Source organism: Conger conger, chromosome 16 (assembly GCF_963514075.1).
Source record: "Conger conger chromosome 16, fConCon1.1, whole genome shotgun sequence".
Lineage (NCBI taxonomy): Eukaryota > Metazoa > Chordata > Actinopteri > Anguilliformes > Congridae > Conger > Conger conger.
Genome location: NC_083775.1, coordinates 41210497 through 41271571, shown reverse-complemented (window position 1 = coordinate 41271571; position 61075 = coordinate 41210497). Strand labels below are relative to the sequence as shown.

The 61075-nt window shown below is 44.4% G+C and overlaps 3 protein-coding genes across 4 annotated transcripts in view; 2 read left to right on the top strand and 1 right to left on the bottom strand.

Annotated features, from left to right (window-relative positions):
• Positions 1-10775: 10775 nt before the first annotated feature.
• LOC133113983 (coronin-1A-like) lies at positions 10776-27575 on the top strand. Of its 2 annotated transcripts, XM_061223163.1 has the most exons (11): positions 10776-10935; positions 13328-13526; positions 17746-17868; positions 19447-19576; positions 20031-20212; positions 21264-21383; positions 22234-22338; positions 22723-22868; positions 23387-23444; positions 26522-26734; positions 27123-27575. In XM_061223163.1, the coding sequence occupies exons 2-11, from the start codon at positions 13329-13331 to the stop codon at positions 27213-27215; spliced, it is 1368 nt and encodes a 455-aa protein (XP_061079147.1). In that variant the 5' UTR covers positions 10776-10935; position 13328; the 3' UTR covers positions 27216-27575. The 2 variants fall into 2 exon arrangements, with proteins under 2 accessions (XP_061079147.1, XP_061079148.1); XM_061223164.1 differs by lacking the exons at positions 10776-10935; positions 13328-13526 and adding an exon at positions 14976-15027 and having other exon boundaries at positions 17714-17868.
• Positions 27576-28464: 889 nt separating this feature from the next.
• LOC133113984 (claudin-4-like) lies at positions 28465-32804 on the bottom strand. The gene is made up of 3 exons (XM_061223165.1): positions 32715-32804; positions 29593-29724; positions 28465-28974 (listed from the first exon to the last, which is right to left on the bottom strand). Exons 2-3 carry the CDS (start codon positions 29722-29724, stop codon positions 28465-28467), a joined length of 642 nt encoding a protein of 213 aa, XP_061079149.1. The 5' UTR covers positions 32715-32804.
• A 15944-nt stretch (positions 32805-48748) lies between these two features.
• Positions 48749-61075, top strand: part of LOC133114230 (serine/threonine-protein phosphatase alpha-2 isoform-like) — a 28246-nt gene continuing 15919 nt past the window's right edge. The window contains exons 1-2 of the mRNA XM_061223428.1: positions 48749-49271; positions 61059-61075. The exon at positions 61059-61075 is cut by the window's right edge and continues 115 nt beyond it. Of these exons, the coding sequence (XP_061079412.1) occupies positions 49217-49271; positions 61059-61075 (72 nt within the window). The 5' untranslated portion in view covers positions 48749-49216. The remainder of the gene's footprint in view (positions 49272-61058) is intronic.

The window sequence follows — 61075 nt, the reverse complement described above, 5'->3', positions numbered from 1 at the left end:
ATAAGTACCCGCTCTGGGTGGTGTACATGATACGATGGAGGGCTTGATGGAGCTATCAGAGTGAAATAGCCACTCCCCTGACTGGCACGCAGTTGTAGCAGAGGCACCCACATGACCCCCCCCCCCCACACACACACACACACACACACACACACCCAGAGGGAGTCACACATGCCCAACTGCCAAATTAACAGCCCATAGCCATATAACATAACAGTTGTCCACTTAGCGACCACTAATATTAACCATCGTCAAATGATCTTCCCTGTTTCACAACACTTTTAAAGGAGCACTGTCACCCTTGTTTCAGTTGAGATTATTTGGATTAAATGCTTAAATTATGCGTGTAGGCCTTAAGTGTAGCCGTTTCCTAGATATGGGGCAAAACACACTGGACGTGTTTGGCTTGAATCTGCAGCCTGTGTTACCCAGAAGGTAACTGGCGCTCAAACTCCACCCTTATAGGCAGAGTCTGGCGCTCAGTCTCCACCCTTATAGGCAGAGTCTGGCGCTCAGTCTCCACCCTTATACGCAGATTCTGGCGCTCAGTCTCCACCCTTATAGGCAGAGTCTGGCGCTCAGTCTCCACCCTTATACGCAGATTCTGGCGCTCAAACTCCACCCTTATACACAGAGTCTGGCGCTCAGTCTCCACCCTTATACACAGAGTCTGGCGCTCAGTCTCCACCCTTATAGGCAGAGTCTGGCGCTCAGTCTCCACCCTTATACGCAGAGTCTGGCGCTCAGTCTCCACCCTTATACACAGAGTCTGGCGCTCAGTCTCCACCCTTATACGCAGATTCTGGCGCTCAAACTCCACCCTTATAGGCAGAGTCTGGCGCTCAGTCTCCACCCTTATAGGCAGAGTCTGGCGCTCAGTCTCCACCCTTATACGCAGAGTCTGGCGCTCAGTCTCCACCCTTATACGCAGATTCTGGCGCTCAAACTCCACCCTTATAGGCAGAGTCTGGCGCTCAGTCTCCACCCTTATACGCAGATTCTGGCGCTCAGTCTCCACCCTTATACGCAGAGTCTGGCGCTCAGTCTCCACCCTTATACGCAGAGTCTGCCGCTCAGTCTCCACCCTTATACGCAGAGTCTGCCGCTCAGTCTCCACCCTTATACGCAGTCTGGCGCTCAGTCTCCACCCTTATACGCAGAGTCTGCCGCTCAGTCTCCACCCTTATACGCAGTCTGCCGCTCAGTCTCCACCCTTATACGCAGTCTGCCGCTCAGTCTCCACCCTGGTTTATGGGCGGCCACCCATCCAGGCAATCACATGACACTCCAATGAAAATATGGTAATATTAGCATACAAATATCACGGAACCTACCTTGGCTTGCCTGATCAATAGCTCTGACAGCTCTGACTTTGCCGAGTTAGAGGACAAGCTTTTTCGATTTTGACGAAAAAATACAACCTTACAATTTTGTGGGAACTGTGAAGCCATGAATTTAAGCATTTAATCCAAATAATCTCAACTGAAACAAGCGTGACAGCGTTCCTTTAACGCCTCTTTTGATTGGTTCATATCAGCCATCTCTATAGTTGTAAAATGGCAGCCCCTCCACTCCGGTATATCAGTCCCATCCTGCTGGGTGTCCACACACCACATGACTCAAGCCGCCTGCCTCCTCTGTGGCCCTGTCCTGGGCAGAGCCCTGCCCCCCGTGCACCAAACAGGCTAACAGCCTCCAGAGTGACAGGAGAGAGGGCCAAGGCAATACAACTACACCTAATAAAATGTACTGTTTGTTTTAAAAAGGGCTTTGGATCACAGTGAATAATGATTACAACTATTTTAAGTCCATATAAATAATGTAAAGATGTGTATGTATGTAACTATATATACATACATATTATGTATACTGATATTTTTTACTCTGACACACACTGGATTGATCTCCTTTGACTTCATCATATTATAAATATGTCATTTTTCTTCAGAGAAAAGCAGTAGCAGATTTTTAAGATATTTAATTATTTAATTTGCTCAACAGCGCCCTCTTGCAGGGTGGCGTGGTAGTGCAGTATGGGGCTGGTAGTGAGAGAGTGTTCATTATCAGGGCTGCCCAAACGATAGAGCAGGTAGCACTAGTGCTGCCTGACCTTTCTGTGAGTGCTACACGAGGAGTTGACCTCGATAAATACAGTTATTTTAGATTTGATTTCAATTTCTGAACAGTTCCACTCATATAGCCAAACATTATAACCGAACATTAATTAATCCTTTCTCTAGACTTCAAGGCTTTAAAAAGAAACAACATGTATGAATGTTCACAGGTTTCCAGGGCCATGTTTCTGAATGACCAGCTGGAAGTTTGGGGGCCCTGTTATGTGGCGTTGTAAGTTTATTAGCAGGCCACGGACCTGCACATTGCCAATCTCCAGCGTATTTATTAGGAACGTCTGAGACGTTTGCTTGCTAAGGTTTGCCTGTGTTACAGTATATAGGGGTCCGATTGAGAAACATTTGCACATCTTCATCTGAAAAGCTGCCATGGAGATGTGGAGTGCTTCTTGCGCACTGAACGGAGCCGAGAACATACTTATTTATTTTTTACACAGGATATAATGACAGGATTGGGCCAGGAAGGGGGGGAAAGGAGCAGTGAAGGGCCTTGTCTATATCTATGCATAATCAGACATTACCCTGGGATTCATCTACCCACCGTCATTGGTTTTTACAGGGATGAAAAAGGGCAGTCTGGCCTGGGCGGTGTGGAGGGGGCTGGGCGTTCAGCCGAGGGGATGTCTCTTCTCAGGTTGCCAAAATGGCCACTCTGTTGTAAAGGATATGTAGTTTTATCTGCCCTGTCCGCCGTGGAAATCCGTTTGATCTTCCAGGTGCACATCCCTGTAAAGACCCAGGAGAACAAATCGCCCATCCGCTTGTGGACAGATGGGGCGCTCCGGCAACAACTGAACAGAACTGTGACCACTGACACTGGTTTTTTCCCCTCTGTAAATTCTACTATCAATTATCTCAATAATTGAAATGATGTATAAAGCATTGCTAACAAAATGGAGAAATTTTTTTTTTTTTTTTTTTTTTTAGAATGCAGGTGCCGGATAGCCTGCTTATTATTATTATTATTATTATTTGAAAAGCATATGACTTTTTGTTCCTGCTGTTACTCTAAGGATAATGAATAGTAATGATGTTATTCTGAAGATGGAGTACTAACGATGTTTAACACATGCAGACGGCAGACAGGGAGGTTACTGTTCCCATTTGTGCCATGGGCATTTCCTGGGGGTCTGTCTGTCTCTCTTCCTGTGTTCCTCTTTTCTTTCTGTCCTTTTTCCATCCTCTGCACATCCGTGTCTTAAGGGCCATCTCTGGAAACTGGTCTTTCTGGCCCCCGTGAGGTGTCTTTAGCCCCACCTGGTGGCTGTTTGTGTGCATTGACATCTGCTCAGCTTGCTCCCGTGTCCCCGCCCACAGCTGTGACAGCGTTTGAATGACAGGCGCAGTCCAGTGAGCAGGCAACCCCACAACACAGATACCAGCTGAGACAGAGGAGACAACCTCACTGCTCAACCAAACTATGTACAGTCTCTACAGGGTTATCCCAGCCAGTTATTACCACATCTCTGTGCTGCACACACAGGCTCATGACATCATGTGTCTGTCTGTGCACCATGGGCATGTGTCCCATTTGTGCTATGTGTGCTGGCAGCTGTTCAGTTGCGAATGCACTGTTAAACTGCGCCTGTCAGTGTGTTTGTTTGCAGCTCTTTATCTGGCTTCCATTCAGACAGACCCTCGCTCTTCAGTCTCCTTCAACGATTGTGCAATAAACCGAGGTCTATATTTTTAACCCAGCGGGCTCTGCCTGTTATTCAGCATTGCTGTCATTTCCAGGCCTGTGTGAGTGTATGCGCATATGTGCATGCATGTATGAGTGTGTGTGTTACATCCCTTGGTGCCAAATGGGGGTGCTGTTTCTTCTGTATTGGGCAGCATGTCTTTTTAGGGTAATGTGATCTGGCCGTGATGTCCTGACTGTGATGTCCTCCATTTATACCGTAAGTCCCTGGTGCGTATTACATGACAGTTTTGGCAAATTAAGAATAGTGAAATAAGCATGCATAAGTGCAATAATAATTACAATAGACACTATACATGACTAATTATTGTTGAGGTAGGTAGGGAGGGAAAGGTGTGTCCGTGCTTGAAGGTGGCCAGAGTCTCTGATGTTCTGACCTCCACAGGAAGGTCATTCCACCGCCGTGAGGCCAGAGCAGACCGCAGTCACTCCCTCGCCGTGGGGCCAGAGCAGACAGCACTCTGTGGGGCCAGAGCAGACAGCACGCCGTGGGGCCAGAGCAGACAGCACTCCGTGGGGCCAGAGCAGACAGCACTCCGTGGGGCCAGAGCAGACAGCACTCCGTGGGGCCAGAACAGACAGCACGCCGTGGGGCCAGAGCAGACAGCACTCCGTGGGGCCAGAGCAGACAGCACTCCGTGGGGCCAGAGCAGACAGCACTCCGTGGGGCCAGAGCAGACAGCACTCCGTGGGGCCAGAGCAGACAGCACGCCGTGGGGCCAGAGCAGACAGCACTCCGTGGGGCCAGAGCAGACAGCACTCCGTGGGGCCAGAACAGACAGCACGCCGTGGGGCCAGAGCAGACAGCACGCCGTGGGGCCAGAGCAGACAGCACGCCGACAGCAGTGGTGGCCGAGAAGGGCAGGAGTGACGAGGGGGAGGAGCCAGGCGTCCACCGGTAGTGGAAGGAGAGGTCTGGGTCTGATTAGCGTTTGGATATATGCAGGGGCTGATCACTTAACTGCCTGGTATGTGAGCACCAATTTTCTTTTAATTTGATGAAGGCCATAACAGCCAGCCAGTGGAGGGCAGTGATGTGGGAGTGTCCAGGGAGGTTGAAGACCAAACAAGCTGCTGCATTCTGGGGATTTCAGGCGTCTGATGGCAGAAACCAGCCAACAGAGAGCTGGGTGGAGTAGGGGGTGAGGAAGACTAAGACTTCATTAGACTAAGCAGGTAGATATGCGGGGTTAAGGGCCCAGCAGCTGTGCAGAACTTATTGTGGTTACACTGGGGATTGAACCACCAACCTTCCAGGTCCCAGTCATGTACTATAGCCACTAGGCTACAACCCGTGCTCCCTCTCTCCAAAGTTTGTTGTAATAACTTTTATTATTTGTAAACAAAATTCACCTTCATACGACCCTGTTGTGGGCTGTAACATTTTGGGGGCTCATCCAAGATTTTCTGACCTGTTTTTTGGATTGTGTTTTTTTGGGGGTTAAGCCTGTTGCATAGTCATAAAGTTGTGGAGATAGTTAGCATTGATTTTTTCTACACCTTGCTATTGGTCTGGGTAATAGCCTTGTTTGGTGGACCAGCATATTGTGGTAGTCCCCAGTAATAGTTGTAGTCACCGGGCAAGCCAGAGGAATCATTGGGAGTATGTTTCAGAGCACTAAAGCAGACTGATCAATTGCTTTGCTGACAATGTCAACTAAAGTTTCCCTGGGCCTAGAAAATCACTGAAAACGAGGTTAGTTCATATATAGGGACTCTGGGGATGGGTTTCAAATGAGTTAATGCTGGTTATTTGGTAATGGTACTGGTCACCTGTCCTAGTCGGGCTAGACAGGTTTTGCAGAACACCTATTTTTAGCAACTTTTAAAATAGTGTATATTCAGTCGGGATACTGCAGGCAACGGGACACAGGAGCAGGTAACGGGACACAGGAACAGGTAACGGGACACAGGAGCAGGTAACAGGACACAGGAGCAGGTAACGACACAGGAACAGGCAACGGGACACAGGAGCAGGTAACGACACAGGAACAGGCAACGGGACACAGGAGCAGGTAACGACACAGGAACAGGCAACGGGACACAGGAGCAGGTAACAGGACACAGGAGCAGGTAACAGGACACAGGAGCAGGTAACGACACAGGAACAGGTAACGGGACACAGGAACAGGTAACGGGACACAGGAGCAGGTAACAGGACACAGGAGCATGTAACGACACAGGAACAGGTAACGGGACACAGGAACAGGTAACGGGACACAGGAGCAGGTAACAGGACACAGGAGCATGTAACGACACAGGAACAGGTAACGGGACACAGGAGCAGGTAACAGGAGAAACCTTTGGAGAGTATGGCAAGCACAAAGTGGAGCACATAACAATGGACAAAGAAACACATATATGCACGTAACGAGACACAATCAGACTCAGTTGAGCGTGATTCCGCATTAGGAAGCATAACTGCGCAAAAAAAAACGGAATACAAACTTAGAAAATACATAGAAACGGACAAAACATGGAGACGCACTATGAAACGGGCATGGGACGCGACAAATAAGGACATAATAGGAAATAATTTACGGTGGTAGCAAACCTGTCAGAAATACTGTTCAAGAATACTGTTGAAGTAATTTTAAAAGCCACTCTCATTGAGTATGGAGTTCTCCCAGCTAGTGCAGAGAGGAAGGAAAAAAACTGGAGAGTCCTTCCCTCTCTCCATCACCATTGCTAACTTCCCCAAAATTAGAATTTAATTCCACATTTGAATAAAAAAAAACAAAATTCTACAAGATGAAGATTCTTTTACAAAACAATGTAGAAAATGCAAAAATTAAGTTGTTTTCCTTTATTCTGCAATGAAATACGAAGAGCCACAAATGTATAGGTATTATGTGAATCAGAAAGTCCCAGATTATGTGCAGCATATTAAGCAAAATGTAAGCAGTGTACCCTGTGGGCCCTTTATGACTCTGGTGTCTCCAAATCTATCCAAAATTTCTGTAAATTAAATGATCATATAGTATATTTTGAAACTTTTTGCATCTTTTTCAAGTAGGAAATATTTTCATCTGGAATGAGTGATATCGACAGGTCCAAAATCCTGTCCAAAATCTCTCAGAAAATGAATGAAATGCTTTTTATCCATGGAAACTTTAATTTTAAATGGACACATTTTTTATTTTTGCCCAGTGCAGTTTATCCCATTCTCCCTGGCAGATCTTCTCAAGCCCAGCCAGGTCTGGGCTTTGGCCGGACCACTCAAGGACAGTCAGAGACTTGTCCCGAAGCCATTCCAGCGTTGTCTTAGCTATATGATCCATGTCATTGTCTTGCTGAAAGGTGAATCGTTGCCCTAGTCTGAGGTTGTGTGCACTCTGGCACAGGTTTTCTTCAAGGACCTCAGTTCTCCCTGTCCCTGCCTCTGAGAAGCACCCCTATAGCATGCTGCCACCACTATGCTTCACCATATTAGTCAGGTGATGAGCAGTGCCTGGTGTTCGCCAGACATAGTGCTTGGAGTTCTGCCCAAAGAATTACATTTTTATTTCATCAGACAAGATCTTTTACCTTATTCCATTAAATGCCGTTTGGCAAACTCCAAGCGGGCTGTCATACGCCTTTTACTCAAGAGTGGCTTGTGTCTAGCCACTCTACCATAAAGGCCTGCTTGATGGATGATCGTCCTTCCAGTAGGTTCTTCCATCTCTGCAGAGGACTTCCAAACCTCTGTTAGAATGAACATTGGGTTCTTGGCCACCTCTCTTACCAAGGCCATTCCTGCCTGGTTACTCAGTTTGGCAGATTGACCAATGCTCTGAAGAGTCCTCCTGGTTCCAAACTTCTTCCATTTCACAATTATTGAGGCCACTGTGCTCCTGGGAACACTCAAATCTGATCTATACCTCGCCACAATTTAATCGCGGAGCTCTACAGAGAGTCCCTTGGACTTAATGGCCTACTTTTTGTCCTGACATACAGTGTGAATTGTGGAACGTTTATACACAGGTGTGTGCCTTTCTAAGTATGTCCAATTTGCCACAGGTGGACTCCAGTGAAGTTCTAGACACATCTCATGGATAATTAAATCAAACAGAATGTACCAGACCACAATTTGGAGTGCTACAGTAAAGGGTCTGAATACTTATGTAAATTCATTTAGATTTTAGCTAAATAACTCTGCAAAAAGTTCTAAAAACATGCTTCCACTTCATCGTTATGGGTAATTAGGTGTAGATTGATGGGAAAAAATGGCAATTTTATCAATTTTAAATGAAGTCTACGACACAATAACGTGTGCAAAAAGGTGAAGGGGTCTGAATACTTTCTGAAGCCACTGTACAGTGGTCTAGCGAATTATTAGTCTTAGCTTTCTCGCAGAGGCAACCAGGTTTGCTGCCAAAATCTGATCTTAAATAGTACCCTTGGACCTCTGACAGCAGAACATCTCCAAAACATCTATGACATACCTCCATATTTGACAGTAGGTGTGATGTGCTTTTCCTTGTATGCATTCCTCTTTTGCTGCTTAACATGTCGATGGTGTATATGACAAACACATTCAATTTTTGACCCTAGCACTCTTCCTGTCATAAATTCCAGTGATGTTTGGCCAAACTCCAGATGCTTTGGGATCCGTAGGGTCCAACATGCACTTGCATTCTCTTCTTGGCAAGTTTGCAACCATTGCAGAAATGTTTGCCATTTTTTTATTACTGCCCTTGCAGTGCTAAGTGGTAGGTTTAACCATTCATCTTTTTTGTACTCATTACTCTGATGGTAAATTACCATCTGTCTCTTCTGAATGTCAGTTCTTTGTCTTTTCCCATGCTGATGGATGACAAAGGGATTTTGCATGCTTGTTACCTCATTTTTATACTCTAGGAAAGGATGGACAATATAGTTCCTTTACACTGAGATTAACTAAATAAAATGAAATTACATTGCCAATTTCACTTTGTCTGATTTTATCTCCAATAATTGTTAAGGGTGCCAATAATTTTTACAACCTTCAGATAAAAAATAGATTACTTCACATGTTTCTTATTAATACATGTTTAAAGTAAACTGCTGGCCCTTCCTCAGTCCTCCATCAGATCACGTTGCTCTGGAGAAATCACTGGTCGGAACACATCACCATTGTAGTAGTTATCACTCTGCATAATAAATAAAGTTGCACATATTTGGGTGGTGGGAAATATCCTTTTTGTGGGAGTTGCGGAACAAACTACATGAGACTGAGAAAAAATGTGTTGAAATAAAAGCATTTTGTTTTCCTGTATGAGCATAACATATACACTCAGTGAGCACTTTATTAGGTATTTATTAGGCTTATTTTTTAGACTTAAGTCTTCTGCTGCTGTAGCCTATTCACTTAGAGTTATGATGTGTTGTGTGTTCAGAGATGCTCTTCTGCATACCACTGTTGTAATGTGTGGTTATTTGCATTACTGTCACCTTCCTGTCAGCTTTGGCCAGTCTAGCCATTCTCCTCTGACCTCTCTCATTAACAACACGGAACAGCTGCTCACTGGATGTTTTCTGTGTTTCGCACCATTCTCAGCAAACTCTAGAGACTGTTGTGCATGAAAATCCCAGGAGATCAGCAGTTTCTGAGAAACTCAATCCACCCTGTCTGGCACCAACAATTATTCCACAGTCAATTATTGCACAAAAAGATCACCTTTCTTCCCCATTCTGACATTTCTTCTGAAAAACAGCTGAACCTCTTGACCACGTCTGCTTTTATGCATTTAGTTGCTGCCACATGATTGGCTGATTAAACATTTTTAATTTGCATTAACAAGCTGGTCTACAGGTCAACACTGAGTGTAGATTAGTATCTGTGTTGTTTAATAAATATAATCTTGTTTCTACATTTTTATCAAGGGAGCCCACTCCAGAAGCAGCCATGCCAGCCCAAGCCATGACACTTCCTACACCGTGCTTCACAGATGAGGTTGTATGTTTTGGATCATGAGCAGGTCCCTTCTTTCTCCACACTTTGGCCTTTCTGTCACTTTGGAAGAGGTTAATCTTGGTCTCATCAGTCCATAAAACTTTGTTCCAGAACTTTTGAGGCTCATCTCTGTACTTCTTTGCAAATTGTAATCTCGCCTTCCAGTTCCTACTACTGATGAGTGTTTGCATCTTGTGGGATAGCCTCTATATTACTGCTCTCTAAGTCTTCTTCGAACGGTTGATTGAGATACCTTCATCCCTGCCCTGTGGAGATTGTTTGAGATGTCACTGACTGATGTTTGGGGGTTTTTGTCACAGCTCTCACAATGTTTCTGTTGTTAACTGCTGTTGTTTTCCTTGGTCGACCTGTTCGATGTCTGTTGCTCAGTACACCAGCGATTTCTTTCTTTTTCAGGACATTCCATGTTGTTGTACAAGTTATCCTCAATGCTTGTGCACAGCCCTGATTGATTTCCCCTCTTTTCTAAGCTTCAGAATGGCTTGCTTTTCTCCCAAAGACAGCGCTCTGGTCTTCATGTTGGTTTACCTTTTCTAACATAAATGCAGTCTTCGCAGGCAAAAAAAAAAAAAAACAGGAAATAAAAGCTGAAATTCTGATCTGTCATCTCAGGTCCATCTTTTGACCTCAAACTTAATTGTCTTCAATGTATGTCAAAAACAAAGGAATTTACCTTGCTGTTCCAATACTTTTTGGAGGGGACTGTATACACAAGCGTCCTCACGGTGTAGCGCATGTGCACCGCACGGACGGAGTTAAATTTGACCTGATGGAGCTCTAGAGGCGTCCGCAGGTTGCGACAGTAGCACTTGCTGCTTCCTTGGGGCGACGAATCATATTTTGGCAGCAATGTACACAGAACCCTTGTCTAAATTAAATGTGCCATTCTCAGAGATGTATGTGTAATCGCTCGCACTTAAAACGAGCCTGTCCGTGTGCCCCTTCCTGTCACTTGTCACTTGATTTTTTTTTTTAAAGAAAAGACACCTCCCATTTCCAATTGTAGCTGTGTCTCACTTCCTCCATCACTTCGAAAGGTCTCCACGGTTCTGCCGGCGTTTTATCTTTTCTCTCACTCCAACTCCACCGACACAATCTGTCGCAGCCAACTCCGACAACTGGACCCAAGTACTAGCCTATCTTCTTACCCCAGCTGATAGAAAGTAAGTCAGACAAGTCGCCGACCACGTGCACATTATTTCTCTCCATATTATAAAGTCCATCATTATTTTATCGCAAATAAATATTTGCGATATGGTATGAATTGTATAGGCAAAGATTACTGAAAATTCTTATAGAAAAAAGAGCAACCGTCATTTGAAAGTTAGGCGCGGCTTCTGATTTGAGGAAGTGACCAGAGCTAGGTCGCTTTGCTCTTTAAGAATGATTGATTTTAATGCAATGATCCCATTGAAATTACAATAATGATATTATTAGTCTCATTTCGTGCAACAATATACATCAGGCGTAAAGTTAAGTCTAGTAACCTATTTTACTTTTGTTCAACTGTGATTGATGTCATTCACTTCACATTTCCGATTGTTCTTGAAGTTTGCAGGTCAATAATGTTATTGAAATCCTATGCAAACAAAGGTAACTTTACTCTGGTTTGTAGTTATTAACCGTGTTGCAGAATGGTCCCGAGACAATTATTTAATCAATTATTTTTGAATAACTTTGAACTTTGAATAACGAATCCAGGAATTTATCAGAAAATAAATGGACTGGTTGAGGAAATGCATAAATAAATACTCTAGCCTAATCCTGACGGTAGCTAAATGTACAAAGTATTTTTACAAGATAGAAAGTTGCATTAGCCATTAGTATACAACAGTATACTTAGGTAACATTCAAGGTCAAAATCAGAAGAGTTTTCACAGAGGGGAATATCAAATATATTTATCAATATAAATGTTCAATATGAAACATAATCAGCACAGTGTAGCGTAATCAAAGTGCGGATAATTGAGGCAAGTCCATATATTCTACGGGAGAGAACTCTAAGAGAACCTTTTTTTTTTTTTTTTGCTGTTCTGCAAAGGATGTGGTTTAACTGTTGTGAAGCAGCTCTCGCGTCTGCATACCTCTGTCTTTTGCCTTCTGTCTTGCGTCTCTTCCTTTCTTCTCCCACTAGGGTCGAGAGGCGGTGGACACGGAGCTAACAGTGCACAATGCACTGATGCAACAGTAACAGCTGATTGATGTAAAACTGCAATTAAAACAGATGTAGTGATTCAAAAGTATCATCAATGAAAATTTAGAGGAAACCTGTATCAACGTGATACAGGTTTCCTCTGCATTTTCATTGATGATACTTTATAGCTGTAACTTTTTAACGCACAGAACTGAGACACTTTTAATAGTCTAATGGACGTGGGACTTTTATGATTTTACGATTGCTTATTACATATTTAATTCAATAGTTAATAAAGCATTCTACAAATAAAGTTCTTATTATAGAATGTATGTTCCCGCTTTGAAGAGGAGAAACAAGGGTTGGGTTGATCTACTTTTTAAACAGTCGCTAAGGCTAACGCGCCGCTACAGTAATGGGTGGAGCTCCAGTAGAGCTTGCCCATAAAAGTCGCAGATGTGGGTGAGCGTGCACGAAATGTGTCAAAAGACTGAAACCAAAGGCCTCAGACAAGAGGAAGTAGTTTCAAAATGTTTTTTTCCGCAGTTCAGCGTTGCCTTTCCTTCCCTATAGTATCAGTAAGTGCGTATGTAGCCTACTCTCTGCTGCTGATGCAACACACGTGTGCAGCAATACACCTGCTGTGTGCACGGGCAGATCGGGCGAATCGCAGACCGTAGGAAGATGCACCATGCGATCAGGGTATGCAAATATACTGATCGGATGGTGAGCACTTCATTACTTATTTATTAGCATTATTTGTTGTACGTATTGGTCTTATACTGCTGTAGGCTATCCACTTAGAGGTTTGAACCGTTGTGTGTTCAGAGATGCTCTTCTGCACACCACTGTTGTAACGTGCGGTTATTAGCATTACTGTTATCATCCTGTCAGCTTTGACCAGTCTGACCCTTTTCTGACCTCTCTCATTAACAATGCATGTTTGCCTGTAGAACTGCTGCTCATTTGATGTTTTTTGCTTTTTGCATCATTCTCTGCAAACTCTACGAACTGTTGTGCATGAAAATCACAGCAGATCAGCATTTTCTGAAATACTGAATCCACCCTGCCTGGCACCAACAATCATTCCACATTCAAAGTCTTAAATCACATTTCTTCCCAACATTTGGTCTGAACAATAGCTGGACCTCTTGACCATATCTGTATGATTTTATGCATTTAGTTACTGCCACATGATTGGCTGATTAAATATTTGCATTAACAAGCTGGTGTACAGGTCTACCTAATAAATATGTCACTGAGTGTATATTTTAAATATTGTTCTCTCTCTCTCCCTCTCCCTGCTCTTAGAATACAGGGTGGGGTCATTCCTTGCAGATAGAGTGAAACTTGTGCTATAAATGCTGTTGATCACTCTGTGTCTCTGCCCCTCTCCCTCCCTCCCTGTCTCTGTGGATCAGAATGTCCCGGAAGGTTGTGAGGTCCAGCAAGTTCCGCCATGTGTTTGGCCAGGCCGTGAAGGCAGACCAGTGCTACGATGACATCAGGATCTCCCAGATGACCTGGGACAGCAACTTCTGCTCGGTCAACCCCAAGTTTGTGGCCATGATTGTAGATGCCAGCGGTGGGGGGGCATTCATGGTGCTGCCCCTGAGTAAGGTGGGTGTAGTGGCTGAGTAAGGTGTGTGTAGTGGCTGAGTAAGGTGGGTTTAGTGGCTGAGTAAGGTGGGTATAGTGGCTGAGTAAGGTGTGTGTAGTGGCTGAGTAAGGTGTGTGTAGTGGCTGAGTAAGGTGTGTGTAGCGGCTGAGTAACAGGCAACTAGGGAAGCCAAATATGTGTAAACACTCAGGACACTGGAAGGTTCTAGATAAATGTGGGCCCAGGTTTTCAGTACAGTTTGATGTTCAAAAATGACTGCTAAATGATCATTTGTGTAAGGCACTAAATCCATCTTTCAATCTGTCTATCTATTTACCAGTTTGGACACACCTTGCCTTTTTCTGGCTTTTCTGATTAATGTTTTTTTATTTCCTCTGTTTGTAATTAAACACTTCACATGTCGTCAGAGTGCAGCTTTTATCAAACTGTGTTTTTATACATTTTGGCTTCACTTTGTAGTGATTACAGCACTTCTTATACACAGCCCCCCATTTCAATGTTTGAGCCAAATTAACATAATGTCAAATAAAATAGTCATGTTTTGTATTTGGTATGGGAATTGGGGGCTAGGACTCAGCTGTAAATTACGCTGATGCAGTATGGAACACAATTGTTGGCTGAATGGCTTTAACTCATCAAGGGTCTGAGATTTCAGATGAGCTTAACCTACTGTACTGCTATAAACAACACAGATAATAATCTGTAAATTATGTTCAAACATATACTAGATGTGCAGTATGCAATATGCAAAAGGGCTGTTTCTCCAGGAATTTTTCCATTGAGTTCAACAGGAAGGAAAGAGTCCCTTTTCATATCTACTGCATATCTGGCAGCAGTAGGATGGTTTGAGGCTCATATGGTACCTTGGACCCTTGATGACATAAAGCCATTTTGCCAATGAATGTGTTACCGTAAATCTGTACCGTATTGCCATAATCTAGAGCTTGGTCTAGTCCCACTCCCCAAGTCCAATTGAGATCCATTCAAATGTAAAGAGTTTTAGTATCTCTCTCTATAAAAGGTACTGTCATTACGACATGGTGAAAACAATATTTACAAAAATCATCTTTAATAAAAGCTGAGAATCTGCTCTTTGACCACATGTGAATTGTTTGATTACAAACAGAAAAAATAAAACATCAATAAGACAAAGCAGAAAAAGCCAAGGTGTTTCTAAACTGTTGACTGGTGCTCTGTGTCTGTGTCTGTCTGTCTGTGTCTGTGTCTGTCTATCTGTCTGTCTACCTATCTAGTAAAATGTCCAGCACCAAACAGTTCATTTGAGACAAACAGGGATTGAATGTTCTCTATTACAGTTCATTTAACATTGAAAATAGGCTTGTAAGGTTAGCAGAGAGAAGTGTTTCACCGAATAAGGAAGTTTAGGGGCGGAGTTTTGCTAATGCCCCGTGGCGCACTCTGGCTCGTGTTTGTAACCATATTTGGACAGCTTTTCTGTCGGCATGGCCTCGCACAGGATGTGGAGACAGCCGTCAAACGGTGTGTTCAGTCTCATTATCTAAAGATATCGCTGACTTTATCAGTGCTGTATAGACTTAACTGCGTTTTTATTTGTTTAAATATAATTGTGCAACAGGGTATTAAGTATTCACGGTGACCATAATAGTTATTTAATGATGTATTTAATTATTAGTTAACAGTTATATGACACTGGATGAATAAATTCCAGTTATATGACAGTGGATAAATAAGCAGTTAGATAAATCAGATTAAACCCATCAAGAAAAGATTGATATAATGGAACTTGGTTAATGAATGCTAAAACAATGGAGAAGCTCTTTGGCATATTTTGGGGAAGGTTCCCTGATTAAATTCACCAAGACTATCTGCAGTGAATTCATGAAATAAATGCACTGTTGGTACTAAACACCATGAGTCACGCAACCTGATTATACAGTACTGTGCAAAAGCTACATGGAAATAAATCTGTAAAGCAAAGATGCTTTCAAATGTAATGAAATTATAAAAAATAATGAAAAAGTTAAATTATCAAAAGAGTAAAGTAAACCATAAAAAATCAAATCAAACCAATTACCACCCTGTAAAACGGCATCAGCCTTTAAAACTTCATAAAACCAAAATTTATAAAGATACTTTATACATTTTGGTTTCACCATGTAGAAATTACAGCAGTGTTTATACATAATCTCCCCATTCCGGGGCACCATAATGTTTGGGACACAGCAATGATATGTAAATGAAAGCAGTGATGTTTAGTATTTTGTAGCATGTTGCATCCTGATGCCTGTGACCTATCAACATAGTCAGAGTCTGGATATTTTATTACATTACATTACATTATTGGCATTTGGCATTTTATCTTCAGGTTGTCCTAAAGAGAAACTAAAACTCTTTGCATTTGAATGGATTTCTATGGGAATTGAGGGGTGGGACTAGATTCAGCTGTACATTATGCTGATTCAGTATGGACCATCAAAGGTCCGTGGTATCAAATGAGCCTCAGTGCTGCTGCCAGATATGCAGTAGATGCAAAAATATTGTTTCTCCAGACATATTTTCCTGTTGAAAAAATATTCAGAAGGAACCATTCTTGGCCATTCCAGAACATGGCCATTTTTAAATAGTGTCCCTAGACCTGTTGATGAATGGCAAAGGCATTTAGCATGCTAGTTACCTCTTTTTTCTACTGTTGTGAAATAGGAAGTGATGGCATGACACAATATTGTTCCTTTAGACTGAAATTAAATGAAGATGTTATTGCCAATTTAACTTTTGACTTACAGTACTGTGCAAAAGTCTGTATAACATTCTGTACAGATAAGAATGTTTCGAAAAAAATTAAATGAAAGGTCCTAAATAAACATGCTATATCAAATCAATATTTTTTTTGACCACCCTTTAAAACTGCATCACTTCTCTGAGATATAGAACTGCAGGACAGCGTTGGCTAAGACAATCAGCAGAGAGTTTGTTCTGAGCATGTTGGAGAACTTGCCACAGTTATTCTGCAGACTTTGGTTGGCTCCTTGCTTCTGATGACAGTCTTGATCAAGTTTTTAGGTAAAGAGTAGTAAATTGCTTACAGTAATATGTTACTTCTTTTAAATTAAATACAAAAATGTCTCCGTAAAATTAAATCTTTTGGAAAATGAATATTTGCAATTCTCAAATGTGTTCTTTTATACTAACACACACACAAAAAAAAAACATATATATGATAAAGTCTAGGGTGCCTCAGACTTCTTCACAGTACTGTAATTTTTATTTTTATTTTATTTCCAATAATTGTTAGGGGTACCAATAATTCTGAACATTATTTTTAATTATTATTCTTCTGCTGCTGTAGCCTATCCTAGCCGCTGTGTGTTCAAAGATGCACTTCTGTATACCTCTGTTGTAATGTGTTATTTGCATTACTGTCAGCTTTGACCAGTCTGGCCATTCTCCTCTGCCGTCTCTCATTAACAAGGCATTTCTGCCCACAGAACTGCTGCTCACTGGATTTTGTTTTTTGCACCATTCTCTGTGAACTCTAGAGACTGTTCTGCATAACAATCCCAGGAGATCAGCAGTTACTGAGATACTCAAACCACCCTGTCTGGCATCAACAATCATTCCACTGTCAAAGTCACTTAGAACACATTCTGATGGTTGATGTGAACATTAACTGAAGCCCCTGACCTGTATCTGCATGATTGTATGCATTGCACTGCTGCCAGACAATTGGCTGATTAGATAATCGCACAAATAAGTTGGCGTACAGGTGTTCCTGATAAAGTGCTCAGTGAGTGTATATCCAACATGTTTCAGTTAAACTCACACCTGAAAAGTAGCAAATGAACACGTAATGGTGCTATATGACAAAATGCATCAAATAACCTGTTATCTAAGAAGCTATATAATTGTACACTCAGAAATTAGCTGTTTTAATTTGCATTAATACATTAAATATATTTATCTGGGCAATTTTACATTATATGTTAAACTCTGCTCAGTGGGTTAGCATACTATGTGCATTCTCAGTGTGTGTGTGTTAGCATGCAAATGCATTCTCAGTGGGTTAGCATGCTATATGCATCATCAGTGGGTTAGCATGCGAAGTGCATTCAGGTATCTGTGTGTGCAGGTGTGTGTTTGTGTGTGTGTGTACAGGGGTCACACACATCCTCAATGCAGGTGTGTGTGTGTGTGTGTGTGTGTACAGGGGTCACACACATCCTCAATCTTTCCCCTCAGACAGGGCGTATTGACATGGCGCACCCCACCGTGTGCGGTCACACGGGCCCAGTCCTGGACATCGAGTGGTGCCCCCACAATGACAACATTATAGCCAGTGGATCAGAGGACTGCAGTGTCATGGTGAGTATTAGTCACACATGCACACTGTGAGTATTAGTCACACATGCACACTGTGAGTATTAGTCACACATGCACACTGTGAGTATTAGTCACATGCACACTGTGAGTATTAGTCACACATGCGCACTGTGCGTATTAGTCACACATGCACACTGTGAGTATTAGTCACACATGCACACTGTGAGTATTAGTCACATGCACACTGTGAGTATTAGTCACACATGCACACTGAGTATTAGTCACACATGGCACCATGAGTATTAGTCACATGCACACTGTGGGTATTAGTCACACATGCACACTGTGAGTATTAGTCACATGCACACTGTGAGGATTAATCATACATGCACACTGTGAGTATTAGTCACACATGCGCACTGTGCGTATTAGTCACACATGCGCACTGTGAGTATTAGTCACACATGCACACTGTGAGTATTAGTCACACATGCACACTGTGAGTATTAGTCACACATGCACACTGTGAGTATTAGTCACACATGCGCACTGTGAGTATTAGTCACACATGCGCACTGTGAGTATTAGTCACACATGCACACTGTGAGTATTAGTCACACATGCGCACTGTGAGTATTAGTCACACATGCACACTGTGAGTATTAGTCACACATGCGCACTGTGAGTATTAGTCACACATGTGCACTGTGAGTATTAGTCACACATGCACACTGTGTTAGTCACACATGCGCACTGTGAGTATTAGTCACACATGCGCCCTGTGAGTATTAGTCACACATGCACACTGTTATTATTAGTCACACATGCACACTGTGAGTATTAGTCACACATGCACACTGTGAGTATTAGTCACACATGCACACTGTGAGTATTAGTCACACATGCACACTGTGAGTATTAGTCACACATGCACACTGTGAGTATTAGTCACACATGCGCACTGTGAGTATTAGTCACACATGCGCACCATGAGTATTAGTCACACATGCGCACTGTGAGTATTAGTCACACATGGCACCATGAGTATTAGTCACACATGCGCACTGTGAGTATTAGTCACACATGCACACTGAGTATTAGTCACACATGCACACTGTGTTAGTCACACATGCGCACTGTGAGTATTAGTCACACATGCACACTGTTAGTATTAGTCACACATGCACACTGTGAGTATTAGTCACACATGCACGCTTTGAGTATTAGTCACACATGCACACTGTGAGTATTAGTCACACATGCGCACTGAGTACTAGTCACACATGCGCACTATGAGTATTAGTCACACATGGCACCATGAGTATTAGTCACACATGCACACCGTGAGTATTAGTCACACATGCGCACTATGAGTATTAGTCACACATGCGCACTGTGAGTATTAGTCACACATGCACACTGTGAATATTAGTCACACATGCACACTGTGAGTATTAGTCACACATGCACACTGTGAATATTAGTCACACATGCACACTGTGAGTATTAGTCACACATGTGCACTGTGAGTATTAGTTACACAACTGCTGTACTACTGCCTTTTGAGATTGCAGCCAGGATGCCCCATTCGCTGTGCTCATGCCTCCTCTCCACCTCCAGATTTGGGAAATCCCAGATGGTGGTTTGACTAAGCCTATGACCGAGCCCGTGGTGATGCTCGAGGGCCACTCCAAACGTGTGGGCATCCTGAGCTGGCACCCTACAGCCCACAACGTGCTCCTGACAGCAGGTCTTTCCCACATGCACAGAGACACATGCACACACACACTCACGCACGCACACACACTCACAGAGACGCACACACACACACTCACTCACACACAGACAAACACACACACTTGCTTGCCTGCACGCACGCACACACACTCACACACTCAGTAACACACACACTCACTCACGCACTCACTCACTCAGTCACACACACTCACACACACACTCTCACACACTCACGCACGCACACACACACTCACAGAGACGCACACACACACACTCACTCACACACAGACAAACACACACACTTGCTTGCATGCACGCACGCACACACACACACTCACACACTCACACACTCACTCACTCAGTCACACACACACTCACTCACACTCACACACTCACTCACTCAGTCACCCACACACATACACTCACTCACACACTCACACACACACTCTCATGCCTCTCCCCCTCAGGCTGCGATAACGTGCTGATTCTGTGGAACGTGGCGCGTGGCGAGGCTGTCCTGCGGGTGGACACGCTGCACTCTGACATGATCTACAGTGCCTCCTGGAACATGGACGGGTCCCGCATCCTCACCTCTTGCAAGGACAAGAAGCTCCGCGTGCTGGACCCCCGCAAGGGCTCCGTCATCTCTGTGAGTCTCCCACCCTCACCCTAAGCCACACCCTAACCCGAACCCACCCTCACTCTAACCCTAACCCTAACCCTAACCCCCGGCCCCCTCAGAGAATAACCCTAACCCTAACCCAGGACCTTCTTGCTGTGAGGCGGCAGTGCTACCCACTGCACCATCCATACCACCCGGATAGTATCACTTGTAATGTAAAAGTTTGTATTGAATTAGAAAAAAATGCAACATAGAAGCATTTTCAGTAGTGGTCTCAGGCGTGTGATATATATTGGCATGGGTGCGTTTCAGCTCAGCTCTGGCTTCAGCTGCCTGTGTTACACACCAATCCTGCATGCTGGGGTGGACTAAACCATTTGTGACTTTGAGAGGGGCCTCAGTCAGAGAGACTCCAGTTTTTTTTGTTTTTTTGTTTTTTTGGTTCAGTCTCTGAACATATTTACTCAACCGAAATTTATTTAGTTAGTCCAATTACTTGGACATTTAAAACGCAGGCAAAAACAGACGTTCCATTTCCCTCCCACCCACTGCGATATCCCTGCCCACAGCACCCATCAAACAGAGCTGCGGGAATCTGACGCCATGTCATATTGTTCGCTCTGACACATCACATCGTCCGGACTGTAATGTCTCATGTTTCATGTCTCTGCTCCGTCTCCAAGTAAAAACATCAATACATGAAAAATGTTCTGTTCATATGTACCCATGGTGTTAAAGACATACATCTTCCTTATGAAATTACATGAATACGGTCTCTATGAGCAATGTGAATATGCATTAAAGCATGTATAGTGTCACTCGACTGAAATCGCAGAACATTTGTGAAAGTCCTATCATGGCCTGACAGGGACTGTGGTCGTTGTCCTTCGCAAAAGATGTATGAATTCACTCCAGTCACCCAGAGTATAAACCAGATGTCCTTGTGACCAGCGACATTCATTGCATGTCGCCGGTCGCTATAAACTGGCATTAATTGTACTTCCTGCCGGTTCCTGCTGGCTTCCTATTTGAGCGTTGAGTAATAATCTGTGCTGGTAACCCCCCCTCCCCCCGTTAGGAGAAGGAGAAACCTCACGAGGGCTCCAGGCCGGTGCGAGCAGTGTTTGTGTCCGACGGGAAGATCCTGACCACAGGGTTCAGTCGCATGAGTGAGAGGCAGGTGGCTCTTTGGGACCCTGTGAGTGCATCCCTCATCCTCCTGCTCAGCTACAGCAGGACAGCCAGTGCTGTATCACCTCTGCCAGAGTGCATTTCACACCCAGAGAGAGTACATTTCACACCCACAAACAGTACATTTCACACCCACAAACAGTACATTTCACACCCAGAGAGAGTACATTTCACACCCACAAACAGTACATTTCACACCCACAAACAGTACATTTCACACCCAGAGAGAGTACATTTCACACCCACAAACAGTACATTTCACACCCAGAGAGAGTACATTTCACACCCACAAACAGTACATTTCACACCCAGAGAGAGTACATTTCACACCCACAAACAGTGCATTTCACACCCAGAGAGAGTACATTTCACACCCACAAACAGTACATTTCACACCCAGATTTTACTCCCAAATGTAGCGACAGGAGGTAAGAGCAGTCAGCTGGCAGTCAGAGGGTTGCCCAATTGCTCCCAACGAGCTGCTTAACTTCACCAAGTAAAACCCGGAACAACTGTATTTACATCAGTCCATGTACATTTTACACTGATGGAGCATATTTTATACCCACGGATTATATTTCACTCTGAAAGAGTACAATTTACACTGGCTGAATACAGTTTACGCTTACAGAGTGCATTGTATAATGATAGTGTACATATTACACTGACAGAGTACACTGACAGAGAACATTTTCTATTGATTGTGTGCATTCTACACCGATAGAGATTATTTTTTGAGTAGGTCTAGATATTGTGAGATTGGCTGTGTGAGTCATCTCTGTGTGAATAATCTTTGTAAATCATCTTTGTGAGTTATCCCTGTGTGAATAAGATCTGTGTGAATCCTCTGTTTGCAGAACAACTTTAAGGAACCACTCACCCTGCAAGAGCTAGACACCAGCAGCGGAGTACTCCTGCCTTTCTTTGACCCCGACACTGGAATTGTGTACCTCTGTGGCAAGGTAGGGGTTGGACACACACGCAAACACACACAAACACTCACACACATACATACATACACAAACACACACATACATGCATACACACGCGCACATACACATGCACACACACAAACACACACACACACACTCACATACATACCTGCACAGACACACACACACACACACACACACACACACATACACTCACACACACACAAACATATGCACACACATGGTCACACACATGGTCACACACACACAAAAACTCATGCACACATATGGCCACACACACACACACACACAAATGATAAAACTAAAACTAAAAAAGTGAAGAAGTAAAGATCAGTGGAGGTTGGAGTGGAGGTTGGAGTGGAGTTTGACTCTGGCTGATTCTCCGTGCCTCAGGGCGACAGCAGCATCCGCTACTTTGAGGTGACAGACGAAACGCCCTTCGTTCACTACCTCTCCATGTACAGCAGCAAGGAGAGCCAGAAGGGCATGGGCTACATGCCCAAGAGGGGCCTGGAGGTCAACAAGTGCGAGATTGCCAGGTACGCCTCCCCAATCCCCCAGCTCTGACAGCGGCATGCGGTGTGATCTCAGACAGCTGAAACCCCAGGGGGGTAAATCACGAAACAGGATTGCCAACTTAGCTGCACTGAGTAAAACCCGGAACAACTGTATTTACATCAGTCCATGTTCCAGTTTTGTAAGGGTTCCAGGTTTACAGGTTAGGTGTAGACTGACGGTTAGCCTACATTCATGAGGGACAGGTTAGGTGTAGTCTGTCAGTTAGCCTACATTCATGAGGGACAGGTTAGGTGTAGACTGGCGGTTAGCCTACATTCATGAGGGACAGGTTAGGTGTAGACTGGCGGTTAGCCTACATTCATGAGGGACAGGTTAGGTGTAGATTGGCGGTTAGCCTACATTCATGAGGGACAGGTTAGGTGTAGACTGGCGGTTAGCCTACATTCATGAGGGACAGGTTAGGTGTAGTCTGTCAGTTAGCCTGCACTCTCGTTCGCCCGTAGGACCTTTCGCCCATTAGCCTCTCTCTCCCCTTCAGGTTCTACAAGCTGCACGAGCGCAAGTGTGAGCCGATCGTCATGACTGTCCCGCGCAAGGTACCCTGCCCCCGCCTCCCTCAGCCGCACTCTCAGACCAATCACAGGCCCTGTTCAGATGCACTGCTCCGATACTGATGTGTTTCTGTTTTATTCTGTTTCATTTCTTCATTTTATCTATTCTTTATTGTGCAAAAGCTTTATTTCAATGTTCAGTAAAGATCTCCATAATAATGCTAATAGTTAGAATTAATTTTATTATTTGTATTATTATGTAAGGAATAATTATTCTGCTTTTACCAAAAGATAAATATATAAACAGGGGTCATTAATATTTTTGGGCCATTTCACCTAAAAAAAGCCGATAAGGTGGCTATTGTTTTAGCATGTTGCTGTGGTTACATATGTTGGTTAAGTTCTGTTCAAAATCTATGCCTAGGTCTGGTTTTTATTTTTTTTACATTGGTTACATTCAATGTTTTATACTAGGGTTAAATTGTTTTCTTATTTGCAACTTCTTACTCGTAATTCCCAGCCCACCTTACATTTTTTACACGGTTTAGCAACTGCCGACGCACAGAACAGAAAGGCCTCTGCGGTTACACATCACCCAGCTATCGCACCTTAATCGACACGCCCAGCTTTTCTGTTTTGTGCTGGGGATAGCTAGCCGCTAAGGCAAAAATTAGGATAGCTATAGCTGATAGATTTGTTAGTTTACAAACAACCATTTCAGGACAACACATAGTAACTTTAGCAAACTAGCTAAACATTAGAGAGCTTACGGCTATTAATAGCTAGGTGCAACATTGCTGTACTTCACAAAACCATTCACAGATGCCATTTCATAATTTTAAAATGCAAATAGCTTTATTGGCATGACAAATTGTGGATCACACTGATGGCTTTGGGTCTCTCCCTGCAGAAAACTGCAGGCATTGTATGAATTTAGAATGGCGATTAGGCTTGACCTGGACTACCTGCCAAACATTGAAGTATTATACTAATATAATCACCACCTAGCATCCAATCAGAAACCCATACCATGGTATATTATGCAATAATACACTCAAAGTTGTGTGTTACTGAGATATTGCCATAGCCTATCAAAATGCATGTCAGAACTAACTGTTGTATAATTATTATTGTTATTGTTATCATTATTTGTATTATATTTTATGTACTGCAGAACAGCCATGTGATTTGTTTTGAAATGAGTGGAGTGGAGTGGAGTGTGGCCTAACTCCTGCCTGCAAGCAGGATTTTGTGTTTTTTTTCAGAACAGTTTTGTGGAATATTCCACGTGCACCTTGTGTGCCGGCATGATTACAGTGGCAGTTTGCATTAGCTCCTGCTTCTCTGTCAGTATGTGTTGCATTAGTGCCTGCTTCTCTGTCAGTACATGTTGCATTAGTGCCTGCTTCTCTGTCAGTAGATGTTGCATTAGTGCCTGCTTCTCTGTCTGTACGCATTGCATTAGCTCCTGCTTCTCTGTCAGTACATGTTGCATTAGTGCCTGCTTCTCTGTCAGTACGCGTTGCATTAGTGCCTGCTTCTCTGTCAGTACATGTTGCATTAGTGTCTGCTTCTCTGTCAGTACGCATTGCATTAGCTCCTGCTTCTCTGTCAGTACATGTTGCATTAGTGCCTGCTTCTCTGTCAGTACGCGTTGCATTAGTGCCTGCTTCTCTGTCAGTACATGTTGCATTAGTGCCTGCTTCTCTGTCAGTACATGTTGCATTAGCTCCTGCTTCTCTGTCAGTACATGTTGCAGTAGTGCCTGCTTCTCTGTCAGTACGCGTTGCATTAGTGCCTGCTTCTCTGTCAGTACATGTTGCATTAGTGTCTGCTTCTCTGTCAGTACGCATTGCATTAGCTCCTGCTTCTCTGTCAGTACATGTTGCATTAGTGCCTGCTTCTCTGTCAGTACGCGTTGCATTAGTGCCTGCTTCTCTGTCAGTACATGTTGCATTAGTGCCTGCTTCTCTGTCAGTACGCGTTGCATTAGTGCCTGCTTCTCTGTCAGTACGTGTTGCATTAGCTCCTGCTTCTCTGTCAGTACATGTTGCAGTAGTGCCTGCTTCTCTGTCAGTACGCATTGCATTAGTGCCTGCTTCTCTGTCAGTACATGTTGCATTAGTGCCTGCTTCTCTGTCAGTACGCGTTGCATTAGTGCCTGCTTCTCTGTCAGTACGTGTTGCATTAGTGCTTGCTTCTCTGTCAGTACGTGTTGCATTAGTGCCTGCTTCTCTGTCAGTACATGTTGCATTAGTGTCTGCTTCTCTGTCAGTACGCATTGCATTAGCTCCTGCTTCTCTGTCAGTACATGTTGCATTAGTGTCTGCTTCTCTGTCAGTACGCATTGCATCAGCTCCTGCTTCTCTGTCAGTACATGTTGCATTAGTGCCTGCTTCTCTGTCAGTACGCGTTGCATTAGTGCCTGCTTCTCTGTCAGTACATGTTGCATTAGTGTCTGCTTCTCTGTCAGTACGCATTGCATTAGCTCCTGCTTCTCTGTCAGTACATGTTGCAGTAGTGCCTGCTTCTCTGTCAGTACGCGTTGCATTAGTGCCTGCTTCTCTGTCAGTACATGTTGCATTAGTGCCTGCTTCTCTGTCAGTACGCGTTGCATTAGTGCCTGCTTCTCTGTCAGTACGTGTTGCATTAGTGCTTGCTTCTCTGTCAGTACGTGTTGCATTAGTGCCTGCTTCTCTGTCAGTACATGTTGCATTAGTGCCTGCTTCTCTGTCAGTACGCGTTGCATTAGTGCCTGCTTCTCTGTCAGTACATGTTGCATTAGCTCCTGCTTCTCTGTCAGTACGTGTTGCATTAGTGCTTGCTTCTCTGTCAGTACGTGTTGCATTAGTGCCTGCTTCTCTGTCAGTACATGTTGCATTAGTGCCTGCTTCTCTGTCAGTACGCGTTGCATTTGCTCCTGCTTCTCTGCCAGTACATGTTGCATTTATGCCTGCTTCTCTGTCAGGACATGTTGCATTAGCGCCTGCTTCTCTGTCAGTACGTGTTGATTGCTTCTTCTCCAGCTGCTTCATCATCGCAACAGGCTATGAACCTGTTTCATGTTGTTACTAGTTAGTCCAATTAGACGTGTTCATTTCTCTGTCTCACTTTGCCCTCAGTCTGACCTGTTCCAAGAGGATCTGTATCCGGACACGATTGGTCCGGAGCCTTCTGTGGAGGCCGCTGATTGGTTCGCGGGAAAGGAAGGCCAACCAATCCGGATCTCCTTGAAGGACGGGTTTGTGGCGACCAAAACCAAAGAGTTCAAAGTGCACAAGAGCCTGTTGACGACCACGAGCACGGCCGCCGGGGGTCGCCTGGGCAACGGCACGGTGAGCCCCGCCTCCCGGCCTGCGGCATCTTCCACCTGCCCACAATAGCACAGTTTATCCATATCATGCAAACTTACATTTACATTGCATCTAACGGCTCTGTGGTAGCTGCTATCCGCTACACTGTTTAGTCTAACCCCTCCCTCTCTCTGCCCCCCTCCCCCTCCCTTTCTCTCCCCCTCTCTTCCTTTTTCTCTCCCTCCCTCTCCCCCTCTCCCCCCTCTCCCTCCCTCCTTCTCTCCCTCCCCCTCCCTCTTTCCCTTCCTCCCACTCTCTCCCCCTCTCCCTCCCTCCCTCTCTTTCCCTCTCCCCCCCCTCTCCCTCTCTCCCTCCCTCTCTCTCTCTCCCTCCCTCTCTCTCCCTCTCTCTCTCCCTCTCCCTCTCTCAGGATGTGCAGTCTCTGCAGGAGGAGGTGAAGAAGCTGAGAGACACTGTGGAGGAGCTGACTGAGAGAGTGACAGCTCTGGAGAGCAAGAACTGAACCAGCCAGAGTCAGTGAGGAAGGGAACAAGGGAAGGAGAGATGCTTAGAGGGAGAGAGGAGCTGACAGTGATGGAGAAAGGAGAGCTAAAAGGAGGAGGGAAAGTCAAATGTTCCTTTTGTTCAGTTCTGGGGGAAAAAACTGCACAGGATGTTTAAGAAGCAAAAATCATTTTATTTTCTGCCTGAATTTTATTCAGGCGTTGCTGTAGTACTTGGCGATTACAAAACTGTGCTGGCTGTACTGCGGGGGGTGTAAAGTTTGCTTGTGTGAATGAACAATTATTATGCTTGTCTTCATTCTTTTTTTATATGAAAGCAATATTTAGAAGATTTCAAATAAAATGAGTTTTTTCCAGAATGTTCTTTCTTTGATGCTGGGACAGATTAACTTTTGATTACAAAGCTTTGTAATAAAAAAAAACCGGAGAAGGTTGCAAGCATTATTCTGGGTTTTAGATAAGCAGCACATAGACTCACACACCAGAATGCTGTAGATTTCCCAATGGATGGAAAGTGGAGGAGAGAGGAAAATATATCTGCAAATACAATTACACAAGCCAAAAAGCTGCTCTGAAAAATCTGTTTTATTATCATCATTAAATGTCGCATTTATTTGACATGAAATGTCATTGGGACAAAATATATTTAAAAAGGGTGGTGGATGGTACATGAAAGACATAACCATTGATCCAGTGAGCGTGTCCAACAGTTCCCCACAGTCACTCATAAAATTAATGGTTTATTCTGTCAATATTAATTACCCCTCTCCCCAGTTTTTAAGAGTTAACATTACCATTTACAGCTTTAATCCCTCTCCCCTCTTCCCTCTCCTCTTTTTCCCTCCCTCACTTAACCAACTTAACCAACCTATGTAACCACAGTCACTCATGTGTCGGCATTTGGTGTCCCTCTATCGCTGTTCTCCCCCCCTCCATGGGTCTGCTCCATTTCAGTTCAGTTCAGTTCAGGAAAGTGAACGTGTCTGAAACCTTACAGCCATTTCTGACTGAACCGAAAAGCCCCGGGCCTCACACGTAGTTTTTTTTCCTTTTTTTAGGATCAAATGGTTTTTATTCAACAGAAATTAGCGAAAGGTTCTTTTTTCCCCCTTAAAACACCCCCCACCCCCCCTCAGGTCACGGAACACAATTAAAAGACAACCCAAATCCACAAAAAATCTCAACACAACCCCAGTCATAACAAAGACTCTACAGCATCCCATTTCCTGCAATTAGCTAGACAGCCCCTCACACGTAGTCCTTGGCAGGGGCTGGGGCGGAGGCTCCGTTGCTGTAGTACTTGGCGTTGCCATTTGGGGAGCCCCCCCCGGCCCCCGGCCGGCTGAAGCAGCACAACAGCCCCCCCGCCAGCAGCAGCAGCAGGCTGCCGGCCCAGCCCACGAAGATGCAGGCGCCCAGCTCCTTCTTCTGCGGGTTGAGCGGGTTGCGGAAGGCGCGGATGACGTTGTGGGCAGACCAGGAGACAGGGATGAGCAGCAGCACCCCGGCCAGGATCAGACCCACCCCGGCCGCCAGCGTGGCCCGGGGCTTGGCCGCCTCGTTGCGCATGCAGGTGGTGAAGCGCGCGCCGGCCAGCAGCAGCAGCACAGACAGGCAGGACAGCAGGCAGCTGATGATGGTCATGGCGCGCGCTGCCTGCAGGTCGGCCGACAGGATGAGGAGCGAGTCGTACGACTTGCACTGCTGCTGGCCGGTGCTCTGCACCACACACGACATCCAGAGCCCGTCCTGCGTCACCTAGGGGGAGAACTTTCAGTCCAATAAACCACTTTCACAACACGAGGGGGAGACAGGTTCAGACCACAGTGAAAATAAAGCACTTTCAGAACAGAAGGGAAAGACAGGTTCAATTCAGAGTGAATTCATTTTTGGGGGCAAAAACTATTTCTCCATTGTTTTTGTGGTAATGCAATATGAATTTGCCATGAAATTCAGAATTCATAATCATAAATGTGCAGCCTGTAGACTAGTGAAGCAGCTACTTATAATTATTAGGTAAGTATTTTGATTTCAGGGGTAAGTACTATGAAATAAAGTCAGTATGTACTATATGTAAGTACTATGTAAGCCATAGTACTTACCTCTGAAATCAAAATAGTTACTTAATAAGTACCTGGTATTTACGCAGTAAGTAATTAACGGCCTGTAAAATAAAAATATGGACCAAAATGTACAACATGGCGGCGCCGGTAAGCTTGACTTCCCGAGCTTCAAAACACTTTTCACGAGCCCATGGATAGTCAGTGGATAACAGAACAGGCACTTGGTTCCTATGTTTCTACAGTCTACGGTTCAAACCAGAAAGGAAGTGGCGGAACCCCATCCGCTGAAATCTTCTCAGACGTGCCTGTTTACCTGCGCAGTGACGATGTTCTGTCCCGAGAAGGACGACTCCTTCCATTTGGGGACAGCGCAACACACGATGCCAGCCACCAGGCCCAGAATGCCGAGGAACACACACACCATCTGCACACCGGCAACCCCCATCTGAAACACAGAGAGCCGTTCGCTCTTAGCCTGCACCCATCCCGAAACAGAGAGAGCCGTTAGCTCTTAGCCTGTACCCATCCTGAAACAGAGAGAGCTGTTAGCTCTTAGCCTGTACCCATCGTGAAACAGAGAGAGCCGTTAGCTCTTAGCCTGTACCCATCGTGAAACAGAGAGAGCCGTTAGCTCTTAGCCTGTACCCATCGTGAAACAAAGAGAGCCATTAGCTCTTAGCCTGTACCCATCGTGAAACAGAGAGAGCCGTTAGCTCTTAGCCTGTACCCATCGTGAAACAGAGAGAGCCGTTAGCTCTTAGCCTGTACCCATCGTGAAACAGAGAGAGCCGTTAGCTCTTAGCCTGTACCCATCGTGAAACAGAGAGAGCTGTTAGCTCTTAGCCTGCTCCCATCCTGAAACAGAGAGCCATTAGCTCTTAGCCTGTACCCATCCTGAAACAGAGAGAGCTGTTAGCTCTTAGCCTGTACCCATCGTGAAACAGAGAGAGCCGTTAGCTCTTAGCCTGTACCCATCGTGAAACAGAGAGAGCCGTTAGCTCTTAGCCTGTACCCATCGTGAAACAGAGAGAGCTGTTAGCTCTTAGCCTGCTCCCATCCTGAAACAGAGAGCCATTAGCTCTTAGCCTGTACCCATCCTGAAACAGAGAGAGCTGTTAGCTCTTAGCCTGTACCCATCGTGAAACAGAGAGAGCCGTTAGCTCTTAGCCTGTACCCATTGTGAAACAGAGAGAGCCATTAGCTCTTAGCCTGCTCCCATCCTGAAACAGAGAGCCATTAGCTCTTAGCCTGTACCCATCCTGAAACGGAGAGAGCTGTTAGCTCTTAGCCTGTACCCATCGTGAAACAGAGAGAGCCGTTAGCTCTTAGCCTGTACCCATTGTGAAACAGAGAGAGCCATTAGCTCTTAGCCTGCTCCCATCCTGAAACAGAGAGCTGTTACCTCTTAGCCGGTACCCATCCTGAAACACAGAGAGCCGTTAGCTCTTAGCTCTTAGCCTGCTCCCATCCCGAAACAGAGAGAGCCGTTAGCTCTTTGCCTGTACCCATCGTGAAATAGAGAGAGCCGTTAGCTCATAACCTGCTCCCATCCTGAAACAGAGAGAGCCGTTAGCTCTTAGCTCTTAGCCTGTACCCATCCTGAAACAGAGAGCCGTTAGCTCTTAGCCTGTACCCATCCTGAAACACAGAGCCGTCAGCTCTTAGCTCTTAGCCTGTACCCATCCTGAAACAGAGAAAGCTCTTAGCTCTTAGCCTGTACCCATCCTGAAACAGAGAAAGCTCTTAGCTCTTAGCCTGTACCCATCCTGAAACTGAGGGAATGGTTAGCGTTGCTCCCATTACACAGCTGTTCACTAACACTGCACCACAAGGCAGAGGTGAGTCATGCTCTATGGTCACACTTTTGGACACCTAAAATATGCCTGAGCTTGTTCTATGGTTAAGTCCACTTCTTGGCAAGGATTTCACAAGGGTGTGTGCACGTTTGTGTTTGTCCATATGAGTGTGTGCATGTTTGTGTGTTTCTAACTCAAATATATAGGCCGAGTTTTCAGGTATAAAAAGTGTATTCTTGTGTTGAAGATATTAGATTGTAAATTGTGCTATACAAATACATTTTCATTTGACTTTGATTTGATTTTAGAGAAATGGTTATATTTATATTTTAGAAGCTTTTCATGACCTAATGCCAATGTAGTCTATTTATTTGAACTGTATTGCTGTTCCTCTTTTACCTTTATTTTGATTATTTATATTACATTTTACATTTTAGTCATTTTTCTAGAGCAGCTTGCATTTTACATGCAATCCATAGGCTACAGCTGGATACTTACTGAAGAAATTCAGGTTAACCACCTTAGGCTACAATGGCAGTGCCTCCACCTGGGAACTGAATCGACAGCCACGGAGGTACAAGCCAGCTCCCTCTGCAGCAGCATCTTCTGTGTGCTTTCATAGTGGTAAAGCGCACTGGATCATTTCAGCAGTGGCCATTATAAAAAGGTAGGCTATGTCGGAACACACAAAGTGTTTTCACCATGTTCACTCATTCTCCACAAGGGATTAGTCCACAAATTAATTCAACCACTGAAGAGAAACGGACACCTCTGTGTCTCACCTGCACAACCCTCTGAGACTGACTCATTGCGCCAGAGCGTGTGGCTCACAGTTACGTCTGAAAAACAAAGTCTCGCTGAAAACCGCGGCCTGAGACGCGGGCGTGTCCGGGCATCTCCTCCGACACAGCGCCTCTCGGTCTCCACGCCCAGACCCTCGTAATCCTGTTCATTCCATCCCCCTACGAGCCACGCTCACTCTCACAGGGTGCTGCCACTCCAGGTACTGCCACTCTGGGAAATTAGCCGTGTGCAGAGGTACAGCCCTGCTCTGTGATATCCACACAGCCGATTAGCCGTGTGCAGAGGGAACCAGGCCTAAGTGTCTTGAGAATTTGAAAAGCATGTTCTTGTGAACAGTCTCAAAATCTATTGACTTATCAGAAAGAGTGATCATCAAACCTGAAAAGCATCATGATGAGAGATAGAGAGGAGGGAGGGAGAGAAAGAGATAGAGGAGGGAGAGAAAGAGATAGATGGAGTAAGGCATGAAAAAAGGAAAAACAACCATGACTGTAGTTCAGCCTATAATGGCTCTGCCTGTTCATATGCTACACTTTCAGAAATAAAGAAACAGTGGAGGTACATCATTGTCCTTCAAGGATCAAATATCAGAAATGTACCCTTAAAGTACAGTAAGGTTCTATTCAGGTACAAATGAGTATGTTTTCCAAGCAAAGAAGGTACAAATTAATTATATATTTCTGGCAAGGGGTATGATTTTATGTACCTATAGGGTACCACCACAGCGACAAGCATTTGTACCTTTTTAGGGACTTTTCGTACCTTTATTTCCAGGAGTGTAGAATGTGCCATATATATTCAATACCTTATAAAAAAAAGGATAGAATTTACATACCTTTGAATATTTTCTGTAATATTGACCCAGAGAGTGAAGTGAAGACTGTTTTCTTCCGTCTGTTTTCTCTGTCTCCTGCTGTGATATTGCGTCCGCAGTGCGTGTTTGACAGCTGTCTGTGCGCTCGACCATAGTGAGGGGGTTTTGTAGGGGATGAGGGCAGTTGGGTGGGGCAGTGCATAGGTATGAGAAGGAGCTGAAGGCTGTGGTTTGGTCTGATCCCACCCCGACCTCGAGTTACCGGGAGCTTAACAGCAGGATCAGGTTTCATTGAAATTCCGGCACAGTACCTCAAATTAAATGTAGACATATACATGATAAACATACAGTCTGTATTATAACACCGACATGTAGGTATTGATTCAAAATCATGCCACGTGGATCTGGACTGGGGGAATGAGCTGCAAAGTTTTTTGTGTGGACAAAGGTTCAACGCTGACCTAAAATAGCAGAGAAACAGGCACAGTTCCATGACATCTATATTCCCAGTTTCTGATAGTGGATCGACAATATATAATCATCCTTTAATCACATTGTTTCTTTTCCACCTCTATGTCATGTCGTATTCCACCTCTATGTCATGAAACCCACAGACATTGATGTCCCTCCGCCCCCCAAAAGTCTGAATATGACAAATGGAAAGGCTGTGGTAGGAACAAGACATTTCAAAACTGAGATGACGGATGGAATCCCTCTGGAGGGAGAGCGAGAGAAACAGAGAGAGAGAGAGACATACAGAGAGAGACTAAGAGGGGTAGAAAAAATGAGAGAGTTGAGTAACAGCATGAGAAAGATGGAGGCATTGGGAAATAATGGAATTGGAGTTGGGAAAGAGAAAACTGTGGATAGAAACCAAAATATTTACTAACACAGACACAGGCACACGTATGTGATGAAATCAGATATGTGCCAACAGCTTTGTATGGAGGGCTAAAAAATCGTTTGGAGAAATGAGTGCTGAGGTAAATTTTTATGACTAAGAACTTTGTGACATCCATCCATTATCTGAACCCGCTTATCCTGAACAGGGTCGCAGGGGGGCTGGAGCCTATCGCAGCATACATTGGGCGAAAGGCAGGAATACACCCTGGACAGGTCGCCAGTCCATCGCAGGGCGCACACACACCATTCATTCACTCACACACACACACACACACACACTTATGGGCAATTTAGACTCTCCAATCAGCCTAACCTGCATGTCTTTGGACTGTGGGAGGAAACCGGAGTACCCCGAGGAAACCCACGCAGACACGGGGAGAACATGCAAACTCCGCACAGAGAGGCCCCGGCCTCGAACCCAGGACCTCCTTGCTGTGAGGCATATTATATGATTTTATGATAAATTATTTTATCCAAAGCGACATACAAAAAAGTGCATACCAAGGTCACCGCACAAACTACAGAACAGGTCAGATAAAGTACAATTCACATAGTTGATAGGCCAGGTCTGTAAGTAATAAGGCCAGGAATCAAGTATCAAGACAAATACAAATTCAACAGTCCTAGATTAAAGAACAAAATACAACACTAAAGGCTAAAGTCTGAGTCTGTTGAAGATAAGTGACAATAGATTAGCGGACTCCCGCAGAGGAGTCACGGTACAGTGTGAAGAGGTGAGTCTTCAGACTGTGGTAGAAAATGAGCAGTGAGTGAGCAGTTCTTATAGCAATGGGGAGGTCGTTTTACCACTGGGGAGCTAGAGAAGAGAAGCTCTGCGGTCGGGGCATGCGAGAGCCATTCACTCATTACATTACATTACTTTAGAGTCATTTAGCAGATGCTCTTATCCAAAACGACTGACAATAAAGTGCAAATCAGAACCAGGGACAAGTGCGTTGAAGACCTGGAGGAAAGTGCAGTTCCAAGTCCTAGAGTGATCACATAGATACAACTTTAACACCTGAAGAGTCAACTTTCCACTTAACAGTGACTGAAAGTTCTTGTAGTAGAGAGGTTCTTTGAGGGATAAAGAGCAGCTCAGTGTTCTCGAGGTTGAGCTTCAGGTGATACCTGGCCATCCATGATGCGATGTTGGCCAGACACGCAGATATTTTCTCATTGACCTGTGTAACAGAGGAAGGGGATGTTCAGTATCATCAGTATAACCATGATATGAGAAGCCATGTGATTAAATGGAACTATTAATAATGGAGGACAGATAAGCAAGGAGCTCACCGGATATAGACTGGAGAACAGCTGATGGTATCGGGTCAAGAAGACAGTTGGTTACAGTGGAGGAGGTAGTGAAGAGTTTAGAGCTGTTAGACACAAATGCAGATGTTAAACTTAAAGAATGAGGTTTTAGCTGATGTGGTAGCAGAGGTAAGGGTTGCCAGGAAGGTGTGATATGAAGCCCGGTCATGAGAGGATCTGGATTTCCCCCACTTCCTCTCAGCCCACAGCAAGGTTCTGCTCGAGCAGAGAGATTCCGTCAGCCATGGGCAGGGGGTGATGGTCGTGCTGGTTTGGAGACAAGAGGACAAAGTGAGGTAAGAGAGAGAGGAGAGAGGGGCATAGGGAGAGAGGCGTAGGGAGAGGCGTAGGGAGAGAGGTGTAGGGAGAGGCGTAGGTTACATGTAATGGTAGCAACATCAATGGGCAGAGAAAGGGGCTGGAGGGGGGGTGTAAGGAGAAGAGATTGAGAGTACAGAGATTCCTCCTAAAACTTATCAGCCATTATGAAAATAAATTATCTAAATACAAAGATAAATTATCTAAATACAAAGCGACTGGTTGATTAAGGGAGACGTCCAAAGTCGAAGACTGAAGAATTCTCGCCATTGAGAGAAGAAAAACCCCAAACACCAGTCCAACTGAAACAATGTTCAGGAGGCAGGTGTGGATCTGTCAGTGAGTCCTGTCTGGTGAAGACTTCACAAACAGAGGCTACAATGCAAGATGCAAACCACTAGTTAGCCGCAAAAACAGGATGACGAGGTTACAGTTTGCTAGAAAGAACCTGCAGAGTTCTGGGAAAAGGTCTTGGGGACAGTTGGGACCAAAATTGGCTTGGAATAGGAGTGATGGCAAGAGCAAAGTGTTTCAGCTGTCACGTTTCATGCTTGTCATGTCATGTTTTATGTTTAGTTATTGTCTTGGTTATGTTATTGTCATGTCATGTATTATGTTAGTCTTGTCATGTCACATAATATAGTTTATTGTCATAGTTTTGCAAACTTGTTATGTCACAATTTATGTTTCATGTTATGTTGTACTGTTCATTGATTAGCATACACTTTTTTGTGTCTTTCTGCAAATCTTGTATTCCTGCTTTCTCTCTCTCCCTTTCTGTCACTCACACCCTAATTGTTTCAATTTCCCTTGTCTTCTTACTAATCTACTAACTTTAGATCAGGATTGGGTAATACTAACATTCTAACCATGTGTTCATGTTACCTTACGTTTCTTGTGCATGTCATTTACTAATTTACTAACGCTAGGGCAGAATAGGTTTATTACTAACGATTACTAATTACCTCGTTAACTTGTCAATCCTCCACACCTGATTTCTATTCTCATGCTGCTCTCAAGCTAATTGTCTACACCTGTCTACACCTGCATATAAGCTCAGTTCCATGTCATGTCTTTGCGAAATTGTTGCCTCCTGTTAGTCAGTGCATTGCTGTACAGGTTTGTCAAGCCATTGTCTACCCGTTATGATCTAGCCTGTTTATTGACCAAAGATTATTGACTTCTGTTTTGTTGACCATTGCCTGCCTGTACCACGATTTTGCCTGCTGTCTTTGTGCTTTTGCCCCGCGGAGCAGACTTCGGTCTTGACTCTTGCGCCGTCATCGACCCTGAGCCTGCCTACCGTCCGCCTGTACTTCTGCCCCGCTGACAGCTTTCCTGGCTACCTGACCTTTTGCATGGATTTTACGTGTATGAACATTGCTTGTTTTTTGACTATGCTCACTGGACTTTCCCTGAATAAAGCCCTGACGGGACTTTATTACACCCCTGTTTCTGAGTCGTGCATTTTGGGTCCAACCCCCCATGCACCCGTCTCATCAGCCGCAGCTCAAGATCCAGAGCACCCCCCTCATCTGTGAAACATGGTGATGGGGTGATGTTGGGCATGTATGGCTGCCACAGATGCTCACTTGTCTTGACAATGTAACTGCTGATAGCAGCAGCAGGATTCACACCTATCATTGTGTAATCTTTTGCAATACACAGTGGGCTCCAGAATGATTGATTAATATGCTAATATGCTATAATATAGTTATTGACAAGCTTTATTTTCCAACAATGTATGTAAAGTAGTGCACGTTGGTTGATTGCATTGAATCATTAATAAAGTCTTACATTCTTCAAATAAAAAATATTTCCCCAAAAAATAGATTCCACAATTATTGGCACCCCTGGTTTAATACTTTGTGCAAAGATGACAGCCTCGAGTATTTTCCAATTATTTGTGATAAGGTTAGAGAACACATTTGGATGGATGTTTGACCATTCCTCCATGCAGAACTTTTCAGAATCATTGATATCCTTGGGACACCCCCCCTCAGGTCAGACCACAGGTTTTTGTGGGAGATGGCCATTGCAGAACATTGTTGTCTGTCCCATTCCTGTGTGGATTTTTATGTATGCTCTTTGTCCTGCTGGACAATCTACTGTCAGGGTCGCGGACAGAGGAACCAATAGCAGACTCAGGATGAAGTAAAAATAGCAGGCTTTCTTGCCAATAAACTGGTGCCCCCCACGCAACACTCACCAGTTCAGCTAAACATGGTATTCCCTTTAACACAACATCCCTGTCTCACCTATTACCGAATAAGCCTCCAGTTCTGACTATTGTGTGAGTAGGAATAGACTTATCTGTATAGTTTTGCAATGTCAAGAACGAGTTGCCATAGGGGCCCATTAGGAGGTATTTTTGCAAGCCATTGATCATATTCATATACTGCCAGGTGGTCTACCTGGAACTTATCTGTGTGGTTAATATTTCTCTGTATGTAGCACTTATGCCACGTCTCTGTTATGTTCCTGTGTTCTGTGTGTTAGTGTATCATTGTTTAGTATTATTTATTCTTGGAATTTATTATTTTTCATATTTCATGTCTGGTTCTGTTTATTTTCATTAGTCTTTGCACTCGTCCTCCCCTGTTATGTCTGCGTCTGAATGTTTTCCAGTCGAGTTACTCCCCTGTCTGCGTGCCCCACTATTCGGGTGGTTACGGTAGTTTTCGGGGTTCAACATTTTTTCTAAACTCGCGATTCTTACTTCCTGCTTTTTCTTGATAGTTAAATGTTGTAAAGCACTATTCTTACTAACCACTACTAATCTAGGTTTTGTACAGTACTAATCCGATTAATACACTTACTGTCTGTCTAACTAACTAACAATCACTTTTATTGGGTAGTTTAGAAATATTCACGTTACTAACTCACTAACGCATCTCTTAGCATTTCTGCGCTGATCTATAACTCCGCCTTCCTATGCTATCCCTTATTACTCGTTTGTTTCAGCGAAGTGTTCGCACCTGTCTCTTAACTATCACTACGTCTTCAATCTATGCATTGTCTACTCTCTAGTCCAGAGCCGTTTGTTTTACATGTCTTTGTGAATCCAGTCCGCGTTTTCGTTTTCCCCCTCGTTATTGTCCTATTACCCTTTCATGCGTTTCACCTGATGTTCATTTGTTAGACCACCCTCACTCCCATGCCCCGCCTAGTTTGTCTCATTTCCCTGTGTATTTATACCTGTCCTTTTCAGTTGCACGTGGCTAGTTCGTCTTGTCCTGTTTCTGTTCCCGAGCCCTTTATTCCTTCCCCAAGTTCTAGCCTCCTTGTTTCCTTGCCCTTGCCCTTGCCCTTGCCCTTGCCCTTGCCCTTGCCCTTGCCCTTGCCCTTGCCCTTGAGTCCTTGCCATTGGTTATCTGCTTATCTGGTTTTCCTGTTTTGACCCCTGCCTGCTTCCCTGGACTATTCTTTGTGTTTTGTGGATTTCTGTACCTCTGCCTGTTTGGACTGACCCCCTGGATTTTGACCTTGGCTTGTTTTGTGACTACGCTCTGTCTGCCCCATCACCTGTGAGTAAACTTGCCATTTTCCACACCCCTGTGTCTGCTTCTGGTTCCTCTGTCCTCCCTGCCGTAACAGTCTCCTTGTGTAGACTCACAAGGAGACGTGACATAAACCTTACATGTTATACCTACTTTACTTTACACCTTATTTGTACAAATGCATTACACAACTTACAAATAACATTCACTGCGTAATCCAACTTATAATGAAACATGTATAATACAATATCCTCTCCCAACATGAAGCTTGTATTGGGAATGCGGAGGGTGTAAGACTGCACACTGTCCTTTTATTTCCCAAAGTATCAAAATAAATAAATTCCTGTTGTTTTAGTTTGTACATATTATAGTGTGGGTAACACATTACTTGAATCACTCTTCATAAGGCTGACATAACACTGTCAAACACATGACATAATTGTCACAAGATGGCGTAACAGATGACTTCAGGTGATGTCTAATGACATAAAACTCATACTTTCATCTAAATTTTCTGATAGCAACATCTGTGATAACATTTATCGATAGAAGTATGAGTTTAATATCATTCGACATCAACTGACTTCATCTGTTATGCAATCTTGTGACAGCTTTTATGTCATGTGTATGACAGTGTTATGTCAGACTTTTGACCAGGGGTTCAAGTAAAGTCTTAGCAAAGACAGTTTCACTGTCTTTTCATTGCCCTTCTGATCACTGATCTCCCTGGTAGAAAAAAAATTATTAAAAAAGAGAATTGTGCATGTGTCATGCACTACATGATCCTGGTCCTGGAGAGCCGCAGGGTGTGCTGGCTTTCGTCTCCACCTTAAAATAAGCAACCGATTCAGACCCAAGAAACCAGGTGAGGTGAGTTAACTGTGCAATCAACGGCTTTCATTGATCAATTAATGCCAAGTAACAACGAAAGCCAGCACACCCTGAGGCTCTCCAGGACCAGGGTTGCCGACCCCTGTACTACCCCGACCTTCAGCTGGTTTCAGACACCTCTCCTGGATCACCCTTCTGCACTCCGCTTCACTGATTGTTTCTCCTGGGTTTCGACCCACACTCGGCTCTCGACTACGACTCAGCCCTGCCCTACTGTGCCGAGCCTTCGCGGATTGCTTACTCCAATGTTTGACCCTTGCGTGGACTTGTTTTTAAAATCTCCCGTGGGGAGTTTACCCTATTCTCTGGTCCGTGTCTGCATTGGGTCCTCCCGCCAAGCCTGGGGACGTCACAGGTCTGTTGCTCCGTCAAAGGAAGCGGTTGGCCACACAGGTTTCAAACGTTCCCTATCTGGAGTTGCTCACTGGGACCGGCTTGGACAGACACACCATCACCATCACCTTCAAGCATGGGTTGAACCCATAGTAAATCCAGGAGAAAAGGAAAACAACCTGCACACATAGTATAGAATAGATGCAACCGGCTAGAACCTTCACTTTCTATTATATTAAGCATTAGACCTCAATGTCTACCTCATTTAAAACGCCGCATTCAAAACTGAATAAAATCAGTAACCGTAACATTACCATCTAATTAAATTTCAGCTTGTGAACAATGTATTGAGCTCATATGCTTAATTATGAGCCATCACAGAGTTGACCGAAGGCTCTTTTTACCTGAAGATTCAATGGACTTAGCACAATGTAACTAGCTACATGAAATGGGCCAAGGTGCATGGTGGCATCCCTGCTGGCCACACCACCATTTACAAATATGTTTAGATCAGCTACAGATTATTTGTGAATGTTTACTTAACATAATTAATTGTTTACGAATCATGTATGTTCTATCAATGATTCATTCATATTTTATAGGTGACTTACAACACATCATCTATACAAGAATTACTCATTTACCAACCCGCTCTAACAATGACAGAGCGGCTAATCATACGTGCCTTTATGAATAACCTAAAAGTGAAAATAAACTTAGACCGAATAAGGCTCTTGCCTCCAGCTCATTATTCTGACCGAGCAGCTCGACAAGGTCAGCACCGAAAGTATACACGTAGCTGCAGTAATCAGCGCAGCAACAGTTAGGAGAAATAACCCCAGCCATAGGCAAAACCCTGAATTCAAGGGTGTTTCTGCGTATCTATTTGAATAACGGTAAAACAGTTATCCGACGGACTTGTACTTTCTATGGATAAATGACTAAATGAAAAGATAAGACGAAAACGCGCAAGGCAGACTCCGCCTCCAGCTAATCCTGAAAGGAAACAACTGACATTTCAGGTAGAGACCAACGATCGAAATGTCAGGCAATGAGTGTCCAGGCTAATAACCTACCAAAAGTGGCAAAGTACTTAGCTACAGGAAGGACCGGGATTAATTTTACTTTGAAACATTCCCGTCTTTCCACTACCGTATACCTTGCATATTGTCTAACTAAAGCGTGAGGCGAACTTTCATGAGCCCACTCGACTTCTTCAGCTCTGCTAACACTAAATCCTCACCGCTGATAACCCAGGCGAGAGGCTTTACAGGCTTTGTGAATGACAGGACGTGAATTAAAAACGCCTGTCCACTCCTCGAGCAATCAGCAATAACTGGATGAATGTGATGGGAGTGCCCTCACGCAGCCCCAAGAGATAATGACAATTAGGCAAGGCAACCCTGACACTTCGAACGTGGAATGATTGTTGGTGGCAGAGAGGGTGGTTTCAGTATCTCAAAAACTGCTGATCTCCTGGGATTTTAACGCACACTAGTCTCTAGTTTGAAAAGAATGGTGCAAATAATAATAATAATAATAATAATAATAATAATAATAATAATAATAATAATAATAATAATAAACCCAGTGAGCAGTAGTTCTGCGGATGGAAACGCCTTGCTAATGAGACGTCTGGGGATGGGTCAAAGCTGACAGGAAGGTCACAGTAACGCAAATAACCACACATTACAATAGTGGTATGCTGAAGAGCATCTCGCGATCAATAGATTCTGCGTTTCCTTCATGGATTTTCAAATAAATCTACTAAACAACTTCATCACCTGTCGTGACTTTTATTATATACTCTTATTTCGGATAACAATATCTAGCATCTAATTATTATAAAGGTTTTTATTAGGTTTGTGGTAAACAAATGTGTGTAAAAAGCGCTCTCCAGTGCTTGTCGACAGAGCTAGCCACTAGCTAAGCATATAGTTAACGTGGTCCGTGCTAATACTGATGCACCGTTTCCGTTAGGGACATATTGTGGACGATAGCAAACGTGATTCTAAATTGAGTGATGTATTTCAGTATTCAGTTCGAATCGTATGAGGTTTACGTTTGGAATAACGTTATTGGTTCCATAGCTGCCAACTCTCACGCTTTCGGCGTGAGACACAGGCATTTGCATGTGCGTGTGAAAACAGGCAAATGCGTGTCTCACGCCGAAAGCGTGAGGGTTGGCAGCTATGGGTTCAATGAATCGTAAATCGGAAGATTGTGTAATCTAATTGTCAGTGACGTAGCACATACATTCAATGAACAGTTCATAAAATGGCGGTCGCCATGTGAGTTGGTAGAGTTCATGAATGTGTGTTATTAAACAAATACTATGTGTTGTGTGTTGAAATGAAATCTCAACAACCAAAATGAGAGTGTTGATAATCAGTAGGATCAGTAATTAATTTATTAAGAGTATTCCATTGTAATAACAACAGTATAGCAGTATGCAGCAATTTCAAGGGTCCAAACTAGTGCATTGATCACATTGAAGAGTAATTCATTTAAATGCTCTATTGTTACCCTGTGTGTGTATGATTTATGGTTGTTGTTACGTGATACTTAACTGTAACCTAAAAGGAGGGAGTTAAACACATTATTATACATTATATTATCCTGATCTGTGTCATTACATAAAATGAGAAAGAATAGGTTACTAATATTTCTTACTGTGACTTCTGATTAAAGGTGAAACAGACATTGTTATTTAAAAAGTTTTGCTGTCATATACATTTCTATGTACATTGGTTTAAATAAATTTAGGTTTATGGAAGTGAATGAAAGCATGGATTACGTGTCTCGTTGTTAATCATTATGTATTTGGTTATTTACTTACCTGAAGTGGTATGAGTGTCATGGTTTGATACCACTTGTGTGTATAACTGATATATGAATATATTACTACTGATGAAACATTAAACAACTTCATCACCTGTCGTGTCTCTTATTACACACTGCAGGTTATCCGACCTCTGACCCCCCTAGCGGAGGGTGGGTAACAGCTACAGCAGTAAAAGCGTAATACATACCTAATAAAGTGCTTGGTGAGTGTAAGTATATGGAATGTACTGTATATGTATGTCTTAACTGACTGATCTGGGAGACGTGCTAGCCACCTATAACCATTTAAGCCCTGCATTGTAACTAATTTTGAACAAAGGTCTGGCAAATGAATGTAAAGTTAAAGAAGAATAATAATAATAATAATAATAATAATAATAATAATAATAATAATAATAATAATAATCATCATCATCTTCATCATCATAATTAAATTATACCACTTTAACAACTAACTATTTGAATGAATCTTTGAATATTACATTTTCTATCAATTGTACCATATTTCTAAGCCCATATTGATGAATTGGCATAAAAACTGATATTGCCAGGTTTTAAAAATATGTATCATGCACCTCCTCTGTTCTTCATCTTATTCGGCTTCTTCTTCTTCTTTTAGCTAGCAATCTCATTCAGAATTTCAGTTGGCATAGTGGTTAAGGTACACGACTGGGACCCACAAGGCTGGTTTGATTTTCAGTGTAGTCATGATAAGATCTCCAAAGCTGCAAGGCCCTTTGTTTGAGGGGGGATTGTCTCCAACTTAGTCTAATCAACTAAGTCGCTTTGAATAAAAGCTTCAGCTAAATAACATGTCATTAATGGCAGCTTCTCTGACCTTTTCACATCATCCATGGGGTCGCCACAGGGGGGCACTGTTTCCCCTCTGTTATATCCTGTATTCTAATAACCGTCTTAGCGATCATCCGGGTAGAAATATGCTGAAGTCTATTAGAAAATGGTGAAATATATCATTGCCCTGATGACTTTGTTAAATGGTGTTATGACTCTTCTGGAGCTTAATGTGATAAGAACTAAGGACCAACCTGCTGAAAGAAGCTGAAACTATGTTTGAATCAGCTGGATTTTACACCTGGGCAAGGCTTGATTTTAGAAGCCAACCACAGGTTCCTCAGCCCTCCGATATGAAAGGGCAGTTGGTGGAATGTGCGAGCATTTAAAATACCTGGGCACGATTATTTATTATTATTATTTGTTTTCTTATCAATGCAGAGGCCTTGTACAAAAAGGGTCAGTGGCGCCTATAGTTTAAGGCAGCCAAGATCCTGTAATAATGACAGGTTTCTCATAGAAATATAAATCAGATAGAGTTAGTTTTGTGCTTCTCTATGATTTGCTGGTTTTGTAATCTTCACATTTGCATTGAATAAGCGAAGAAGAGTACTGTAAATGCAAAGGAACCATTGATAGTCTAAATAATTACAAGCAGCATTGTGGGTGCATGTGAGGCAGAAATATCACTGGCCCAACAGCTCCACCATATGCATCGGTTTTTTTAGCTTCACTCTTTGAAAACAGTTATTCCACAGCGTGAATAGGCAAATATTGGTTAAAACAGCATAAAAGTAGAATTGAATATCATCAGAAAACTTGTTTTGAAAAGATGCAGAGTGTTGGAATGGAAAGTTTTATTTTAATTCCGGGTAAGCTCGTTGCTTAAAAAAAAAGAAAGAAAAAAGAAAAAGATTTCATTAACACATGTTAAAGTAGTAGTAGTAGAGTTTGTCATAGAAACATTGCAGCCTATGATAACCTATATGAACTGTAAACAAAGAAGATGTCTACAGTGGAGAGATTATCATACATTACTGTCACTGACAAGATTTCACTATTTATATATCATTTCTACAGGTGAATATCGTGGAGAAGTTCATTTTTTTTCCATTATTTAATTCAAATAGTTAGCCTTGAGAGGATTGTCAAGCAAAGCCGATTCAAGAACTTGGGGGAACTTCACAAGGAGTGGACTGAGGCTGGAGTCAGAGCATCAAGACCCACCATGCACAGACGTGTCTAGGAAATGGGCTACAAGTGTTGCATTCCTAGTGTCAAGCCATTCCTGAACCAGAGACAATGTCAGAAGCATCTTACCTGGGCTGAGGAGAAAAAGAACTGGACCGTTTGTCAGACTCCGGGCTCTTCTGCCTGTTATTCCTCTCATTTCATTAGATGTCTATGTCCTTGGCGTTTTTGTGTTTTTTGTCCCTTGTTGCTTGGTTCTTCTGCCTCGCATTCTGACACCGTTGCTCAGCGGTCCAAAGTCCTCTTTTCAGATTAAAGTAAATTTTACATTTCACTTGGAAATCAAGATCCCAGAGTCTGGAGGAAAAGTGGAGAGGCACAGAATTCAAGTTGCTTGAAGTCCAGTTTCCACAGTCAGTGATGATTTGGGGTGCCATGGCATCTGCTGGTGTTGGTCCACTGTGTTTTATCAAGTCCAGAGTCAAGCAGCCGTCCACCAGGAGATAGGCGGAGCAGAGGAACCATGTGCAGACACTGGGAGGTGAAAAATGTCAGGTTTAATGGCAGATGAAGGGGCAAACAGAGCGTAATCAAAAAACAGGCAAAGTTAAAAAACCGGGAGGTCAGTCCAAACGAGGCAGCGCATGATCCAACAAGAGCGTGATCCAACAAGAATAGTCAAAAGAGCAGGCAGGGGTCATAAACAAGAAATCCAGAAACAAAACAAAAATCAACAGGAAAGACCAGGACAGAATGCCACAAGGGCAAGGGCTAGGGAAACAAGGACTCGGGAATAAGGGGGGCAAGAACGGGGAAGGCATAAAGGGCTCGGGACTCAACAACAGGACAAGATGAACTAGCAACTAAAAAGAACAGGTATAAATACACAGGGGAATGAGACAAACTAGGCAGTGAATGGGAGTGAGGGCGGTCTAACAAATAAACATCAGGTGAGACACATCAAAGGGTAATGATACAATAACGAGGGGGAAAGGAAAATGCGGACTGGATTCACAAAGACACACGTAATACAAACGGCTCCGGACTAGGGAGGAGACAATTGCACAGAATCAGGAGATGGACTGATAAGGAAAGACAGGTGCTAACACGTCACTGAAACTAAGCAAGTAATCAGTGATAGAATAGGGAGGCGGAGTTACAGAACAGAATTGAAAGTAGAGATGCGTTAGTAAGTTAGTTATGTGATTTAAATGACAAATACCAAAAACTAGTAAATGTTAGTTTGTTAGTTTGACGAACATATTAGAGTGTTAGTATAATTAGTACTGCACAAATTCTATGTTAGTTGGGATTAGTATATTAGTGCTATCTACAAACATGAAATGGAGAGAAAGTAGGAAGTAAGAACAGCAAGACAGAAGGAATCGTGGGAAACCAGAAAATTCCAAAACCCCCCGAATAGTGAAGCATGCAGACAGGGGAGTGACTTGGGCTTGTAACATTACATTACATTACATTATTGGCATTTGGCAGACACTCTTATCCAGAGCGACGTACAACAAAGTGCATACCCATAACCAAGGCTAAGTGCGCTGAAAGACCCTAGAGGGAAGTACAATTTCAATTGCTACCCGTACAACAAAGATAAGGACCAGGGCCCAATTTTTATTTTTATTTTTTTATTTTTTTTAATAAACAACAAATAAACAAACAAAGCAAAAGTGACAAAACTTAACTATCCAAATACTGCTTACCTAGCCAACTAAAAATACTGAAACACTATGTAAATCACAAAGACAACAATTAAGGATCACAGGGAGGTAGGGAGGAATGCGGAGAGGTGCTGCTTGAAGAGGTGCGTCTTCAGTTTGCGCTTGAAGGTGGGGAGAGATTGTACAGTTCTGACCTCAACGGGGAGTTCGTTCCACCACCGTGGAGCCCGAACAGACAGTAGTCGTCAGCGTGAGGTGGAGGTTCGGAGAGGGGGAGGTGCCAAGCGGCCTGTGGAGGCTGAATGAAGAGGTCTGGCAGGGGTGTAGGGTCTGATGTAGATAAGCTGGGGAAGACCCCTTAACTGCTTGGAAGGCTAGCACCAATGTTTTGAATTTGATGCGGGCCATGACAGGCAGCCAGTGGAGGGAAGTAAGCAGGGGGGTAACATGTGAGTATTTAGGAAGGTTGAAGACCAGACGAGCTGCTGCATTCTGGATTAGTTGGAGGGGTCTGATGGCGGACGCTGGGAGGCCAGCCAAGAGGGAATTGCAGTAGTCCAGGCGGGACAGAACCATCGCTTGGACCAGGAGCTGGGTCGAGTAGGGAGTGAGAAAGGGGCGGATTCTCCGTATGTTGTATAGGAAGAATCTGCATGACCGGGTCACCGCCGCAATGTTCTCGGAAAGGGACAGTCTGCTGTCCATCACCACGCCGAGGTTCCTTGCACTGGGTGATGGTGTGAGTGTGGTATCCCCGAGGGAAATGGAGAGATCCAGGTAGGGAGAGGTATTAGCAGGGATGAATATCATTTCAGTCTTGCCTGGGTTGAGCTTTAGATAGTGGTTATCCATCCAGCTCTGGATGTCACTCAGGCAAGCAGAGATACGGGCAGAAACCTGTGTATCAGATGGTGGGAACGAGATGAAGAGTAACATCACAGGGGAAGATGAGTGCAAAGACTAATGAAAGTAAACAGCACACCAGACATGAATATGAAAAATAATAAATTACAAGAACAACAATAATAAACAATGATAAACTAACAGACAGAACTCAGGAACATAACATTTTAGAGCACTTCATGCTTCCGTCTGCTGAAAAGGTTTATGGAAATGCTGATTTCCTTTTCCAGTAGGACTTGGCACCTGCCCACAGTGCCAAGACTACTAGTAACTGGTTTGCTGACCATGGTATTACTGTGCTTGATTGGCCAGCCAACTCGCCTGACCTGAACCCCAGAGTGAATCTATGGGGTATTGTCAAGAGGAAGATAAGAGACACCAGACCCAACAATACAGAGGAGCTAAATTCATGCTAAAGGAGCCCCCACCAAGTATTGAGTGCATAAATTAACATACTTTTCAGAAGGCCGACATTTCTGTTTTATAAATCCTTTTTTTAATTATGTAATATTATAATATTTTGAGATGCTGGATTTTTTTCATGATCTGTAAACTATAATCATCAAGATTAAAACAAAACAAAATATTTCACTTTATGTGTAATGAATCTAGAATATATGAAAGTATCACTTTTTGAATTAAATTACAACAAAAAAAACTTTCCCACGATATTAAATTTTTAAAAAATGCATCTGTATATATCATCAGGCATGGCTGAGATTGGAGTCAACTTTTACGCGAGACAACCGACCCTGCACTCTGAGCCATGATGAAATCTGATATGCCAGGAAAACACTTCAGCACTGACATATGTCAATCATGCAAACTGATAGTCAACTAGTAGATAGTGATTAGAATTTGAACTGGACACTGTGGACAAAAATGTTTTTCAGATTTAAAAACAGACTTTTGTTAATAAATTCTGCAGAGATGTAAGGATTATGTTCTTATTTTGCACGAGGGTGCCATCACTGTAGCTTGTTTCTGATTGGACCAATTGACAGTGTTACAACTTCCTCCTGTTACAACGACTAAGTTCAGTTGTTAAAATCAACTGACCCCAGTCTCCCCTACTGAACACGTAAATACATGTTGCTTGCTGTTCATCTACGAGTAAATACTGTTATACATCAATAACACACAGATGTATTTATGTCGCAGTCAGGAACTAAAGCAATACAGCTTTGTAATCATGTTTTAAGTACGGTTAGCTGTATGGCATCTCCCCATCCTGGCTTCGCCCCTTCGCCCTTTTTCTACTTCGTTTACGTCACTTCTACATTCTGAGGATGTGAGATCGACGTACCCTTTATCCAATAGACATCGAGAGTATAGGTTCAAACTTCTGCAGAGACCCAATAAGCCGGAGAAGAAATCTAAAGAACCAGTTTGTTCCCGCCTTTTTCGCACTCTCTCAGCGCAGCTAGTCCTTTTAAAGTTCCGTAGAGGAACAGAAAATACACACGACAAATCACCAGAAAAAAAAAATAATAAAAAAAAAAGGAAGAAAAAAGAAAGCGTAGTTGAAATTTTGACTCTGAAACGGAGGACATCAGTCACACGAAAGATACATATCGCGCTTATTAAAGTTATTATTAGCTAGCTATCGATAGTAGGAATAAGTTAGCAGATAGCTGTATTAGCTAACATTTGCTATCGATAGCTAGCTAGCTAATAATATTATTTAGAGTATTATTTATTCCCTCTCTTAAATAGCGACAAACTGTACGCGAAACTTAAAGTAGCTAGCTACACATTTGGGCATTGTTCTGGGTGGGGGTTGTATTTTTACTTCGACGACGAAGGACATCGGTAGCTGCGGAGAGAAAGGCCGTCTGAAAACGACAAAAAATCCAATAAAATGGCGGAGCCGGACAAATTAAACATTGACTCCATAATACAACGTCTCCTAGAAGGTGAGCTATTAACGTCCTTTATTCCCTTATAAAATGCGCTTTCATTCAGTGTTTTGTGCTCTACGTCTCTGTACCTTTCCGAATAGTTTGTTTTACCGAGATTGTTGCTGGCTATCACGTTTGAAACTGAGCGACAGAGAGGAAATGGTAGCTAGTAGTAAGCGGAAAATGGAGCTCATGCGGTAACTTAGACCAGTCGGTTTGGACACGTTGGTTTGTACACGTCGGTTTGGGCCGCACAATAAACGGTACCGGAACATATATGTTCAGTGCAATTGCCGGTTTCCTGAACGAGCTAATCGTGACTTGATACATCGGATTTAGCCTCAATGGCCAACTCGTTTGGCTGAAAGCCGACCTGGTATTGAATACAAGCTAACGTTAACCATAGCTGAACTGGCTGCACCTCCAGTAGTAGTAACTTGGTTTAATAGTTGTTAAACAAATAAATACAATTATTATAGCAATCAAACTAGCGTACTTATTTGGCGAATACAAATATAGGCTATCTAGCTACAGTTCCTTGTATGTAGGCCAACATATCTTGTACGCAAACCAACTGCCATTGGGTGGAACCAGCCAACCCTCGCTAGCTGTAACGTTAGTTAAGAACTGTTTGACTACATTTGTATTTAAGTATACCCCGTGTTGGCTTGTATTTTTCGCGTAATAAAACATTGGCAGGTTGTTTGGAGGTACCGAAAGGTACGATCGTTTGATTGCCGACTGACCGCCAGTAGCCGCCATGGGCTAACTTACGTTAGCACGCCTGTAAGGCCCTTGTTTGATCCGCAATGTTTAGTGACTAACGGATGGCTAATTTCGATAGCAAGCTGTGGCCTTTGGCGTCCGTCGAGGACTATCGTTACTTTGCTAACTTGCGTCATAAAGGGCACGATGAAGGATGACGTTTTCATTCCGCTGTAGCTGGCTATAGGTTTTGACTTTAGCTAAGTGGTTTTATTGTGGAGGTGGCAGCTCATGCTACTTTGAATACGGCGATGCATTTTTGAAATGGAGGGGGTTGGTCGGCTGTCTTTTAACGTTAGTAGGCTGTGCATTGGGTGCTAGTGGAGCAATTAATTAGAATTTATTTGGCATCTGAATTTTGATATGTTGCTTTGTCTAAACTGCACGACCTTCCTTTTGATAAGTTAAAGTACTGTGTATTTTTGTTAACACAGTAGGGAAAGGAGTGGACCGACGCTAGTGGTAGTGATGACCATCGGACAATTTTATTCACTGCCCCCCCCCCCCCCCCCCAAGATATTGAAAGCATTCCTTTGAGATTCTGTTCCATGTTGACATGATTGTATCACACAATTTATGCAGATTTGTCAGCTGCACATTCATGCTGCAAATCTCCTGTTATACCACATCCTAAAGGTATTCTATTGGATTCCGATCCAGTTACTAGGAAGGCACACTGAACTCATTGTCATGTTCAGGAAACCAGTTTTAGAGGACTTTTGCTTTGTGACATGGTGCCATTGGGTACATTGTGGCTGTGAAGGGATGCACATGGTCAGCAAAAATACTCAAATAGGCTGTGGCATTCAAGAGATGATTGATTGATGTTAACGAGGCCGAAGTGTGCCTTGTACTGAAATGCCATTTTATTATGATACAGTAACGTTCGTTGACGATTAATTTGCACGATATGCATCGGTAGGTTACACAGTTGTATAAACACTACTGACGATCTCACTTGCATACGTTCCCAAATTTAGGTACACATTTGCACCTTGTCCAGCACCGTCAAGAGTCCAAGTAACCTAGCATACATAGCTATTTTGAAATTTACTGTTTGATATTTTCCAAAAAATGTACGAAAAAAAAAAACAACGTTTGTGGCTGTTCACTTGGCAGCAGGACAAAAAATACTAAGTTAGTCGATACAGTCTTAGTTACTAACTTTAGACTTCTGGCTGTCGAAACACATTCTGCCTTCCGTCACTGCAAGCCATACAATGGTGATTACAGGTTCCAATGCGTCACATCACGGCAATGAAAGTAATTCACGGTGGAAATATACCAACGGCAGCGACGGCTTTTGGGATTCTTTACAGTTCAGTCTTGTTTCTCTGCGTTCAACTAAAGATTAGAGAGGTGCTCGATTTCCTCCCAACACATCTCACTCGTTTCCCCATCAAGTCTTCTGGGAAGATTGGCCAAATATATAAAATATATATATTTTTTTATGCAGACAGGGCAATATAAACTAGGGATATGACATGTAAAGTGAAAGGATAAGATATTTCTCACCATAGGAAAGGTAGTATTACATTTCTGCATTTTCTGGTTAGCAGAACGCTACGAAGGCTTAGCTGGCGCTACGTGCGAGCTAGTTGTAGCTAACATGACTGCATAACATTACCTAAACGTAAAGCAGAAGGTGTTGGTGTCTGAAGTGAGCGTTGTCTAAAGTGAGCGTTGTCCAATGCATTGCGTAGTTGTATTAACTTCTAGTCTATGTTACTGTGACTGGGCTGGGGAGGCTGTTGCTAACGAGAGACAAACCGGCAGGCTAATACAGCTCAGCCAAAAGTGTTCCCTGTTAAATTGTTCACGCACCTACACACATTGTTTTGTATAGACGGTATCAGTTTAACTCGCGTTAAGATTAACAAGATAAAGATTTGCCTGTAGTAGCGAGTTGTGCTTCAGGTGCAGTTCCGCTCTGAACAATTATCACTGCACACTGCTGCTGATGCCATGTCACCATTCTGACTGCACAGTGCTGCTGATGCCACAGAACTTGGTGTGTGCTCAGGAAAGACCAAGCCCAGTTGTATGCTTTTAAAATGGGATCCATTCGACTGGAGATGGTAAAAATGATACTTGAATGCAATGCACACCATAAATCTGTTTACGCGTGGCTGCCAAACCCTGCAGTGGCTCCCATGTCTGGAAAACTGCGCCTTCCAGTATCCATTCTTTTAGCATGAGAACCTTAATCTTCTGCTCATACCATGCGTTTCTAGTGTCAAATGGGGGTGTCTGGACCCTGCTAGCACGGTAGCGCTTACGTTCACCACTGCACATGCCCACAGCCAACTCTGTTTGCTGCAAATAGTTACTGTTGAATGATTTTAAAACGAACATTCAACTTAGTTGACCACCAACACCTTTTTAATACGAATGGATGTGACTCAGGTCTAACGATGCCAGCTAGCTTATTCGTTGCTTACCCGCGATTTATTTTTCAGGTAAGGACATTAAGAACAAATAATGTAAATACAGTTACATTAAGGTAGGTTCTAACCGTCAAGTAATCTTCCTCATGAGCAGCCATTTTTGCCCGCTGCGCCCAACTGAACAGAAAAACGTTTGAATATGTTCCAAACTTTTGCTAATGTTTGCAGTCTTGAGCGCATATCAGGTGAGGTGAGTTAACTGTAATCAGCTGCTGTCATTGGTCAATTAAGTGCCGTGTTGCAACAAAAAGCGGTGCCGATCAGTCTCTCGCCGTGAAGCTGGGCCGGGTAGAGGTGTGCCTCAGGCTGCAGCTGCAGACCAGTTCTTCCTGCTCAGTGTAACAGTGTGGTTATGCTGCTGCAAAGAGCTACGCACGCAAACACCAGCCCTCCGTCGTATGCGCGATTGTTTTGGATTCAAATACTTCTCTGCGCTCGATTGATCTTGCCAGGGGCAGTTGACCCAACCAAGAGGACCTGAAGGCAGGGTTTTGAGCTTTTTCAGAGTATATCATGTTCCAGTACACCAGACAAGCTCACTAAAGTGTCTGACCGAGAGCCAACAGCCAGTATTCACCATGTCACGTCACTGCCCTTACTGACCGAGAGCCAACAGCCTGTATTCACCATGTCTCTGCCCTTACTGACCGAGAGCCAACAGCCTGTATTCACCATGTCTCTGCCCTTACTGACCGAGAGCCAACAGCCTGTATTCACCATGTCTCTGCCCTTACTGACCGAGAGCCAACAGCCTGTATTCACCATGTCTCTGCCCTTACTGACCGAGAGCCAACAGCCTGTATTCACCATGTCTCTGCCCTTACTGACCGAGAGCCAACCGCCTGTATTCACCATGTCTCTGCCCTGCCCTTACTGACCGAGAGCCAACAGCCTGTATTCACCATGTCTCTGCCCTGCCCTTACTGACCGACAGCCAACCGCCTGTATTCACCATGTCTCTGCCCTTACTGACCGAGAGCCAACAGCCTGTATTCACCATGTCTCTGCCCTTACTGACCGAGAGCCAACAGCCTGTATTCACCATGTCTCTGCCCTTACTGACCGAGAGCCAACAGCCTGTATTCACCATGTCTCTGCCCTTACTGACCGAGAGCCAACAGCCTGTATTCACCATGTCTCTGCCCTGCCCTTACTGACCGAGAGCCAACAGCCTGTATTCACCATGTCTCTGCCCTTACTGACCGAGAGCCAACAGCCTGTATTCCCCATGTCTCTGCCCTTACTGACCGAGAGCCAACAGCCTGTATTCACCATGTCTCTGCCCTGCCCTTACTGACCGAGAGCCAACAGCCTGTATTCCCCATGTCTCTGCCCTTACTGACCGAGAGCCAACAGCCTGTATTCACCATGTCACCGCCAAAAAGCAAATTAACCTGGTCAAATTTGTACTATTTTGGATTGTACTTTTAAATTCTTCTGAATGACCCTACTCTCCAGGGACTTGTTTATTTGGTGAATCTACTAATGGCCTGGGTGCAGTGTCTGCATCGACTGTGCATTCGGCTGATGCACAGCCGGGCCTAATGCCTTCAGCCGCTAGCCACCTAGCTAATTGGCAGAATCTGCAACCTGCAGGCCTGTAGCTGTCCAGCTGTAGAATATGGTGTGCCACGGGTCACCGTTATCTGAGACTGTCTCGCCCTGTAACGCGCACGCTTGGCTGGGTTTGGCTTTCGTTCCGACCGGTCTGCTGTGTTTTGGAAACGGTGCATTTCTCCAAGGCAACTGTCCTGGCGTCTGCCGAACCCACGAGGACCATAAGCCAGGGTGATAGCGGAGGTATTTATATCGCTCCTGTTCTGCTATTCTCACGTTTTATCCAGTCAGTGGATGATTCACCCAAAACAGTTTTTGACATAATGCCTGAAATGTACTGTGTGCCTGTGACTGCACTTATGGCTTCTACCAGGTAAAAAGGGGCAGGGTTCGTCAGATGGTGTTCTTAAACTGAAGCTCTTGGCCGATGCGTGGAGAGATTGTTTTTGAAGGGGAGAAATGTCTGCCCTTCCTGATATATAAAAAACAAAAAAAATACTTCTAAATTAATATACGTCCATATATGTGTATCTATATGTATATATATGTGTGTATATATATATATATATATATATATATATATATATATATATATATATATATATATATATATATATATATATATATGAAACTTTATTTTTAAATGGGCCAGGACCAGGCAGATGTCAGAACGGTGTTCATCTCCATGTGGAGCTGCCAGACGTACGGGAGAGCAGGGTCAGTTGTGACACGTGGTCCAATGTTTAAAAATGTTTCTTTCTCCCCTCTCCCTGATCAGAAACAAGCTAGCCTGCTGTAAATCACATTGCACATTGTTGAAAGAGGACTCCATATGCGTCCTTTTTCAACAGACCAGTTTCCTGTAAATTTCCTGCTCAGAAAACATAACAATCGACCCCTCTCTCCCCTACTCGTCTTAATCCCATTATAACCATGAATTGTTAGTCGGTCATGGGTTAACCTCACAGCCTGGCGATGCTGACCGCCGCTCCTAGTGCCTGGACTGCACTTTGGCACAGGATCCCACACTGTACACTGCGCCCCCCTACTGTACACTGCCCCCCCTACTGTACACTGCCCCCCCTACTGTACACTGCCCCCCCCCTACTGTACACTGCCCCCCCTACTGTACACTGCCCCCCTACTGTACACTGCCCCCCCTACTGTACACTGCCCCCCCTACTGTACACTGCCCCCCCTACTGTACACTGCCCCCCTACTGTACACTGCCCCCCTACTGTACACTGCCCCCCCTACTGTACACTGCCCCCCTACTGTACACTGCGCCCCCCTACTGTACACTGCCCCCCTACTGTACACTGCCCCCCCTACTGTACACTGCGCCCCCCTACTGTACACTGCCCCCCCTACTGTACACTGCCCCCCCTACTGTACACTGCGCCCCCTACTGTACACTGCGCCCCCTACTGTACACTGCGCCCCCCCTACTGTACACTGCCCCCCCTACTGTACACTGCCCCCCCTACTGTACACTGCGCCCCCCCTACTGTACACTGCCCCCCTACTGTACACTGCGCCCTACTGTACACTGCGCCCCTCCCACTGTACACTGCCCCCCCTACTGTACACTGCGCCCTACTGTACACTGCACCCCTCCCACTGTACACTGCCCCCCCCTACTGTACACTGCCCCCCCTACTGTACACTGCCCCCCCTACTGTACACTGCCCCCCCTACTGTACACTGCCCCCCCTACTGTACACTGCGCCCCCTACTGTACACTGCCCCCCCTACTGTACACTGCGCCCCCTACTGTACACTGCCCCCCCTACTGTACACTGCCCCCCCTACTGTACACTGCCCCCCCCTACTGTACACTGCCCCCCCCTACTGTACACTGCGCCCCCTACTGTACACTGCGCCCCCTACTGTACACTGCGCCCCCCCTACTGTACACTGCGCCCCCCCTACTGTACACTGCCCCCCCTACTGTACACTGCGCCCCCTACTGTACACTGCCCCCCCCTACTGTACACTGCCCCCCCTACTGTACACTGCGCCCCCCTACTGTACACTGCCCCCCCTACTGTACACTGCACCCCCCCTACTGTACACTGCCCCCCTCCCACTGTACACTGCCCCCCCTACTGTACACTGCGCCCTACTGTACACTGCACCCCCCCTACTGTACACTGCCCCCCTCCCACTGTACACTGCGCCCCCCTACTGTACACTGCGCCCCCCCTACTGTACACTGCCCCCCCTACTGTACACTGCCCCCCCTACTGTACACTGCACCCCCCCTACTGTACACTGCCCCCCTCCCACTGTACACTGCCCCCCCTACTGTACACTGCGCCCTACTGTACACTGCACCCCTCCCACTGTACACTGCGCCCCCTACTGTACACTGCGCCCCCTACTGTACACTGCCCCCCCTACTGTACACTGCGCCCCCCCTACTGTACACTGCCCCCCCTACTGTACACTGCCCCCCCTACTGTACACTGCGCCCCCTACTGTACACTGCCCCCCTACTGTACACTGCCCCCCCTACTGTACACTGCGCCCCCTACTGTACACTGCGCCCCCTACTGTACACTGCGCCCCCCCTACTGTACACTGCGCCCCCCCTACTGTACACTGCCCCCCCTACTGTACACTGCCCCCCCTACTGTACACTGCCCCCCCTACTGTACACTGCCCCCCCTACTTTACACTGCGCCCCCTACTTTACACTGCGCCCCCTACTTTACACTGCGCCCCCTACTGTACACTGCCCCCCTACTGTACACTGCACCCCTCCCACTGTACACTGCCCCCCTACTGTACACTGCGCCCCCCTACTGTACACTGCGCCCCCCTGCTGTACACTGCCCCCCTGCTGTACACTGCGCCCCCCTACTGTACACTGCGCTCGCCTACTTTACACTGCGCCCCTCCCACTGTACACTGCGCCCCCCTGCTGTATCACCGCTCACAGACTGACTGCAAACACTGCACCCGCACTCACAGAAACTGTCTGCAAAACACTTCATCGTCGCCTTTGCGGGGAATGGATCTGAAATGCAGGCTAATACTCCAAATCTCATATCTGTTCGTTGCGAGTTTTAGAATAGCTTAACATCAGTTGGTTTTCCATCCGCATCCTTCTCTATCGTGTGCCTGGGACAGGGGAGCGCTACGAGGTCTGATCGGTCTCTGGGGTTTTTGCCCTTGCTTAGTCAATTGGCTCCACTGCATGTTGGCTCAGCATGTGTCGCAGCGGCTGCTGCAGATGCACACTGAACGAATCCTGAAGGTTTCTCTGCTCAAGTACAGGAGTGAACCAGCGTGGGTTATAGTGCTGGCAGAAACCTCAGTTCTAGCTCATGGGCTGGAACAGAAACCTCAGGCAGACCGGACCTCCTGTGAGGCTGTGGAGTTGCCCTTTGGACCTGACGCTGTTATCACACTGAGCTGTGCAGTTAATGTCATGAAATGGTTTCCATGGACATGCAATTTACTGCTTAGCAACCAGTGTCGGGGGGACGGGGGGGGGGACGGAGGGGACGGAGACGGACGGGGGGGGGGGACGGACACAGTGTTATTGCAGTAAATTGGAGGAGTTCATTTGGCCGTGTTACGTGGGGGGTAGATTTGACAGCAGGTGATTCCAGCGAATCGGCCATTTTGGAAAATAGAGTTTGGCCTTTCTGAAGATGTGCTGGTAGCCCCACAGAATATTGTCTCGCCTGTCTTGTGAAGCCACGTTGCGCGTTTGCCTTGTGGCTAACTTTAGAGTTATTATCTTACACAGGCAGTTATTTAGAGAGGGATTATCTTGGCCTGATCCGGTTTTAAAACGAGCAGTTTTCCCATCCTATTAATATCGCCTTCCTGCATTGGTCGGCTCGCTTCGACGTGGCATTGCTGAGGACATGTGCAGGTGTAATTTATTACAAAATGAGACTCCAGTCAAGAATAAAAAAAACAAGCGCAAACCATAAAAACAGTATTGACAAGGAATGAGCTGTAATAACCTGAGGGAGAACATGCTATGTGACAACCGGTGTAACCGCGTTAAAAGGCTGGGTGGAGCTGGACATTGTTTTGCTTATTGAGGGATTCAGTGATGGTTCCCCAGAACACACTGCTGGTGGGGCTTTGAGTAATGCTCTCACTCCACCACTGAATTGGAGAAGTAATGCATGCAGAAATGTTCACAAGTCCGAGTCAAGTCTCAAATCTCCAGAGTGGTGCAGCCAGCTTCCATATTGGCATCCCCAAGGAAAAAATGCCACACCAATGGCCTGGGATGGAACCACTTGGTGTACCCGTTGGAATGAACATCAGGACCTGTAAAAACATCTTTTTGGATGTCCCTTTGGACCTTCCCTCACTGCAGACCTCCCTCAGTGACACGGGGCTCAATTCTGTCATCTCTTTCTTGCTCTTATCTACTCCTAGCTCTGCCCATCAGGAGAGAAAAAGTGGCAGGTAAAAGAAATTAAGGAATGGAGAGGACGTGACTTAAACAAATGGAACGTCTGTTCAAGGCCACGTCCCTTAGACGTGGCACATGGGGAGAAGTGGACCCACAGGTTGACCATTTATACATCAGGCAATCTGCGGGGGAAAAACATGCCAAAGGATGCACTGATGGTTTCTTGCTCAAAGGAAAGTCTTGGCAAACATAAAGCTAGTAATGATATAAGAAGCTGGGGTCGCAGTAAAGCAGAATTGCCAGCAGTGGTCGGCTCAGCTAGAATCATGCCCACTGTGACCATGTCACTATGATCATAATGTAATGTGACCAGGTGCAGTCTTGCTCAGTAACGGGTTATTCAGGTTTGTCAGTCTTGGCCTTTTAAACTGGTTTGTATCACTGATTATTTTCTGCCTGTGTAAGGGCATGCTATATGCACTGTGAGCACTTTATTAGGTAGACCTGTTCACCAGCTTGTTATGGTCAAGAGGTTCAGCTGCTTTTCAGACCAAATGTCAGAATGGGGAAGAAATGTGATCGAAGTGACTTTCACCATGGAATGATTGTTGGTGGCAGACAAGGTGGTTTGAGTATCTCAGAAACTGCTGATCTCCTGGGATTTTAACTAACAACAGTCTCCACAGTTTGCAGAGTGATGCAAAAAACAAAAAAACATTTGGTGAACAGCAGTTCTATGGTCGCAAAAGCTTTATTAATGACAGATGAGGAGAAGAGCCAGACTGGTCAAAGCTGACAGGAAGGTGACAGTAATGCAAATAACCACGCATTACAACAGTGGTATGCAGAAGAGCATCTCTGAACACACAACACTTCAAACCTCTTAAGTGGATAGGCTACAGCAGAAGACCAATAAGTCTAATAAATACCTAATCAGAGTTTTCATTCATTCATTATCCTAACCCACTTATCCTGAACACTTTGATTCAAGTAAAAAATAAAATAAAAATTAAAGTTGATTTTGACAATACTGTCGTTTGAAGGGGCCCATATCCTACTGCTTCTCAGGGTTTTATTTTAGGTCCTATGACAACATGCATGTGGTTTTATATAACAAAAATAATCTCCATTAACTTTTACAAATCCATTCCCCAATGAGTCTTTAAGACTCTGTAGTATGAATTAACCTCTTCTGATTGGCTGGCTAGCTCTGCAACAAAATTGACGGCGTCTGTGCCGAGCGCTCTGATTCGCCGGTCACTACGTGGGCCGGTCAGACGGCAGGCAGATGACGATGACGTCATAAACTTATGGAAGTCCAAACCGCTCACTTACCTTTCTGCCGGAGTACTTCATTAAGTGGATTGACCAATACAGAGTACCGATCCCAGCCGGCTACTTTTGTTAGTAGTAGGGCTGGTCAATATATTGATATTATATTGGTATTGTGACATGAGACTAGATGTAGTCTTAGATTTTGGAAATTGTAATATCGTGATATGGCTTCTTGGTTTTAAAGGCTGCATTACAGCGAAGTGATGTAATTTTCTTGATGTAACTTGCCAGACTGTTCTAGCCGCTCTATTTGCCTTTATCTCGTTGTGTATTTAGTGAAAGCGTTAATAGTGATCCCTACAATATTGTCACAATATCAATATCAAGGTATTTGGTCAAAAATATCCATTTGATTTTGTCCATATGGCTCAGCCCTAATTGCTGCTATACTTGGAACTGTTTCATGTTTACCTTTGATATTTTACATTTTCCTTTTGTAGGCTGGGCCTATATTTATTTTCTCTCTTTAGTTTCACTTGAAACTATGTTCATTTTGCACTAGTTCTTAAAAAAATAAAAATAATAATAATTAGCAAGTGCTTTTCATTTGTCAAGTATTTAATGAACACAGGAGTATACAAAAATAGGCTTTACCATGTGGTTATTTTAAGTACACTTTGTTTACTGAATTAACAGAAAACATGCTATATCATGATATGAATTGTTAGAGGTATTAAATGACCTATAGCAGAGGCCCACCCCCAGTCAGTAGAGATTCAGCCACTCTCTCTCCCTCTCTCCAGTGAAGCTGCCCTCTCCCTGTCCTGCGTCCTTTGGGATGGGTGCAGTCTGACTCCTCTCTCCCTCTCTCCAGTGAAGCTGTCCTCTCCCTGTCCTGCGTCCTTTGGGATGGGTGCAGTCTGACTCCTCTCTCCCTCTCTCCAGTGAAGCTGTCCTCTCCCTGTCCTGCGTCCTTTGGGAAGGGTGCAGTCTGACTCCTCTCTCCCTCTCTCCAGTGAAGCTGTCCTCTCCCTGTCCTGCGTCCTTTGGGATGGGTGCAGTCTGACTCCTCTCTCCCTCTCTCCAGTGAAGCTGTCCTCTCCCTGTCCTGCGTCCTTTGGGATGGGTGCAGTCTGACTCCTCTCTCCCTCTCTCCAGTGAAGCTGCCCTCTCCCTGTCCTGCGTCCTTTGGGATGGGTGCAGTCTGACTCCTCTCTCCCTCTCTCCAGTGAAGCTGCCCTCTCCCTGTCCTGCGTCCTTTGGGATGGGTGCAGTCTGACTCCTCTCTCCCTCTCTCCAGTGAAGCTGTCCTCTCCCTGTCCTGCGTCCTTTGGGATGGGTGCAGTCTGACTCCTCTCTCCCTCTCTCCAGTGAAGGGCTCTCGGCCC

Excerpts from the sequence above, each read along its gene's own strand:
- LOC133113984 (XM_061223165.1), bottom strand. The coding sequence starts at position 29,724 with ATGGGGGTTGCCGGTGTGCAGATGGTGTGTGTGTTCCTCGGCATTCTG. Across the intron at positions 28,975-29,592 it reads AGAACATCGTCACTGCGCAG|GTGACGCAGGACGGGCTCTG; the intron begins GTAAACAGGCAC and ends TTCTCCCCCTAG.
- LOC133113983 (XM_061223163.1), top strand. The coding sequence starts at position 13,329 with ATGTCCCGGAAGGTTGTGAGGTCCAGCAAGTTCCGCCATGTGTTTGGC. Across the intron at positions 17,869-19,446 it reads CAGAGGACTGCAGTGTCATG|ATTTGGGAAATCCCAGATGG; the intron begins GTGAGTATTAGT and ends CTCCACCTCCAG. Across the intron at positions 20,213-21,263 it reads GCAAGGGCTCCGTCATCTCT|GAGAAGGAGAAACCTCACGA; the intron begins GTGAGTCTCCCA and ends TCCCCCCGTTAG.